Source organism: Cannabis sativa, chromosome 6, assembly GCF_029168945.1.
Source record: "Cannabis sativa cultivar Pink pepper isolate KNU-18-1 chromosome 6, ASM2916894v1, whole genome shotgun sequence".
NCBI lineage: Eukaryota > Viridiplantae > Streptophyta > Magnoliopsida > Rosales > Cannabaceae > Cannabis > Cannabis sativa.
Window position 1 is genome coordinate 7364504 of NC_083606.1, and position 60948 is coordinate 7425451.

Below are 60948 nucleotides of genomic sequence, written 5' to 3' on the forward strand. Positions count from 1 at the left end.
AGGAATGGATCTTTTCATATTAAGAAGACTAAGACGACTTGACTTTTCCCATTGTGCATGATGAGTTCTCTCGGCAGCTGTACTTGAGTCAGTAAGATCAGCAGGTTTTTCTTCTCTTAGGCACAAGTCCAAATCCATTATGCCTAAAGTAAATTCCACATCTCGTTTCCATGTCTTGTAGTTGGAAGCATTCAAAATATGGATGGAAGCATTATTGTTGTTCACAGAAAAGGAGACTGAAAAATTCAAAAATTAAAACTTGAATAAGCAATATGAGCAATGTATTAGAAAATATTGTAGAATCAACTGGTCATTATAAACTCCCCTTTGGGGTGAGAATATAACACACACATGATCTACCTTCATGAAGTTAACAACAAAGAAAAAAATACATATCATTTAAGAATTTTATTACCTTTGGGCAAATAAATTTCTTAAAAATATGTATTAATTCAAGCAAAAATAATAATAATAAATTTATATATTTAAATTATTACCTTTGGGCAAATAATTAAAATATATACATTTAATATTAACTCACTTCATGGAATGTGAACTAATATATGTAAATACTACCTTTGGGCAAGTAATTACACATATAGTCAACCAAAAATATAATATTTTCTTCAACATGTGAAATTTGGTGATAAAACAATCATTGAAAATTAATAATTTTCAACCAAATTTCCAAAAGAGATATATAATTGCTTTTATTATATTGATAATCAAAAATAAAGTGTCCACCATTAACACATTATTTTTGTATCAAACAACCAAGTTTTATAACTTTAGAACAACAAATAATCAAAAGATCTGAATATAAGAAAATTGGTGGAGACTACATAGTCAAAATAAATTAAATAAGAGAGTGACTATGTTTTATGGAACGAGAAGAAACTCAAAAAATTTTCTATGATTGACAAATTTCGAAAAATCATCAAAAAATATTTTTAATAATTTTTTAACTACATAATTATGATTAAAATAATAATAATTATTAAACGGAGTCAAAAAATTAATTAAAAATCATAGAAAAATCAGAAATTAAATTGTAATAACGCTGAAAAAAAAACGTCGAAAAACGACATCCCAGCCGGCCCCACGCGCCCCCACGCGCCGCCTGCGCGAGTGGGCTTCGCGGCTGGGAGTCACCTTCAACCTCCAGCATCTGCATACGGGTCTGAAAGCGGGTCACGCGACCCGGTTCTCTCCGATTCGGGTCTGGTTGTGTTTTCCGGCCAAAATTCGACGAAAGGATGGGGATTTTGGATGGGTTTCGATCGGGAATCAATTTCTAGTTGATTTTCACTATTAATTTCGTGTATTAAAAACTAAATGGGTAGATTTATGGCTAAAATCAATCCCAAAATTGAAGAACACAAAAGAAAAAAAAATTGTAATGCTAATCTTAGTTAAATCCGAAATTAATTATGTAGGAACATTCTTAAACAATTAAGAATGAGAAATCTATTATCAATTTTAGATAAAAAACTATAAAATTAAAAAACACAAATTATAATTTCATATTATAATCATATAAACCCTAAAACTTTAAATTTAAAATTCTCTTAATATACACAATGATTTCATGCATATAATATATCAATAGAACAAGAATTTAATGATAAACAAAACCCCTAAAGTTTTAAGATTTAAAAACAAAAAATTCAACATAAAATAATAACGAAATTAATATGAAATTATGGATAATTAACATATACAAATTAATTATACTAATTATAGGTTCTAAATCATATACAATAGGCAATCTGATACCACATGTTAGATAAATTAACAATTAACCCAAGATCTATTTGTATATAACATAGAACACAATAATAAGATATAATAATTAGGTATGTGTACCTGATTGATCCATAGCAATTATCTTTGTTTGATCCACAGCAGTTACTTCAATTTGATAGTGCAATACTATCAACCTAAATTCCTATTGCAATTAGCTGAGCAACCTAAATTGCAATCAAAAATTGTATAGCAACACACATAGAGAGAAACTATTTTAGAAACTCAAACGGTAAATTTAAAAAAAAATTAAAAAAAATAGTATATATAATAGGAATGTACAATTAATAATAATAAAAGTCAAATTTAATAAAAGTACTACTAATCTTTATATTTTTGACAATCAACTTTTTCCATATACAATCTTTTGTAGTCAAGATCATAAGCCATATGGTAATTTTGTTGAGTCACCGCTCCAATTACCATTATTTTTCCCGAATCAACTATTGTTACGCCTATCATAAAGCAAAATGCTCTCTTGGTATGTTGTTTGAACAAAATACGACGATCCAATTCCATACTTGCCTCCCCTTCAAAATGAATCATAACTTTTGGAAATTCTTTAAGATCCTCCGTTAAATCACCTCTGAAGCATATCAATTTGCCAGTAGCACCTTCATGTTCTTTTACACCTAATTCATACAACATTTATTTCACATATGTTTGAAGACTAGTCACAAAATTCTCAGGCAATGTAGTGGATGATGATCCTGTATCAATGATTGCGTCGAGCCCCGTTGCACCATTTTTATTTGTAAAAATGTACGGTCCAAAAGCTATACGGTTTATACGAACTCTATAATTGCCACCTTCATTAATCCTAAGAGGTGTCCACTTCCCTAACAATTCTATACCATAACCATGGTCACCATTAGCAATGCGTAATTGACTATAACTATTTTGTGTATTTGTCAAGTCTCCTATACAATAAGAAAATGAGGATCCTAAGCTATATAGAAAGGAATTTCGTGCATAATTAAACCCAAGCATACCACTAAATTTACTTTCCCCAGAATAGTATACTTTATGTGCACAACCGAATATTTTGTTAGGTATTATCTGTACTCCACCATCACTTGTTGGCATAACAAAAGTCTCCGTACCATATATTCCACTTGCATTGAGTCCACTTGCATAGTATGTGACAAAAGCACATGGATTTGGGTCATCATTTGGGTCTAAACAAAAGAAAGGACACAAATAATCGCCACACAAAAGTCTTGTGTAACTGGTTGAAAGATTTTGTTGGAACAATTGAGGTGCTGGACAATTATTGCATGGTGTGCAAGAAATCCATAACAAACTACTTCCAGTATCAAAAATTACTAATTGTGGGATTGGAGGTACACCAATGGTAAGGTTAATAAAAACCAAGTATTCATCATTTGGGAAAATCTCGGTTATGATATCACGATCACCGGCATAAACTTGAGTTTGTAAAGAGGTGTGGATTGAGTGGGAATGAATTAGGTTGAAGCTAGTATAAGATTTTTGTAATCTTCTGGATATGACATTGACTGGTGAAGAGAAATGTAAAATATTGAAAAATAAGCAAAACATTAAGAAAAATGTAACTTCCATTGTGAAAATTGTATATGGTATATATTCAATTATGATAACAGAGATGTATTTTCCCAAAAAAGATAACAGATGTATTTATATATATTGTCTTTAATTAGTAGTTGATGAGTAAGTTTTACATTCATTTTAAATTGTTAATAGAGTTTGGTTAATATATTATAAGTAGTAAATAGGTTTTACACACATTTGAAGTGTACTATTAGGGATGCACACAGGATGGGAGGGTGGTAATTAGTAGGAAGTGCTACCCCTAATTTTAATCTTCAATATTGGAGAATCCCTAAAAAAAATTATAATAAAAATTCAAATATATATATAAATATTAAATTACATAAAAATTAATATATTATTTATTGATTATTATTCAATAAACTAATTACTATTTAAAACATAATTTAAAATTTATAAAAAAAAATAGTAATATTTTTTTAAAAAAATACAAAATAGATTATAAATTATAAACTATTATTAGAAATATAAAATAAGATAGTCCCATTGGCAAGTCACCGAGCATGCCAGTACTAATATATTATTTATAGTATTAAAATTAATATAAATTAACATTCACTACAATTCGAAAAAAAAAATGATATTTATAATCATAATTCAATAAAAAAAATTCTTCAATTGATTTCAAATTTATCTGTTTGCATTCGCGGTGGACGTTGATAGTAAATATGTCCTGTATAAAAAAAATTAAAAATAAAAATTTAATTACATAATTAACAAAATTTATTAAAATAAATAAATTAATAAAAGAAAACCAACCTTTCATCTGTTGGAAGAAGTCGCTAGTTCCGTGAACGATGACGTGTCCATCGTTATATATATCCCACTCTATTATCTTAGCACCTGAGATGGTAACGGAGCCATTAACGGAAGCCTCCGTCACTTCAGCATCAATTCCACTGCAAGTAACTAACGTAGAACCCTTATAAAGCGATCCCGTTTCGAAAGCTTTCCTATCAACTTTTGTGGTGACAATTTGATTTTCGAGATTTATCCAGGGCTCAAAACGCACAGCTTCGTCTAACGGAACAAAGAGAGTAACGGTTGAGTTACCGTAACGGCTGTAGATGGTGAATCTATTATGTTTGTCGATTAAGAATAAGAAGTCTCCACAGTAAGGAATGATGTCTTTTTTGAGATTATTTTGTAAAATTGTGGTCATATTTTGGTAATTGCGTGAGGCTGATTGGAGAGCTTCTGCTATTTTGTTGAAACCCACCACTCTAACATTACTGGTCCTCATATAAAGAACCCCACATTCAGCATTGTATCGTTGCACCCATATCCAAAACAGTCCAGCTCCATTAATTTGTTGATAATATTGGAGAAGAATCACTAACAAAATTAACAAACATTTCATTGAATAATTACCCATAATTAATTGTTTTTTTTTTCATTAAGCAATTATTTGTATTTGAGAGTCTTTCTTGTATAAAAATAGACGGTGAGACTTTTACTTATTTGATATTAGGAATGTGATTAGATGAAATCAATTTAAATATCATAAATATCTAGTAACAAATTCGGAGATGGAATATATAATTTCTGTTGGAAATTTAATTGATTTAAATTTGAAAAAAATCCTTAGACAATGAGAATTACCTGACTCACTCACTCAGTAAGTAAACCAATTTTCAAATTAAACCATAAACAGTCTGTTTGGATCTAATTCAGAAAGAACGAAAAGAAAACCTCTTTCTCGATGAGCTTGGAGAAAGAAATTCCCGTTGTTTTCTTTTTAACTTTATTTTTGCCCCTGTTTTATAAAAAAAAAAAAATTAGTCTTCCTCACTTTAAATGGGTTGTGATTCTCCAATAATTAGCATCAAATATCAGTTCAAATATTAATGGGATTTGTTTTATTATTATTTTATTATATATAAATAATATTTTATTATTTTATTAAATAAAAATAAAAAGTCGAATTTCTCCTAAACCAAGAATTCAGTCATATAGCACACTTTATATAGAATCGATAAGTGCTACTTAGAGTTATTTGGCAGAACTTTTAAAAAAGATAAAAGCTAAAGCTTATTGAGGAATTTATGGAAAAGTTATAGCTAAAAGCTAAAGTTGGTACAACGTAACTTTTAGAAAACTGTTTTGATTAAAAGACTCTAAAATAAATTATTTTTTACTAAAAATTTATTTATTTATTATTATATATTACAAAAAATAAAAAAAAAATTGAAGGAATAAATATTTAAAAATAAATAATAAATAAATTTCTAACTTTTTATTTTTTTTAGAATAAATTATTATATTTATATTTATATTTTTATTATTAACCAACAATATCAACTGTTTCTTATAAATTACAATTTTTTCTTTTACAAGTGATAAAAATATTCTTTAAAAATATTAAAAGTTATTTTTATCTAATGCATATAAATATTAAAAATTATACTTTGACAAAAATAATTAAAAATATATAGAAAATAAAAATTTTATATAACATATTTATATATTTATTATTATAATAAAATAAATTAAAATATTAGTGTAAATAGGGTCATAAGTACGTTTGTAAGCAGCATAAACTCAATATTTATTTTTAGTGGCATAAGTACGCAATGTTTGTAAAATTGTAATTTTTCTCTAATTTTATCAGTATAGACTCTGTTTTGAATTTATTAAATGAACATTTGAAAGTAAATGATACTACATGTTTTTAGCTGCAAGAAATTGATTAGGTCCCTTCTTCAAAGTAAAACTTCATAAAAGTACATTTATATAGACGAAAGATAACTATTTTTCCTTCCTTATAATTAAGTAAGCTCATGAACATGCATAGAACTCTTCGCTAACATTTTCCCAGCGATAAAAGAGCCCTTATACATTCAAGCAAATAATTTTTATCAAAAAACAAATGGTAGTTTTTAAATTTTACATTTCAAAATAATTTTTTTTTTATTTTGCATTTTATAGCAACCATATAGAAACTTAAATTGTAATTTAAATCTCAATTCACATAATAATTACCGGAGAAACCACCGAAATACAGAAAAAAAAAATTAACAAATAATATATGTGGTGATTCTAAAAAAAAAGCAAATAATAATATTATCGAGTCTTGATTTTAAAATAAATCAGTTAATTAGTTTATGAAATTTTAAAAACGAAAAAAAAAAATATCAAGACATCCTACAAAAAATCACAATATAATATAATATCTTTTGATATTAAATGAAAGGATATAATAATATAATTTCAAATAATTCAGCTCAAAATAAAATTTGTCACAAAAAAAATCCATTCAATTAATTATATAAATTGTGAAAATTTGAATATATTTTATTAATAATTATACTATCATAATAAGATAAAAGTCAATAATCAAAAGAAACATTTCAAATTTAAATATTAAATGATAAATTGATTATTCCAATCGTAAAATACGGTAAGATTGTATATATTCCGTTAACATTATTCCGAAGATTCATGAAATAAGTTAATTTGGTTTATTGAATCATAACAAAAAAAAATATATATCAATTATATATAAAAAGCACTAACGTTAAAATTGTAGGGTTTAACAGAATAGCCAAAAGCTCTTAACGCAGCGTCACCCAATTATGCAAACATAATTACCACAATTCTCCAAAACAATATCTCAAAAACAACGTCGACTGCTTTTTCTTCATCCACAATCAAAATAGATTTACCATCTACAACTTTTACTCTATTTGTTCCCTTAGATGAAGCGGTGCGTTTTGAGCCCTAGATCGCCTCGAAAACCAAATTGTACCTGCAAAAGTTGATGATAGGAAAGCTTTCGAAATAGAGTCGCTTTGTGAGAGTTCTATGTTAAGTAGGTTGTTGGGGTACTTGAATATTGAATTTTTTAAATATTACTCTAATTAAATTATCGCTCAGCTGCAACATATATTTAAAATTATTAGTATTATTTTTTATTTTATTATTAACTATATTTTAATTTTTTTTAAAAAAAAATAGACCCTGAGCGGGGTGTAAAGCAGTAGCCTCCTTCTCCTTTGGAATTGATGCTCAAGTAACGAAAGCCTTCGTCAATGGTTCCGTTACCATCTCGGGTGCTAAGACAATAGAGTGGGATATACATGTCATCGTTCATGGAACTTACGATCTCTTCCAACAGATGAAAGGTTTGTATTATTAATATATTTTATATATATAAATTTTTTTCAATGAAAAAAAGGGATTCGAACATATAGATTAATCACATTAAATATAATATTTTATTTATTTACTAAAGTAAAATACATTTTATTGATAATAAATTACGAACAAATTTGAAATTATTTGTAGATAAATTTTTGTTTTAAAAAAACGAAGAACTTTGATTTTTTTGTCAATAATTTGTGAATATGAAAAAAAAAAATTATAGTTTACCTCTAAATCTAATTCATATAATAATCTATATAAATACACATTTTCAATATATAAAAAGTTATGTAAGATTTTTAGCACAGAAATGTTACAACTATATATAAAAAACTTATCCTTGAAATAAGTTATCTTACTGTTTTGTTAGCTAGGAAATTGAATTTTAGTAAAGAAAATAAAAGGTAGGAAAAATATAATAAAACAAATGTGGACAATAAAATAATAAATTAATTTTTGAAGTTTGATATAGAAAATTTTGTTGAATTAAGGGATTTCATAATTTAAAAATTGTTTTTAGTTTTAAAAAATAGAAAATAGTTTTTAAAAAACTAATAGGGTCGTTTGGAAAAAAAATTTAAAAACAGTTTTTTAAAAAACTAAATAATAGAAAATATTAAAATATTGTTTTCAATTTTCAAAAGCAATTCATATATTTAAAACGATTTTATTTCAAATTTAATTTAAATAGTTAAAAAAGAGTTGAAAAAATAAACTTCAAATCAAAAATTATTTTGAAATTAAAAAGAAGAAAATAACACGAAGAAAGTAAGTTATTTTTGGCATCGTCAAGTAACTTTAATATAGATAAAAGAAAATCTAATTTCTTTTTAGGTTTTTTTTTTATACTAATTGAAAAAAGCAGAATCGAAATAATATGGGATCCTGAATGTATCAGATAGACTAAACAATTGTTACTGAACGAAATTCTATTATACCTATAATATTTACTATTTTAAAATATTTAGAGATTCAAAATGAATTGAATTGTATTCCATTTGCATTTGGTCTAACATATTATATTTTACATTTTTGCTCACATACTCAGATCCTAGACCCGAAACCAAACCCAAACCCTGATGGATTCATGTCACGGTATGGTAAATCTAAAAGTAGTTTTAAAAAACTTCTCCCAAACACCATTAAATTTTTAAAATAACAAAAAACTGTTTTCTATTCTCGATTTTGAAAACACAATTCTAAAAACTAAAAACTGAAAACAAATACAGCCAAACAAGCTCTAAGTGTTTTTTTTTTACAATTTTTTTTCATACTAAATATGAGAGTTTTTATTTTTTTGTCTGCATTTTCCCTACCTTTTTATTTTTTTCACAAAAATTCAACTTCCAAACATAAACCAACCAAAAAAAATAACTTAGAGGTAAAATTTGGTACATAGTGGTAGAAATTCAGGGTAAAAAATACTAAATGGCCTAATATGATTTTAACTTTGCATATTTTTGTACAAAATTTAGTTTTAGTTATTTATTTATTTATTTATTTTTGAAATAAAATTCATTCAATACAAAGAAAAAGGCTCATCAAACCAAAGAGCTTGATGAACACAAGGGAGTGAAACTCCAATCCACATAGCACTAACTTTAAATAACAAAGTTTAATTAGTTAAAATGTGAGCCACATGATTGGCATCTCCAAAAATAAAAGATAAACAAGATACATTAGGATGTTGCATTAAACTTCTATTTGCAGTAGCAGCTCATCGATGTCGCAACAACTATCCCTTTCTTTTTAAAGTAGTTGGATCGCTCTTAAACAGTCTGATTCAACCGTAAATTTACAAGAAATGCCATTTTTATCAGCGCATATTTACACCGACAAAAGTAGGTACAACACGCTGACATGCTTTTGCCGGCGCATAAGTGCGCCGGTAAAAAGTGTCTTCTGTTCTCGGTTGGTAAAAGAATTTTCGCCGAGACAACTGCCAATTCTGCTGACAAAATAGGCTTTTGCCAGCGAGCTTATGCACTGGTAATAAACCAAATGCCAACGTAAAAAAGTGCTTAAATATACCCATTGATGGGCAAAATAACTTTTGCTGGAGCAAGCATGAACGATTCATTTTAGTACAATTCCTGGTTGATGTGAATGCTAGTGAAAACATCATCACTATCCATTCTGCTCCCATTTGTGTCAAACCACTTACACCTAAACAATAAAACATTACGGACCTTCAAATGAGAAAACTCTATAATTTTTTCAAGTTTGCCATAAAAAAATTTACCATCTTCCTCAGGCACCATAACACAACTATTTTGTGTTTTGCGATTATCATCCCTCTCCTTAACTAAAAATTTAACACCGTTCATTATGCACTCAGGATAAAAATAAATTGTTGAATTTGCTAGGTTCACAATAGCATACAACTCATTTGAGACTGTAGTAGAGTTGTTCACTCGTTGTTTATTAATCTACAATTGTAAAAAAAAATGATAATTATTAAGCAAACTTCAAGTGTTATGATGAACAAGAGTAAGGCTGAACAAGATTATGATAATGACAATAGCTTACTCGAGTTTTGAACCTATTAGGGAACTCAATCTCTCTCCCCTTTAGAATAGTGACTACAAAGAGGTTCCACTTGAATGTCCTGTTTGGATAAAGCATACTTTGTTGGAAGCCATGAGTGAATAATTTTCCAAACAAAATGCTTTATTTTTGACAGAATTTTCCACCACCATTACACGTTCCACCAAGCTTCAGCTATGGAAGAGTTAGATTGGAGTGATTCCTTTTGCATTACTATAGCCGTTTTGTATTTGCTCTGCACCGAATACTCACTATTTTTGGAAAAGTGCCACATAATTTTATCCTCGATAGCCACACCACTTGGCATGGTCAAAATAAGGTCAGCATCCTCACTATTAAACAAAGCTCTAATAAAGTCACTGTCCCATGAACCATCAGCTAGTCGCAAGTCAACAATATGCATCTGTTCTGGCAGAAATAGCTTATCATAGACCTTAAAGGTGTGTGGTCTCGATAGCCACAAATCCTCTAGAACCCTCACATATTCTCATCCCCCACTCTCTATCTACAACCCTTCATGATAATTTCTTTACCCCATGTCAAACTATGCCAAAAGAAGATGCAAGAGCTTCACTCTTTGCTGCCAAAACATCTTTGTTCAGTAAATAACACGCGTTCAAAACTCTGTTGCATAAAGAGTTAGGGAATCGAATGCACCTCCATATTTCCTTAGCCAATAGTGCTTGGTTAAACAATCTCAATTCCCTAAACCGCCATTCATCCTTTCTTCTTCAGTTTACACAAATATGTCCATTTACACCAATGAATCTGCTTGTTATGTTCTGAAGAGCCCAACCAAAATCTTGTAGCCATACGGTGCAAGATATTGATAGTGCTCTTAGTAACTTTGAAGTAGCTCATAGTATAAGTAGGCATTGCTTGAAAAATTGCTTTGATGACAACATCTTTCCCTGCCACTAAGAACATACACATTTTCCATCCTTTCACCTTTTTCCATACTCTATTTATAATTGACTCAAATAACTCTTTCTTGCTTTTCCCAATAAAAGAAGGCAACCTCAATTACTTCCCGTAGTTATCCACAACCTTAACTTCCATAAGACTAGCAAGTCTTTCTCGATCCCTTTCATCAAAAGAAGCTCCAAAGCATATTTTTTGATTTATGAAAAGTTTACTATTTGACCAAAAGCAATAGAATCGAGTCTAACAAATCTTTGAAACACCGATACTCCACTTTTGAGGCCTTAAAAAATAATAGATTGCCATCTACAAAAATAAGAGATGGGATTACCGCAGCTCGCTATGCCCAAACATCAACCTTTGTAGCTTGTTTTTCATCTCAGCTTTATAGATAAACTAGAGAAAGCTTCAACACAAATTAAAAATAAGAATGAGAACAATGTTGTGGAATCACCTTCAGCAAGAACTTCTCCATTCAGCAAGAAAGAAAAGCTGATAAAAGTCACACAAGACATAACTTTATCCACCCAAATACTGAAATTCATTTCATTTACCTCTTCCATTCTCTTTTCTTTTTCATATGTACTCTTAAAGATCCAAGACTCCAATTTTATTTTTCTAGCTTTGGCATAATCACCTCCTATACCACTAGCTCAAGCCACAATTATCACTCTTGAATATCCCATAAGCCTCGTTTCAACCATAAATCAATATTATTTGTACAAGTTCTAAATCATCATCATCCTGTTTTTTCTTTATTTCAAGATCATTTGAAGTTGTTAGTAAGTTTCAAACCCAAAACTATAGTCTATTTCCTTTGATTATTTGATCAAACTCTCATGGCTTTGTTGCCTTACTTAGGGTCGAATCACTAGGTGAGTTTTCACATTAGTCTTGGACTCAAAGGTTCTTCATAGTCACGAATAGGATTCTCCTTAGAAGCTATGGTTCTCAAAAATCATTCTCGCAATCAAGCTAGTTTCTTCACATTTGAAGTAAGAAAATTAAGTAGAAACTTTTAATTTTTCTGTATGAAATAATGTTCAAAAAGGAGTGAGAATGAAGTATAAGATTTTTGCCCTATTTTTGTTTGTTCATTATTATATTATGTTGTTTGAATAATAGACGGTATAATGGATTCACATTATTTAAACTATAGATATGCGAAAGTAGTTTAAATAATGGTGGGTACCATGGATTCACGGTATAATAGATTCGTATTATTTAAACAAAGTTACGAGTACGATATGTTATGCTATTTAAATAATGCATAGTAGTTTAGCATTATTTAAATTAGGTAGAATATAGTTTACGTGACATGATTTGACCAAGAAGATAATGGTTGAATACTTGACTGTTGAGTCTATATATGGTAGATAGGGGCCATTTAGTAGTGGGTACGATTTTACTGAACTTAACCCTCTGAAATTTAGTCTAATAGTTCAGGTTTATTTGCCAAAGTGGGACTCGGGTGTAATCATTTTTATGTGATTTAGCTTAGAATCTAGTTACTAGAGTTAAAATTAAGTTTATACATTGTTATTTGTCTAAATATGTGCATCTAAGTTTTTATTTTATGTGACTACCTGACAAGCATTTTCTTACTGAGTTTAGTAGCTCACCCTTATCAAACTTACCATGTGTAGATTAATGTTGTGAAAGTTAGAAAGTCGGTAGCGAGTGAGACCTTGGAGGCTTGTGTGTGTGCTCGCTGAGGGCCCTATAACTAAGGGTGATCTAGGACGCACTCCATTTATTTTATTAAGTGTTATTAAATTAATGTCTCATTTTATTTTATTTTATTTATTTATTTATCTATTATTATGTCTTTTAAGTCCAAATTAAGTTCAATTATGGAATATTTTATTTATGAATAAAAAAAACATTCTATTTTTCTGTATTTTAACGCTTGTATACAATTTCATAATTTTATAAAAGTACGGGTGTTAAAGGTATCAAAGCCACAATTATATTGGTTCTGAATGTTCTCACGAGTTACACATATCGGCTAAAAAGGTTTCGCTCGCTACCAAGTAAGTATTATTTTTGCAAGTTTTGTATTTTATGTGCATTTTAGTAATTTCAAAATTTCTTTTCATTTTTAAAATCCTAGAACTAACTTAGCACCAACATCATGAGACCAGAGCAAGTAGAGTACATTTTTAGGCACATTAAAGCCTTAAAAGAGTTCCCAAGGCCCCACCCATGCATGAAGAAAACAAAGTCTTTATAGAATTAACAAAATATATGAGGGGATGGATAAGATAATATACTAATGGAACTATTTATTGAAGTGACATGAGAAGTACATAGCCTTCATGCACACACTCAATATGTCACATGTTCAATGTAGTTTAAGAGCAAATTGAGAATATCTAGGGCATATGTCATGGTTGATGAGACTGAAAGATATGACCTACTCATGATCAATCTAGTGAATCAAATACAAGACTACTGACACCATATATCACCGAAATGGCACTAAAGAAAACAAATATCATCGACACAATAATGTTGTAAGGTCTGAATTCCTTCAAAAGTTACCAATCTCGTTAAACATAGTGTATTTAGAACTCGACTATGTAAATTTGACAAAAAATATGATAGAGGAAGGGTTAGACATAAAAGATTATAATAGTTAAATTGTATTTTATTTCATGTGTTTATTTATATAACAAGAGATTTTAGTATGGTTCTACTTTAATTAAGAGTTTTAGTATAACTCTAACTCTTTTAGCTTGTTATGAGTTACAAGCTAAAGGATATATATTATATGAATTTAAGAAGCTTAAATTATAAAATGAAAATAGAGTATTATTAATAGATAATTATATTTTTGGGTGGCATTATTTGTTCATGTAGACGTGTGGAGGTGGTCGTAGTAGAATTTAGTGAAGTTTGTTATAGTATATAAATTTGATAAGATATTTAAGTTATGTATAGATATACTAGGTGATTGTTACGTGCCAAGCCACGTAGTGTTAGTTTTATTTAATATTTTAGTTTTTTATTTGAATTAATAATTAAAATAGTATAATTATTTGAACGATTTGTTTTATAAAAATAAAATATGTGTCAGTATATTTAGTAAGTAAAATATAGTTGTGTTATAATAATGTATGTTATTAATAGTAAAATGTACATTAATCTTCTAATTGAAAAAAGTTCTATTATCTCATTTCATATCTAATAATAGCTACACAACTATATATTTATAGACTTTCACATTCTTTGCAAATTACTAATAAGCACCAATAATATTTTCATATTCTAATATTTTTCAACCTTCTCCTCTTGGTGGTAAAATTAAAAATAAAACTAAAAATAAGCACAAACATATAAGGTAAATACTAATTACAGCCCATTTTATTTATTTTTTTTATTATTTTTTTAAGCAAGCCCAAAAATCTCTAAGCCAAACCTAATCGTTAAATTTAACAGAATATTCTTTTATTTTTAAGTATATTCTATTAAAGCACTTTTAATATATAAAGATAATAACTCCACTAAATTCTACTACGACCACCTCCACATACGTCCACATGATTAAATAATGTCATTTGAATTTTATTTATTATATATCTATATATACGTTAAATGTCTTATTAAATTTATATACTATAATAAATTCCACTAAATTCTATTATGATATATATATCCTTTAGTTTGTAACTCTAAAGAATAACAAGTTAAAAGAATTATACTAAAACTCATAACTAAAGTGGAACTATACTGAAACTCTTTATTACATAAACAAATAAACACATAGAATGAAATGTAGCTTGACTATTCTAATCTTCTATTTCTGACCTTTTCTCTAATATAACTTTTGTCAAATTTACATAGTCGAGTTCTAAAATATACCATGTTTGACGAGATTGGTAACTTTTAAAGGAATTCAGACCTAACAAACACATTGTATCAATGATATATTTCTTCTTTAGTGCCATTACGGTGATATATGGTGTCGGTAATCTTGTATTGATTCACTAGGTTGATCATGAGTAAGTCATATCTTTCAGCCTCATCTACCCCGACATGCCCTAAATGTTCCCAGTTTACTCTTAGACTACGTTGGACATGTAGCATATTGAATGCGTGCATCAGAGCTCTGTACTTCTCATGTGACTTTAATAAACAATACCGGTGGTATATTATCTTATCCATCCTCTCATGTATTTTGTTAATTCTATCAAAGACTTTGTTTTCTTCACGCATGGGTGGAGTCTTCGAAACTCTCTTTAAGGCTTTAATGTGCCTAACAATGTGTTCTACTTGCTCTGGTCTCATGATGTTGGTGCTTAATTAGTTGGTTCTAGGGTTCTAAAAATGAAAAGAAATTTTGAAATTACTAAAATGCATATAAAATACTTACTTGGTAGCAACCAGGGCCCTTTTAGTCGATATGTTTAACTTGTGAGAACATTCGGGACTGATGTAATTGTGGCTCTAATACAAACTGTAATGCTCGTACTTTTATAAAATTACTAAATTATTTATAAGCGTTAAAATGCAAAAAAAAAAAAAAAAGTAATGTCGCTTTTATTCATAAACATAAAATATTTTACAATTGAGCTCAATTTGGACTTAAAAGACATAATAATAAATAAAATAAAATAAATGCGATATTAATTTAATAACACTTGATAAAATAAATGGAGCGTGTCTTAGACCACCCTCAATTATATGACACACAAAAGCCTCCAGGGTCTCACTCGCCACCGGCTTTCTAACTTTCACAATCTTAATTTACACATGGTAAGTTTGATAAGGGTGAGCTACTAAACTCAGTAAGAAAATGCTTGTCAGGTAGTCACATAAAATAAAAACTTAGATGCACATATTTAGACAAATAGCAATATATAAACTTAATTTTAATACTAATAACTAATTTTTAAGCTAAATCACATAAAAAATGATAACACCCGAGTCCAGCTTTGACAAATTAACTCGAACTATTAGACTAAATGGGAGAGGGTTGGGTTCAGTAAAATTGTACCAACTACTAAATGACCCCTATCTACCATATAGACCCAACAGTCATTCAACCATTATCTTCTCAATCAAACCATGTCACGTAAACTATTTTACCTAATTTAAATAATGTTAAACTGCTATACAATATTTAAATAGCATAACATATCATAATCGTAACTTTGTTTAAATAATGTGAATCTATTGTACCGTCCATTATCTAAAATATATAACTAATTTATATAATGCGAATCCATTGTACCCACCATTATTCAAACTACTTTTACATATCTATAGATCTATAGTTTATATAATGTGAATCTATATTGTACCGGTCATTATTTAAACAACATAATATAATAATGAACAAACAAAAATAGGGCAGAAATCTTATACCTCATTCTCAAAAAATTTAAAAGTTTGTACTTAATTTTCTTATTTTGAATGTGGAAAAATTAATTTGAATGTGAGAATGATCCTTAAGAACTGTAGCTTCCAAGGAAAATCCTATTTGTGACTATAAAGAACCTTAGCTTTGAGTCCAAAACTAATGTGAAAACTCACCTAGTGATTCCACCCTAAGTAAGGCAACAAAGCCATGAGAGTTTGATCAAATCATTAAAGAAAATAGACTATGGTTTCAAGTTAATTTGAAACTTATCAACAACTTTATATGATCTTGAAATGGAAAAAAAAAAAAAACAAGATGATGATGATTTAGAACTTATAAAAACAATAGTGATGTATGGTTGAAACGTGGCTTATGGGAGATTCGAGAATGATAAGTGTGGCTTGAGCTGGTGGTATAGGAGGTGATTATGCTAAAGCTAGAAAAATATAATTGGAGTCTTGGTTCTTTATACTACATTATGAAAAAGGAAGAGAATGGAGGAGGTATATATATGAAATGAATTTCAGCTATGCTTTTTAGGTGTAAGTAAAGAAAAGTGAATGGTATAAGCTTAGAAACTAAACCTATTCATGTCCCCGCGTATCTCACTACGTACTAACCATGATTAATATTTAAAACTAATAATTGATTCTACATAATAACACATAAGAACTTCTAGACCATTCCCAAGCTATATAATATGGACGTGATTTGCTCGAGAATAATGAGCTCACGTGTGTAGAGAACTATTTGAAGTAAGTTTAATATGCTATCACTATACTAACCAACCCATATAATTCTCCTATATATGACCCACTAACCCTTCATACACGTAAGCAATCATAGGCCTATATATAACTTATCATCATAATACTAATTATTTCACAACCAAGTCCACAAGCATATATAGGACTCCAAGCAGTTCAATCATTTGAATTTCATTTATTATATATCTATTTATACTTTAAATATCTTATCAATTTTATATACTATAACAAACTCCACTAAATTAATCACCTCCACACGTCCATATGAACAAATAATGCCATCTAAAAATATAATTAACCATTAACAATACTCTATCTTAAATTTATAATTTAAAATTTAAGCTTCTTAAATTATAATATAGGCTTATGTCGGGCTTTAATAAATATTACTTATCCATAATATTTTATTTTGGAAACTATTACAAGTTGGTGCATTTTTTAAAAACACCATTCTCTATCAAATAAAAGAAAATCATATATTTTATGCAATAGCTATTTTCATATCAAGTTAACTAGATTAAGGTAATAAAAAATAATAATTAAATATTTTAATTATTATAAAATTTATTATTTTTCTTTATAAAATTGTATCAAATTTTAAATAAAAAAACTAAATAAAAAATAAAAAAAACAGTAGTATAAATAGAAACTAATGAAACCCTAAATTTCTAACCCTATTTCTTTATATATATTCTCGGTTCCCTACCACGAAAGTTAAGTTCTCAACATCGATCACTGATCGTTTCTTTTAAGTTTTTCATAAAATAGATCCAATCATATTTCTACCAAAGAATGTTGAGAGGATCCAAAATCACATTTCCCTTAACATTTCGATAGGTAGAATTAGAGATCAAACCATGGGTCAACCAGTTTTCAAAGGTCCCAACATATATTATGGTAGTCATCAGTCACAACATTTCCCACCGTCCATAAATGGCAGAAAATTGTGAGCAAATTACTTATTCAATTCATGACTCGTTGGATTAGATTTTGAAATAGAATCCATATTAATAAGCCATGTAAACTCATCAGGTAGCATCACCTTAATTAAAGTTCTTCTCAATACTACATTATTAACATGCATAAACCCCTTAAAATTCATCACTGGATTCTGAATTCTGTCTGGGTGCCTAGGTCAGGTGCGATTATATTTACCGATTCAAGTTTTTTTTTTATCATATATATTTTAAACCATTATTTATTTTATTTTTTTGAGGTAAATTTTTTAAACCATTATTGATTTGTTTATTTTTATTTTAAAAACTAATTATGATTTTTATCCTCGAATTTTAACATGTAATAAATTATATTTTCTAAATTTTTCAAGCCGTTAAAAATTTCTCTTGAATTATTGAAAAATATTAGATTTAAGAACTTCTATATAATTTCATTTAATTTTGCTAATGTGGATTGTCCATGTGCTAAATTATATGACCCCAAATTTTAATATCTACTAAATCATGTCCCTTGAATTTTAACATGTACAAAATTGTGCCTCCATTTTTATTCACGCTAGACTTTTTTCCTATGGAATAGCTTTTGGAAAAACTAAAAATGGCTTTTTGAAAAAGCTGTGATAAAAATGTATTTGGTAAGCAGTCAAAAAATAACTTTTTGAAGAATTTTTGGAGAAGCTACCACTAAAAGCTAAAGCTGCTACAACCCAACTTTTTTTGCAGTTAAAAAATAACTTTTTGAATAATTTTTGGAGAAGCTACCACTAAAAGCTAAAGCTGCTACAACCCAACTTTTAAATAATAAATTTTTTTATACTAAAACCATATTTACTTATTTATTGTATATATATTAAAAAAAAAAAAAATAAACTAATTATAATAATATAAATAATTATAAAATCTCTTATTTTTTTTTAAAAAAATAATTTATATTTAATTTTAATATTAACAAACAACATCAACCTATAATTTTTCTTATATACTCGAGTTTTTAGTTTTTTTTACATTTGATAAAACATAATAAAAAATACTATATTTTTTTTTATCAAATACATATAAATTTATGTTTAAAAAAATTAAAAATATATAGAAAATAAAATATTATATAAAATAAACATATTTGTCATATTATAATAAACTAGATTATTACATTATCATTATCATTATTATAGATCTTAACAATTTACAGTACTTTAAAATTTATAATTTACCAAACACTCAACTCAGCTTTTTTCCACAATTTTGCTACAATTGTTTTTTCTTATAGCACAACTACATGTTTTTTTTCCACAGCACAGTTGTCCCAAACTGATTCAAGAAGAATTTTTAACGTCCTAAACAATTTAGGGGCATTTTCATTTTTACACCTTCAAAACAGCTTTTTTTTTTTTTTTTTTTTTTTTTGCATTTTGATAGAATTTTACTGTAAAGACCGCTTAGTTTAAATTTGGAAATTAGAAGATAATTAAGGTTTAATAATGAAAATTATTTATTGATATAAAATAATTATTTATGTTGATCTATTTGCATTCAGAATGCATTTTATATGTCATATAGTAAAATTTCATATTCTTGCATGTTCAGTGCCCGCCAACATTAGAACGCGTTGTATGGCTCAGTAGAATCACATCTTGGTATTTTAGTATAGCGAGGCGGTATAATTAGACAATGGAAATGTTGAGTTTAGTCGAGAATTTATTAGAATTTCCCAAAATACCCTTAGTACCCTTTTTATGTCATTTTAATGTGAGAGGGCAAAAAGGTCATTTTGTCCATATGTGCTTTGTCTTTTATGAATTTTAATAAAGTTATTAATATGATTTTTATAGCTTTGTTTGACTGAAACAATTTGATAAAATAAAGAAAAACAAGTCTTTTTATTCATTTTTATGCAAAAATCAAAAGTTAGACAAAGTAAAGAAATTCATTTTTTCTCAAGCTCTCTCTCTCTCTCTCTCTTTCGATTTTTCTTGCGGCTGCTAGGGTTGGATTTTTCTTTAGTAATTCAATCTTTCTCAGCTAATTGACTAGTAAATCCAAGCCAAGGTATAGCTCTTGTACCTCCTTTATATTTTCTTGAAGTTTAAGGAAGTGAAATTTTGCATGCTTGGTGATTTTGATGTTGTGGCTGCTGTATGTGTTTGTTGTTGTTTTCTTAGGCTTAATTATGTTCAGATGAATGGATTAGAACAGGTTGTGGTGGTTGTTAGTTGATTTTATTCAAGTTTGGAGTTTTAAACTCAAACTTTGGTTTTAATGGTGAAATATTGTTTAGCTTGCTGTTCTTGCTGCTGTGATTAAATGATGTTTTTTGTAGTTATATTATGTTTATTTAAAGTGATTTAAGCAGGTTTTAAGGGCTAATTAGTTGGATGAGCAAGCTTGGAGTTTTTGAACTCAAGCTTGGCTCATCAATGGTGGTTTTTGTATTTGTGCATGAAGCTTTGTTTTATTGCTTTAGAAATGTTCATTGGGGTCTAATTAGCAGGTCTGGAAAGTTTGATTTGGTTTGGGGTCGATTCGGTCGAGATATGAATTTTTTTGGTGTTTCCTACACTGAACCGAAATTCCTGTTCAGGGAGGCCTGTAGGAACCGGAATTCTGGTTGGCTTCCAGGAATTTTTTTTAGAACCGGAATTCTGGTTGGAGAACCGGTCTACCAGTTGGGGCAAATTTGGGAACTCTAGTTTTTCCCATTTTTGTGTTATTTAGGGTATTGCCATGTTATTTATCGATAGAAAAACTTTTAGTTTCAAGTTTAAGTCCCCGGTAAGTGTTTTAGCGTGTCGCTTATCAGTGTTGTGATTGATGTGATTTAGGAGCCTGTAATTCGCCGAGCAGATTGTTCCACTCAGGTTGACCGGCACAACTGAATTCAGAATCGAGGTAAGATTAGTATAACAGTATGCATATGTATTTACATGTTTAGCGTGCATGTTAGTAAGCTTGTTAGATTACATTAGATATGTATGTTGGCTTTCGTGCTATTTGACAGTATCACATCGGTACGACTAGAGTATGACTAGCGTACCGAGTAGGCTGATACAGTATCACATCGGTACGGCTAGAGTATGACTAGCGTACCGAGTATAGGTTTTTACTATGTCAAAAGTACCGTCGTACGAACGTTCTAGACTCAATACCGTGTGGGACACGGGGATTAGGGTTATGGTCAGGGGTATGAGCGTCTGATCATAATTTGGGATATATGTATGTTATATGATTTATGCTTTTCTTACTGAGTCTGTCGACTCACGGTACTATGTTTATGTGTAGGTAAGGGCAACGCTAAGGCTGAGGAACCGTGAGGACGAGCAGATGAAGATTGTACATGTCGGGGCGGTTAGGTCTGGAGCGTACAATCCTCGAGACATCAGGGCTTTTGTTGTTAGTCGCTGGGCGACAAATATTTTGTAAATGACTAGCAAACTTTTGTAAAGTATTTTGTAAACGGAATCCCGAAATATTTTGTATGTAATATTATAAGTTTTAATTAAATAGCAAAATTTTAATTAATCACGATTTTCATTAATCTCGTTGATTAGCAATGAGCTGCACAGTATGTTTAAAATCACGTTAGGACGCCTATGCTAGTTAGGGTGTTACATTTACATAGAAACCTCTATTGTAACTAGCACGACAACCTAAATTGCAACAAAAAATCGTACAGAAACTCCTATTGCAACTAGAGCTGCAACCACTTTAGAAACCCAAACCGTAAATTTTTAAAAAAAAAAGTTAAAAAAATAGTATATAGGGTAATTTCCCAAAAATTTAAAAGGTATAATTTATTACATGTCAAAATTGAGGAGGTAAAAATTTAAATTAATCTTAATTTTATGTATTTTTTTTAATTAATTAGGGGAAAAAAATGAAAGAATTATTAGGAAAGTACACGTGTCCTTCATACTTTAATGGGTACCATTGACCAAATGTAAAAGTGGTATTTTGCCACAATTTTTAAAAATTTTGGTACTAATAAGAAAATGAACAAAATAAGTATTTAATTTCTCACTTCGCTGTTCTTCTCTTTCATTCCCTCGTTTTTTCTACTGAAACTTGCGCCAAACGCTGAAGCAATTTGACCTTGCTCATCAACCACGCTTGGGGAGAACTCCATTTTAGGACATTGAAGCAGAGGTTTGTATATAAATATATGTATAAATATAAATACACAGTTGTATGCGTATTGCAGAAAGACCCTTCAATTTCATCCGAAAAAAAACGGTACTTCAGGTTTAGATTTTGCTTTGAGTGTAGATATTTGCATTGCTTGCTTGCTTTTCTTTCTTTGACCTGGTTCAATAAAGTGGTATATGTAGTTTCTTCTAGGTTTTGGATTATCATTTTCTTTATAGAGTTTTGTGTTTTATTTAGTTGAATTTCAACACTTCTATATGATTTTTGTTGTTGGATATGTGAGTATTAAGTGATATATTATTTGCATAAAATTAAAGGGTCCTTCTTTCTTTGAAATTTAAGTGGATAATTTTGAGATTAGATTGTGTATACATAGTCAGTTGTTGTGATAGTTGTATAATGTATTGTAGAATTATTTGTGAGTAGAAAATAAGTTAAATATTAACACAAACTACAAGGTGCTACAACAACATCCTTTAGTTTAAGAGCCATCTCTTATGACTTATGTGTTCACTCAAATGGCAGAGGAATCAGTTATTCTAAAAAAAAAGCATACCAATCCTAATTACATAATGATACGGAGAGAGCTCAAGTAAACAAGGGGGCAAAAACAGTTGTAGCTAGCTAACAAAGAAAAAGTTTTATTACAAAAGCCAAGAACAAAACTAGCCTAAGGAAAAGCATTTCAACTTTAATAATGTAAACTCCACCTGAGTTAACCAGAAATGGAGCTCACCTTATTCAGGAGGCCTTTTATTTCACCCTCTAATTTGGTTCTCATCTCTGGAGAAAGATTGTTCCCTGACTTCTCCAGCATTGATGTCATCATCTGCAGATTCTGCCTTATTAAGTCAAGAGTAACTGATCCCTCCATTAGTGAAGATGTTGCTAAGTTGTTGTGGTAGAACTAAAAGCTTGACTGGGTCTCGCTACTTTGAAAGCAGCAGAATGATCATGGAACCGGTAGTTAGTCAGGGTTGAACCAAAAGGGTTGTTTTCTTTATATTCTGCAATGTTCTCTAGCATCAATACTTCTGGTGAACACAACCTGAGAGCTACAGGGGTCTTTTAATAACATACTTTCTGATTCTTTCAATGGTCCAAACTTGCAAAATGTTGAGATCAAATCTTCTCTTGAAGGCACTGGAACTCCAGCAGCGGAAGTCAAGAGAAGAGCAGCAGCACCTTTTGTCTTTCCATTAGTTTCTTTTTTATAGTAACTTGCATTGGTGTCTGGTCTTCAAGTTAAAGAAATATTTTTTGGAGGCTTGAAAGCAGCTTGCAGTTTTCTTCTCCTCTTTTTCCGCACAGGTTTTGAAGGAACTGTAGCACCATTGATCGGAACTGCTTGCGAATCCGTCCCCAGTGAATTGGATTTGCTGTTTGTTCCCTTTAAATCTGGAATAATTTTCGGAGCGGTTTTCTCCCTTTTCTTTCTCTTTTTTCGGCACAGATTTACCTTCTTCAGAGAATGAACCAATAATTTTTCCATCTTTGTCCAACAGTCCAAACCTAGGAGGGTCATTATTTGTGAGTGGCATATATGATTGGTATTATTGAGAAATGACAAAAGTTGCTTTTTGTTTTTAGCAAAGGGCAACCAAGGCTTGGTAGTTGGTACATTCTCTTCTAGCTAAAATTTCAACTTTAAATAAGATCAACTTGTCTAACTTGATAATTACCAGTTTTGTTTCTCATATGAACACACTTTATTGGATTTTATATGAACATAACTACATATTCAGCTACATGATTTATTACTAGAAAAATTAATATACTTCTCTATTATAATAACTGATCGCCTTGATGAAAGTTATTCTTTTTATTGTATTATTTGTTTGTTTCATCATTTATAGGTGTGTGGAAGTGTTAACTACTTAACCTGTGTTTGTCTTTTCACAGAAACTATGCTGTCAAAACTTATGAGATAGAGTTTATGAATGTTTTATGTCTTTAACTTAGGAAAATCTGAGGAGCAATCTAGGATTGTTCTTCTAGAATGTGGACCATAATCTGAACTTTTTACCTGTCCAAGAGGCTTGTGCAACTAAGAAGATTGCTTTAGGTCTCGTACTTTATTATATGAGTTGTTGTTCTTGCACTACTGGTTAAAAAAGTTGGTGTTTCATGTTTTGTTTTAGTTCCTCTTTGGTGGGTTTGCTCCTTAATTGGGGTATATATGAGATTGCTAGTTGTATATCGTTTGTTGCTCTAGATTGTATAGTAGTACCAAGACCAGAATTCAAGTAGATTGTTTTGAATAAGTGTGTGTCCATACAAGTAGAGAATAGAGCCAATTACAAGCACATCGAATATACATTTTCAGCTTTGTTTTCCTTTGCTTGAATTAAAAGAAAATTGGTATGTAATTAATCCCTAGAATTTGGCACAAATATGGACTTCCCAGTAGCCCTCTCTAGATTCATAGTTGCTGATCTGCTGCAATGAAAGCTAAGAGGTCCTTCCAAAGAGGGGAGCCAATGCTGCTTGAATAAGTCAATGTTGGAGCCATCACCAACTAAAAACAACAGCCAGTTCTCATCAAATTTCTAAGTAGCAATAGAATTGAGATGTCTCAAGTTGTGAAGTGTTGGCTTGGACTTAAGATTTATTGTAATATTAATCATTGCTGCCTAATCATAAATTAGAGACGATAATTTAAGATTTTCCTTTCCATGTGACTTTCATTCTATATATATTATTATGGTGATATGGGAAATGATGAACGAACTTTTGATCATCTAAGTTTTAGCAAAAAAAAAAAAACTTTTGATCATCTAAGGAAGGTGGAAGAAGTACAGATTGCATATTCTCGTGATTACCTGAAAAGAATGATGTAAAAAAAATATTTTACTTCATTTGGAGACTAAATTGTAATGTATTATGTCATTTTCTTTTGTTGTCTGACTATTTGGCAAATTAAAATGTATTATTTTTTGATGTTGTGGTGTTTCTTTTGATTTGATTTGATTTGATTTGATTTGTTTAATTAATTTATATTCTATTTTTATAAATTTAGATTAATTAAGAATAAAATAAAATATATTATATGGGAGAAGTATTGTAAATATTAAAAGATATGAGAACATTATTGATAGTTAGAGAAAATATTTGAATGAATAATATATATTTAGAAAGTATAATATTTATATGATATGGAGATAAAATAGAGAAGTTGATTTATGGAGAAATGTAAAAATTTAAGGTAAAATAAAGTAAGATTTTGGTGACTTATTTTGAATCGTAGGATGGAGAAGCTGAAGTGAAGAGATTGTATTTTAAAGTTCTTTCTTATTTTTTTTAGCTACTAGTATTAAAAGCCCCAAAAGAGGGAGAGCAGGTAGATAGAGAAGGAAGAGGACAGGCCAATACAATTAGTGGTGAACCCATTTATACATTTCCCCCACTTTCTACTCTCAACTCTCACTTATGGATTTGGATATGGACCTTGATGATATTTTCAGAGATGATGAAGACGACTTTGACAATGATTTCTATCAGGTCCTTTTTTAATATATATTCATATTATTTATTTAAAATGTTCTTTGTGTACACGGTATTAACATTTGAACTTTTTTTATGTTTCTTTTTGGTGTGGCTTAGCAAAGAGAGGCAACCAAAGATTTTGTTGTGTACTTGGTTGATGCTTCCCCAAAAATGTTCAACACTACTTCTCCAGACGTGAGCTTTTATTTTATTTTATGTCTTTAAAGGGGTTATGTTTCTTCTATCATACAAGTTCTATCGATTCTGTCATGGTGATGTTTTTGCCTTTTCTAAATGCATTCTTAAGTGGTATATAATGCATATATGGTATGTTTTTTGCGACCAAAAGTTTATTTATTTATCAAAAAATTGTGAATTGAAGTTTATTTATTAATTTATGGTTGTCAAAAATAGAATTTATAACATATGACGTTTTCTTAGCGAAAGATAAGAATTTCTCTTTGGTTTAACTATTTATAACATGTTGTTTTAGAAGTTTGAGGATCTCATTATAGCTTTAGAAGGTATGAACCAGCTCTTCTGTACTGGGATATTTTATGATCATCTTGGTTTTCAAGTAGTATATGAATTGAACTCAAGTCCAGAAAGCAGAGGGAGTAATGGGGAGGGATATAGAAAAAAAAAGTAGTAGTTTATGTTAGTTGAATATGACACTAAATATATCACCATATTGATGATCAATAAATATTTTATCTTTGATTAGATTATACATGATAGTTAGCTTAATGTGATTTTGTATTTTGTTGTTGGCCCCCATGCTCATTTCACTGTGTCGAGATAGAAAAAAGATATAAGAAAATCAATTTGTACTTGTTAGCTTCTGATAAGTGATGATATAATTTTGTCTGTCATTGGGCAATGGCTAATTGTTACAAAAATTAGAAGTAAATAAAAAAAAATTCTGCATGTCAATTGATGTTTCACTTTTATCTGTCATTAGATGATGGTCATGATTTGTGCCTTTATTCTTATTTGCTATAATAATTATTAATATATTGATTTTACTTTCAATTGTTTCATATCTAACTGTTTTAGCCGTGAGCTTGGTAATTCTCCATATATTGTTTATAATTTATTTTTCATATTGGCAGGTGGATAACATGGATGAAAATCATTTCCATATTGCTCTCAGTTGCATCTCACAGTCATTGAAATCACAAATCATCAATAATTCATATGATGAAGTTGCTATATGCTTCTTTAATACAGTAAGATGAATCTGTTTAAGTCTTACAATATAGAATTCTTAGATCATCACCAGAGACTGATTTATATTGGACTAAATATAAATCTGTCTCAGATGTTGTTCAGGGCCATTTTTTTCTAGTTTTGGTAAACATTGCAGCCAAGTATTAGCTTCCATGAAAAAGGACTGAATATAAATCTGTCTCAGATGATGTTTGGGGCTGTTTCTTTCTTTCTTTCTTTTTTCTTTGGGTAGACCTGTGCAGCCCAGGTTTTAGCTTCCAGAAAAAAAAACTGTTTGGTTTTGTTTTACCATTTTCTGGTTAAAATATTTATTTCATAAGTTTATACTTGCAGAGGGAAAAGAAGAATTTGCAGGACTTAAATGGTGTCTTTGTTTTTAACGCTGCCGATCGAGATCAGTTAGACAGGCCAACTGCAAGGCTAATTAAAGAGTTTGATCTTTTAGAGGGTAAGCATGGAGTAGATAGTATGTATGGTGCATGTCCTGTGGAACCATTGGATCTTCTCTTTGTAATTATGTCTGTTGAAATCTCATTTTGTAGTTGAAATAAAAAAGAACAGGGATATTCATGAATTCTGTGTTTTATTTGCCACATTTCTGTTTCCTTGATGTTTTAGAACAAGAAGTTCTGTTCTAAAGATGAAACGGAAACATGTGGTAAATAGTATACAACAATGTTGTTTTGCATTTATAACTCTTGGATTCATTGTTTCATTCTTTTATTATTGTTTGAACTTTCTGTTCCCTCTCAAAACTAATCATGCATAATACTGAATAAGTATTTGATGAAGTTAAAGGATGCAAGGCTGTTGATGATCAAACTTTAGGTTATGGATAAATGGGCAGTTAACTAGGATTATAAAAATTAAGGTGTAGAATTTGAGGATGTGTAATCAATTTCGGTATCATGGATCAGTAGTTCCCTGAAATAAATGTGCGTATCTTTGAAGATGAAATGATGAAAAAGAGTGAGTGTGGAGTGTTGTAATCAACGAACCTCCATGATGTTCTAGGAAAAGTTATAAAAAGAGTAATATGGTTTGGACTGTTGAGAAATATTTTCTTTTGGTGTGAAGTTGAGTGTTGAAATTTGGATGAGAGGATGAAATTACTTTAGGAAATATAAACAGAAATGGAGATTTCCAAGCAACCATGGCCCAATACATGTTGAAACATTATGGGAATTTGTAGATAATTTAGTTCATGATGCTAAGACCTAAGCAAGTAACAGTTTTCAAAACTGTTGCCAAGAAGTTAAAAGTAAAGCAACAAAATATGCAATTGTTATGAGTAAAGGATATAAATGGTGCAGAAAGCTTTGGTTGGAAGAAAACGGTGAATTGATATAAGAGAGGGAGTAAATGGAAGAAAAGACTCTTTATTGAGGTTCCTAAGTTCTTAACTTTTATAGACTGATAAAATCAAAATCGATCTGTGGTATGAAAACTCATTTGATTCTTATTTCTTGGCTTTATTATAGCTATCCAATACTTGAAGATCAATTTGAAATTTTTTAATTTATTAGAATCTCATACATGAACAACTTTTCATAATTTATGAAGAAGGATCTCTTTTATAACAGAGATGTTGCTTATCTGTTGTAAACCAATCAAGATTGTAATTATGTATGTATTTGTGGTAATAAATTCTAATGTAGGGATGTCATTCACATCATCACTATCATTTTTTTTGGTTTTCAACAAGACTTTCATCATGGTGTTTGAATCAAATCTTGCTCCTTATTGGAATAATGTTTCTTGCAGAGTCATTTATGAAAGAAATTGGGAGTCAGTATGGTATTGTCTCTGGATCTCGAGACAATTCTCTTTACAATGCAATATGGGTAGCGCAGGCACTGTTGCGCAAAGGGTTAGACTGTGCCTTCTATTTTTCCCTCCTCCCCCTTATAGCTCTATGACCTTCTAATATTTAGAGGAAAATTGAAATTAAAAGATCTTGCTTATACTTCATGGTCATGGCTTACAATGATAAACACTACCAATACTTTCAGGTCTGCTAAGACTGCGGACAAGCGGATACTTTTGTTTACCAATGAAGATGATCCTTTTGGAAGTTTAAAGGGAGCTGTGAAGATGGACATGGTCAATACGACATTGCAGAGGGCTAAAGTGTGTTTTGCTTGAAATTACTTGAATGATTCTGTGAATACAGATTTATTTTTCATATAATTTTATTTATTATTCACGATTACTTTTAATTTGTAATATTTTTAACATTTACTTCTAAAAGGATGCACAAGATCTTGGCATCTCAATTGAAGTTCTACCCCTGAGTCGGCCTGAGGAGGAATTCAACATTTCTCTGTTCTATGCTGTATGACTATATCTTACTATCATATTTTCCTTGGGTCACTTACAGGTGGTTAGATAAAGATACTTGACACTTTTAGTCTATATGTTTCAGGACTTAGTTGGACTGGAAGGTGATGAGCTAGCTCAGTTTATGCCTTCGGCAGGAGAAAGGTATGCCTTAACTTTTGGATGCGTGTTTGATTCATTTTCATGTGGATGGATAGTATGAATATATTATTTTCTTTATTTTGGTGGTTCTGTAGCTCTTTTTAAAACTTGTGAATACTTTGGTACATAATGACATTAACTTAGTAATAAGTCTAGTGTTAATTTACAATTCAAATGGGACTGAGATCCTAAATAACAGTAATATAGATTTTGGTTAAAATCACTTAAATGTAGATCGGTTAGACCTGATATCATTATCAACAACAACCCATATCTCCCGTGTGGATTTCTCCTTGGTCTTTACTGTGTGTGACCCCAAAATTGACTTTACTTAGGTAGCTCTGCTCGTGATGTTGGTCTTGCTAGATGGTGCTGCCTTTAATACCATTTCTGTAATAACGTATGTAGGACTCACTCACAAAAGAATAGCCTATGAGGGTGCTCAAGTGGTTCTTGACCACCTACTTAGCTCATGCTTAGATGATGTGGAATCTAAAAAAATAGTCAATCTTGGTGCTATTTGGTTTATTATTAACTTGCTTGGTTCACATGTTTATTTTTCTTATGTTATTATTTATTTATTTATTTTTTAAAATTCAGGTTGGAAGATATGAAAGATCAGCTGAGAAAGCGTTTATTTAAAAAGCGCATAGTTAGAAAAATCAATTTCGCAATTGCCAATGGTTTGTCCATTGAACTAAACACATATGCTTTAGTTCGTCACACTACTCCTGGTATGCATATATTTTGATCAAATTTGTTATAAATTAAGAACTTGGTTTTGCATGTTCTATATTTACAGTTGAATAACTACTGGTCATTACCTCTAATCTACAGGAGCAATTACATGGTTGGATTCTGTCACCAACCATCCTTTAAAGGTGACAGTAATACTGCATTTTGTTTACTTGATCAAATATTGTTATATGTTTACTACCCTGCATTTGTTTTCAGCATCCTGTAGCTTCGTGTGATTAGTTTGCTGTTTAGCACACATATCATCCTCGTTTTGTGCCATTGTTACATTGTAGATTTTAGCTCTTTCTCATAGAATATATATATTTTTCCTGATGAAAGACCCTTCTGCATTTTCTCTTTGCTTTATCTCGCCAAATATGCAAAATGTTTATAGTTTGGTGTGCGTCAAAATCCTAAGTTGATTCCATTTTCGCCAATAAAACCTTTGCTGCCGGTTTCTGTATATTAATTCACTCTAAAACAGGTTTGCCTGCTTAGGCCTCGGTGGAACTGGTGTGATTAAAAGTTTAAAAGCTGTATTACTGTACCATTGCTATAATTTTCAGTTGAATAATCATGTTTAAGCTCTGGCAAGCGCTTGAGTTGTCTGAGTTGATTCTGTGCAGACTGAAAGGTCTTTCATCTGTGCGGACACTGGGGCATTGCTTCAGAATTCTACTAAACTCTTTTACTCTTATAAAAAGTAAGCATGCTATTTTGCTTATTTATTTAATCTTTAATTTTGTTTTTCTTTATGCTTCTATAATTGATTGAGTTCTATTGGCATGTAGATGATTCAATTAATTGATTATCAAAGGCAGATTACAACTTGAATTTATTGATGCTCAACAAACTTCTATTCTTTCAACTAACAAAATAAAATATATCATCTAAACATGAATTAAAATAAAATAATTATCTAAGACTTATTCTTGGCAAATAGATTAAATATCTTAACTCAAAATCTTGGCCTGTTTGTAGATTTTTTTTGGGGGGTTTTATTTACACCCAAAAAACACATTTTAATAATTTTTAGATTATATAAAATATATAATTTTAATTTATACTATTTTTATTTTAATTTTTTTCTTCTTTTTCATATTCTTAAAAAAATATACCTGTCAATTAAAAATAAATTATATTTTAAATATCATGACAAATATTAAATAAAAAAGTATATGAAAAAAAAATTACACATGATTTAAATAGAAGTATGAAAATAAATCAACACAAAATAATGTGAAAAAAGAAAATTAAAAAAAATATTAAGAGTGGTTTTTTTTTTTTTTTTTTTTTTTTAAAATTTGTGACCATCATGCCACTATCTTGTTGGTTGTTTGACTTGTTCCACTGTCTTTTTTGACATATTAATTTCCTTTTTTTTTTTTTGAAAAGAGACAAAGGTCACACATGTCCATAATGTTCATTTCATTGCAAGGATTTCATGGTTGTCTTTCTGGTGACTTTTTATTTTTTGATATGTATTTATTCTTCTCTAATTCCTTTTAGTGAAAATATCAAGCTTTCTGTGGAAGAGCTATCAGAGATAAAAAGGGTGTCTGCTAGAAATCTTCGTTTGCTTGGATTCAAGCCATTAAGTTGCTTGAAGGATTACCACAACTTAAGGCCATCGACATTTCTTTTCCCAAGTGAAGAGGTTCCTTTATTTTTACTTTATTTTTTTTGTAGCATTCCAAATAATTTTTATATTTTATATTTATTATTTAAATGTAGTCTATGTTAAATGCCTTTCTACAAGACTTCTCTTGCCTCTCATTTACATTTACTATAGGAATTAAAGCACAAATAAATTGGTGTCGAAATATCTTGCATGTTCAACAAAGGTTTCATGAATGAAGAGATAGAACTTTCAAGTTGGTGGATGATAGCATTTGTAGCCTTTTCAAACAATGGAATAACCCGACAAAAATTGCACTTTATAGCTCTTGGACTAAGTTTTCCCTTCTTAAGCAGACAATGGGCCCATCCAGTAGATGTTGTAGTTTCAGACGTATTTTGAAAACATTTACAATAAACTATTGAAATCCAAAATCCTAGATGACAACCGCTTCATATAATGAGCAACACCGTAGCAATAAGGCTGAAACCCAAAATCTTTTAGGGGTATATTTTTTTATTTTTATTGACATAAGAGCTTTTGAGATAGTATGGAGATGACCATTATTTTTGTTAGTAATCATGTACACGAGAGAGTTAATGCAAGAAGACTCATGCAAACTAAGGATCAGATCATATCCCTCCATAAATTACTCAGTAAAAAGAAACTCTATAGACTTTCTTTAGGATCAAGTGGTTTAGTATGGCTGCATCTTTGGTGCACTTTATACATTGATAATGATCCATATCTTGTCATAAATGCATCAAGAGATTGGCATATTTGACGACACAGTGTCCTTGTTTGATGTAGACAATTTTTGTATTAGGATGTTGACTCATAGAAGTGTCACTAATTTCTAGAAGCATATTATTCCTGTTTGAATACATAAACGTGAAATGTTTTGTATATGTCTAGCTGTTGTGATGTTGTTTTCTAGAAGCAGTTTTCGTTCTTAGAATTGAGTAGTGACTGGAGATTGTTGTGTAGTGTGGTATAACAGTATATGTTTTGTATATGTCTAGCTGTTGTGATGTTGTTTTAAATGTTTTATATGTTTGTGATAGAACATTTGTAATCATGGTATTCCTCCGCCACAAGTGAGGCTTTCTATATATGTCGGAGGAGGGGTCAATCTTAGTCATTGGCCTCTGTCTCTTTTTCAAAAAAAAAAAAATACATAAACGTGAAATCTTCTTCTTTCTCAAACTACATCTCCCCTTTTTGGTTCAGTATTGAGATGGCTTAATTTTACTTTATTTTCTCAAACTACTTGAATTGTCATGTATTCATTAATTATTCAGCTTGCTTTCAGCTAAGTGTTCTGTAGTCTCTCATGTGGTTTTATCATGTTCTTAGATTGCGCAGGTTAACTAAGTAAATAAATGAGTATTTCCTTAACAAGAAGTACTATATTAGGATATAGATGAAAATTCCTTGTATTCTAACTGTATACATAACAATAAAGAAGAGAGTAAGATATTGTGTATCAAGTATAGGACTACTTTAGGCAAATTAAACTCTAAATTAAGCATTTTGAGTGAATGAAGCAAAGCTTGATCACTGTAGAACAGTAAAGACTTGACTACTGAAGGTGTGGCCTCCTTGGGTTAAATGTCCATACTTGATAGTTTGGGAATTTGAATGTCATTTGTGAAAGTTTTGAATTTTGTGAGAAGAAAAAAGCCAATACATTTCAACTTGCAACTTCTATTTGTAGTACCTAACTTGTACCTTCTTTGCAGGACGTAATTGGTAGCACATGCCTTTTTATTGCATTGCACAGATCCATGTTGCGGCTAGAGCGGTTAGTGCTAGTAACATAGCTCTTTTGAAAGCTTGACGATTATTTGCAATAATGTGTTTTGCGGTTTCCCTCTTTTTTTTTTTTACATCGAAAATAATCATGATATAGGATTTTAGATCATACAAAGCGATTTGCTTTTTGTAGTCTTGATGCTTCTTTCTTTACTTGGTATGATTGTGTTTCTTTTTTCAGTGTTAAATAAGAAATGAGAATGCAATATCTTTTGTAAATTTATAGAAATTTTGGTATCTTTCAATACTGATGGAACCTTATATACATTTATAAATACAAAATCTCTCTCTCTCTCTCTCTCTCTATATATATATATATATATTTACCATAATAGTTGAAAATACTTTATAATAATTAATAAGCAATGGTAAAACGTTACTCTATGTTTAATTAGATAGAGAGATAATATTAAGAGGCACATTCCTCAGGAAATGAAGATAGAGAGAAAGAATATTGTATCCTTTGTTGAAGATAGAGAGATAGCGTTTAGATTTTCATCATTTGTTTGTTAGGAGCAGAAATTGGAAGGAATTTTATTTTCACAAAAACTATAATATCCTTAGTTGTTATTTAGTGATAAAATATTTAGAAGTGAAATCCTCGAAAAATAATTTGAAACTTTTTTCAGATTCTTTCATTTCTTGACAGCTGGTAAACACAGTTGTACCAAATGTCTTGGTTAATAATCACTTAAAATGAAAACAAAAGAATGAGAATGTGAACCGAAATAGAATGAAATAAAATTTTTCTATGGATAAATTTTTCTTTTATAAAAGAATTATTTTTTTTAAAGTTCCTCTAGCAAGTTAATCTGGTTAAAGTGGCTTTAACCAATTTTTTTTAATACAACTTTAACAATACATACAATACAACTAACTAATCATATCTTAAAGTTAGTTGTATTGTATGTATTGTTTCCTCATTTATAGGATTAGGTTTAATTCTGTAATTAATGTAATTTAATATTGTTTAGGCTATATATACTGTGTATATCAATAATAAAATTACAGAGAAAAAATTGATCTCACCAAAACAGTCTTTTATGACAGTCATTGTCCTTGCTCTCCCCAGTCTATGGAGTTTTTCCCTCAACAATATTCCTGCTAAGATACCATGGACATAAACTTGGAGAAAATAAATGTAAAAAACACTGCAAAGCTTTAATTGATAAGAGGAAACTAATAAAAGAGAAGGATACTAATAAAAAGAAAAAGAAAGGAAAGGAAACTCAAATCAGCTCATTGATAATCTGCACAGGTGTACCAGATTTTATCACTTAATATCTTAGTTGATAATCAACTGTGATATCCTAAATCTTGGTACATTTTTAACTGAAGTTTTCTTTCTTTTTATTCCAGATTTGCTGTTGCATTTTATGGCGTTCCATCTCGTCCTCAATTAGTTGCTCTTGTTGCTCAGGTATGATATTGGTTTACCAAGGGTTCATTTAATTTTCCATCAAATAAGGCTAAAAAATAAAATAAAAAGAAAGGACGAAAAAGACACACACACACATGCACGATTCCAACCCCTTTCCTCTTACACACGCTCACACACCGTTTGAATCCCAACTAATTGCATCTATCCTCAATTGACTGTTCTGGTAAGATGTTGACAGCATGTTCTAATCGGTTATGTAACAGTGCATAGATAATGATATTTGTTTTATATTATGTAATTAAACAATTTTTTAGTCTTTGGTCTTCACTTTTTTCCTTTTTGTTTGCCTTGTATGAAATCCATAATGGCGGAACCTTTAGCTAAATTGCCTTAATTTGTTGAAGTACTTGTTAAAAGTATACTTACCATTTAACATTGTTATGGACTGGTACTTTTCCACCTTTTAAGTAACTTTTTTTTTCCTCTCATTTTTCTCTGAAAACCAAATTTAAGTTTTGAACACCACATGAATGTGCTCATCATGTTGCCAGAGTACTGATTCGAAACACTAGTAACTGATCAATTGAAGCTTCGTTGATGATACTATACCTTAATTTTTATTTGAATGGTTTTGTACATTACATTATTCCTCATTACATTCAGGAAGAAATAGTTAAGGCTGGTGGTCAGGTTGAGCCCCCAGGCATGCACATGATATATCTCCCATATTCTGATGATATCAGAGACAATGAAGAGGCAAGGAAGATGTTTGATTGTATTTGAGAATTACTGGTAATTTCATTTCTGACAGACACTATGACTCTGCAGCTTCATTCAAGTGTTGATGCACCTTGTGCAACTGATGAGCAAATCAGAAAGGCTGCCTCTTTAATAAAACGTATAGACTTGAGAGATTTTTCAGTATGCCAATTCGCTAACCCCGGTATATTTCCATTTTCACAACTCTTTTCTAATATTGAACACTTTCTATAGCTGAATTTTTGCCCTTATGGAATGGAGTGTGCTATGATAGTCTCTGACTTTTATGGGATAGTAGATTACCAATTGTGTTTTTCTTTCCTTTTTTTTTTATGTTCTTTTTTGAAAAAAAAATAAGATGCTTCAGTATCCACGTACTGTTTTTGTTGCAGCTTTGCAGCGACATTATGCAGTTTTGCAGGCTCTAGCTTTGGAAGAAGATGAGATGCCAGACATTAAAGATGAAACAGTGCCTGATGAGGAAGGCATGTCTAGGTAAATATGTTTGTCTACTAGTACCACTCTTTAGGGGTGTTCATTAGACCACATCTAATATTTTCAACCCTATCCAGATCCGATCCTATTATATATTGGATTTTAGATTTACCATTCAATCCGATCCAATTAATTTCAGCAGTCCAATTGATCAAACATTCATTGGATGTTGAATTGGATCGGTTCTATTCATTGGATGTATTTCATGTATATCTATTGGTTTAATTCGGGTTTATCCAATATTTTAGACTTAGTATTTTTCGGATCGGATCGGATCCAACCAATATTTTAAATCTAGTATTTATTGGATTGTATTGGATGGATATAAAGTAAAATATAATGTTAATTTATATATATATACATATATTCTATTACGTATAACAACATAAAATTTAATTACTCATCCAAACTATATAAAAATTTAATATATTCGATTGGATGTTGGATGTATTTGATTTTGGACAACTCATCCAACATCCGATCTGACCCAATTGGATATTAAAAAATAATATCCAATTCGATGCAATATTTGGCGGTCGGTTATAATTGGATTGTTCGGTCATCATTAGATTGGATGAATTTATGCACACCCCACCCACTCTTGCAAGAAAATTGTGCATACCAAAAGGAGGCAATCCAGCTTTAGAGGATAATAAACGTTTGTCTTCTCTTTGCATTCGGTTAGTAATTTGTAATTAATTTAATATATTGCACATTACCTCACACAGACCAGGCGTGGTTAAAGCTTTGGAAGAGTTTAAGCTTTCAATCTATGGGGACCATTATGATGAGGAAATCGAAAATGCTGGAGACAAGAAGGAAAGTGAAGCCTCCAAAAAGAGAAAAGCTACTTCCGAAATTGCAGTTCAGGAGTATGCAAAGTATGATTGGAGTAAACTTGCAGACAACGGAGAGGTTAGATAAATGTTTTGCTTCAGTAATCTATTCTTCTATCTAGCAAAGAGCATATGATCAGTTTTCTGGGAAATATTTTATTCTTAATAGTACAAGGAAAGAAAGAACTTACACATATTGAAAGTTTGCACAGTTTACACAATGGTGGTGGCTTTTTAAAAGAATCCTTGAGCAAGTAGAAAATCTATAAAGGCCAACAGTAGATTTCAGAAAATAAATATTTCATGATTTTTGTCTTGCAGTTGAAAGATTTGACTGTAACAGAGTTAAAGTACTATCTAACAGCAAACAACATTCCTGTTGCTGGTAAGAAGGAAGCTCTGATCAGTAGAATATTGTCTCATATGGGGAAATAAGCAAGGTTAGTTTGTTTTTTCATGTATACCATTGTTATGATCTTTGACACAAGCTGTTCACCAGTGGTCATTTTGTATTTTGTACTTAATTGTCTGTTGACACTTGCATAATAGAGAAGTGTTTATTCTCTTTAATAATACAATGAAGCGAAAAACATGTAGATGCATTTCTCTATATTTGTGATATGAATTGAAAGCTAATTGGACACTGTCTTTTCTGTTTTAATTCACCTTCTTTCTTTCCTTCAATGGCTCGATATGTGAAGCTAAGCATCTTTATTTTTGGGTTCTACATGGAATAGATCTTTACTAACACGTCTAGCAATTCAGCCTTGAAAATGAAATTATGTTGTTTCAAGTGTATTAGATCTAGCACTGCTAGTATTTACGTTATGATATGTAATTAATCTCAACCATACAATTGTGAGCTTTACTTTCGAAATATCCGGGCTTAGGATTAATTGCACAACATTTGTGTAATTTTTGAATGTACAAATTCAGAGCGCCTATCATTCCTCAAATGAAAAAAAAAAAAATTGTACTATCAGCATTTTAATTGGCAAGAGTACAATATTGTATGACCCCTTTCAAGTTTCTAGAAATTCATTTTAGGGAAGCTTCAAATTATCATTAGTTATTAAACGACATACATATTAGAGTTAGTTGTAGTGACAAGCAAACCTTCTATCTAGTATTTGACATGTATCTTGTTCGTAGAAACTACATGCTATTTTTATATATACACACTATATTTTTTAAGGTCTGGCGTCCGATCTAATCAAACATTTTAAAATATAAGCGGAGAGCTAGCTTGCTAGTATGTTCTTCCTTCCTACAGGTGGCTCACCGTTTAGTCATATCGATCATCGAGATGGCAATGTTTCTAATTCCTTACTCCTACAACCAATAATTTAACTTAGGACATTCTTAAAAGGTAACAACAATAATAGAAGGAAAGTAGAAATGGTAATGAATTCATACTCAAGTAGAATTAACTAACCCACTTCATTCATACTCAAACGAGATACAAATACAATTTAAGTCAAAGTAAGCTACTTAGGCTAATTGATTAACAAAACGTCTATGACTTTCATATTATAAGATATCTTAAGAAATTACTCTTGGAGTTGGTTCTCCAACTCCTACATCAAAAGCATCACATCTTTGTTCATATTTTTTCACAATCCTTCCCACTCCGTATCACAACTAAGTTCTATTCTATGTTGTGCCTTCACTCCATGTACTTTGTCTTAATCATATCCCTAAAGTGTGAATCTTTTCATGCATTAGCCAAAGGAGCTTATGCCTTTCATCTTCCCAAAGTTGTTATACTAACAATAATTCTTTCTAAATTACATTTTGTGTTCATAGGTTAGCTTTAGAGAACTCACAGTAGAGTAGCTAAAATAGCTAATAGCTAAATTATTTAGCTAAGAGGTAAAACATGATAAAAATTGTTTCTCTATTAAATGAGCTATTATAGCTATTAAATTATTATATTTATATATTTACATCTTAAATTAAAAAAAAAAATTATTAAAATAAATAATTTTTGAATGATATAGAAAAAATATAGAGAAATTGATATATTTTGTTATGTAAATGTGTGAAGTAAAATACAAAAAAGTAAAATTTTAGTGAAGCATTTTAATTGATAAAATAGAAACATGTGAGTGCTCTTAACAAAATACATGACCATATCTTTAAAACCAGATTTCTCCTGATCGTCCCTGTTAATAGGGGTGTACATCAAACCGCTCAAACCGCCCGCACCGCACCACACCGCAAAAAAAAAGCGGTTTGAAATTCTTCGCGGTGCGGTTGCGGTTTGAATTTTTCCCAAACCGCGCGGTGCGGTGCGGTTTGCGGTTTGCGGTTTGGAATTATTAAATCGCGATTCAAACCGCACCGCGCACCGCATGTTTTAAAATTTTAATTTTTATATTTATTTAATTAAGCCCATACATATGAGCCCAACCCAAGCCCATAAATCTTAGGACAAAATCCATAACTCTTCACAAACCCTCTCTTCTTAGCAACAAACCCAAGCCCATACATGTGTATTGAAATTTGGAGTTAGAAGTTTGTGTTTGTACATTTATATTGTTGTTAAAATTTAATTAGTTTCAAGTTTATTATTTTGATTTAGGTGTGTTGTTGAAACTTTAAAAAGATTATTAACTTATTGTTGTTGTTATAACTTTTATTAGTCTCAAGTTTGTTGTATTTTCTTAAGTGTTTTGGAATAATTATATTAATGATAGTTTAATTATTTTGTGATGACTTCAAAAAAAAAATGTGATAGTTCAAACCGCATAAACTGCAGAAACCGCACCGCACCGCATCATTTTTTGCGGTGCGGTTTTTTAGTATCGCGGTGCGGGTGCGGTTTGGAAAATTAGAAAAACCGCATGTGCGGGTTGGTTTGAAAAAATGGTTAAAAACCGCACCACCCGCACCGCGAACACCCCTACCTGTTAACTTGTATTTGCATACTTGTCTCACTCTGTCCTTTTTGATTACCACATGTGTTTGCAACTTTCATAGCCATTTCATGTTCCTTAAACTCTACATCCCTACTAATGATAAATGATGTATTTCTTATGTCCTTCTTCTAGGCACCATAGCTTAGCTTCTAGCCTTTTACCCCTTTAGGATTGTTACATTTATTTTTATGTACTTTTATAGTCTAATTTAGGATGTGTTTTAGTATTTTTATTGTGTTTTTTGTGCAAAATTATGTTTGATTTTTGTTTATATTTATTTTTTAAGAAAAATATTTGGAGATCCTCAATTTTGGTAATTTTGGTGTTCTATAAGCCTTTTTGAGCAAAAATGAAAAAATATAATGGAGAAAGGAAACTATTTTTAGCTTGGATTGATTTCATGTTGCCTATAATAGGACAAAGATTTCATTTTTAGCTTCAAAATTTGTGGTCTAGAGTCAAGAGTGATCACTTTTTAAAAATAAATTAAAAAAAAAAATTAAGTTTTGGATGCTAAACATGCTCCGTTTGTGAATGAAAATAAAGTTTGAAACTTCAAGTTAATTTTTGACTATGATCCATTCATTTCTAAGAAAAACTTTCCAAATGAAAGTTCTAGATCTCTCTTTTATCTGTCCAAAACATCTTGTATGATTCAATTTCGAGCTATATCAAGAGAGTTATGCTCAAAATACTATCGGTCGTCGCAGTAAAAAATTAAAAATGGAAAACTGCGAAAATTAGCGAAGAAAAGAGAAAGTCGCTTGTAAGGCTGCGATGTTAGTAAAAAAAAATCCCTAGTAAAATAGGGATAATTACATAAAAACATTAATTTTTGTAAATTTATTATATTTTTACGTTTAAAGTTTTTTTTTTACGGTATTTTATAAAAATACAAGAAAACAATATGAAAGTAATATCAAAACAACATAAAAAATAATATATAAATAACAAAAAATCAACAACAGAATAACAAGAGTACAATAGAAAAATACACTAAAACATTCTATTTTATGTAAATAAGATCTAAAAAATTATAAAAATATTAAAAATTCTGTACATACTATATTTTTGTAATTTTTTTTATTATTTTTGTATTATTTTAAAATTATCCCAAAAAATAAAGAACTCACTGTGAGTGTAGGACTAAAAAATAAAATGTTTTATTTATTAATTGGAGAGAAGTTTTTATAAGATATTTTTCAAATTAAAATAATTTTCATAATTTATTTACTTTTCTGGAAATCTTTTGTTTTGCTATTAAAAATATTTCTATAACAGCTACAAAAATAAAAAATAAAAATCCAAAAATTTTATTAAATTATTGTATGATTATACATTTACATGTTATTATTTGGTGATGATACAAACGAAATCATGATTTAAAACATTGATATAAATATTGTATTGTAATAAATAATAAGTAATTACGTTGATTGGATAAAATATTGTGTTGTATTAATTATTATGACCACAAATTTTAATATAATGTAAATTACATTATTTAATACATAACAAATAATCTATTAACTTATATTATAATATTTACAAAAGGTCTGGGGTTAAGGACCCCGACCCAATTACTCGAACCCAATTACTCGAACTCGGACCTTGACTTGAACCCCAGACTCCAGCCTCGGACTCCTGACCTGAACTCAGAGTCGGCCCTGAGAATATATGGACCTAAGAAAAATTAGATTTTTGGGCCCTCACTCTCAAAAATATATCTTGTCCTGAACTAATAGTCGAGGTCAGGGTAGAGTTTATGATAAAGATAATATAATTTTATACATCATGCTAATACAAGTCAATGCCAAATATAGTATTATATTAAATACTAATACAATATAATACAATCCAACACAATACTATACACATAATAACATACAATACAATACGACGTACCAAACATGCTTTGAGCTAATAGCCATATTAGGTAAACAATGTAAAACTTGCCTACGTACTTTAGTGAGCTAGTAACCTAATTTAGTCAAGTTAGTTAGATAATGTAAAACTTACCGATAATTTACTTATAATTAAATATTTTTCCTTATATATACATATTTTTCATGCACAAAGGAAATTAATCTTTCTTAATATTTTGCTTCCTCTTCAATATTTTACATGATCATTTGTCTCTACCTCTACCAATTACATCAAATCATTACATCAAAATTTTATAAAAATACTCTTTGTACGATTTATGTAATGATTTTGATGTAATTGGTAGAATTGATAAATACTCAACTCTATTATTAAGTTGTAAATGTCTTCCTCAGGTACATTACATATATTATTATTTTTTTTAGATAGTATTGTCTTCGAAGCTCATTACAAACTCAAATATATAGTCTTCAGTAAATTAAACATGTTACTAAAGATATATGTTTGAGGCAGAGGAAAGATATATAGAAGAGCAGTTATTATTAGGTACTAGTGATTTCAATAGGGAAATTTGATTTTCTATACTTAGAAAATCAAAAAATTTGATTTCTAAACCAATAATTTAAACCCTAAAAAAACTATACCTTTTTTTTTCAAAACCCCAAAAATACCCCCAAACTAAAACTATCTCTCTTTCTCTCTCTATCTACCCGGTCCCAAGAATCCCACACCCCAGGTCCGATGGTCGGACCATGGGGTCCGACCAATCGGACCCATCGGACCCCAAGGTCCGACCATCAGACCTCTCTCTTCCCCTCTCTCTCAAATCGCAGGAAAAAAAAAAAAAATTAAAAGCCGGTCGGACCTTGGGGTCCGATGGGTCCGACCATCGGACCCGAAGGTCCGACCATCGGACCTCTTTCTTCCTATCTCTCCCAAATCGCAGAAAAAAAAAAAAATTAAAAGACGGTCGGACCTTGGGGTCCGATGGGTCCGATTGGTCGGACCCATCGGACCCCAAGGTCCGACCATCGGACCTCTGTCTTCTTCCCACTCTCAAATCGCAGGAAAAAAAAAAAAGTTTCGGACCGGGGCGGGGTTGGGGTCGGACTGGGGTTGCTCTTTCGGGTTGGGGTTGGGGTCGGAGGGGTTGGGGTCGTGGTCGACGGGGGTGAGGGTGGTGATCGGCGTTGGGGTTGACGTGGGTGGGTGAGGGTGGTTCGGGTGAGGGTGGGCGGTTGGGGTGAGATAGAGGGAGAGAGAGATGATGCAGAGAGAGAGAGAGAATATTGTGAGGGGGTATTTTTGGGGTTTTGAAAAAAAAAGAATAGTTTTTTTAGGTTTTAAATTTTTGGTTTAGGGAAAAAAAATTTTGATTCCCTTTCAATATCATTATTAGGTGTTAATCTATAAATAATTAAACGTTTTTTATAATTATTATTTATTAAATTAAAATATGTCGGATACTATTAATAAAAATATAACATTTTATGCATGCGATGGTATATTAAGTACCATGCATGCCTTTAATATTTTTTTATATAATAGAGTAAAGTTTCTCTCCTCCAAAATCTCTTCTTAAGCTATTCATCCTTTCAACATTCTTAATTTCTTTCTTGACAAACATATTACAAGTCTTCGAGCTAGGTGTGGAGCCTCCAAATTAACAATTTGGTCAATTTGAACATGCACCCTTATTGAGTTTCCTTTTGATTGAGTCTATAGTCGTACGTCTTCAAATGATGTTATTTAGTCTTGATACATGTATTGGGCTTGGAGCTAGACAGATTTTTCTTTATGAGCATGGACAAATTTGAAAAAAGGAAAAAAGGACAGTAAGGCCAGTAAAATAAGTCAGACACGATAATACGACTTGAAACTTAAATGAGAGTTAGCGGGTTTGAATTTTCCTTAATTAAATGGGTTTGGGTCGTATTTTTGTTGACTCGTCTATAACTCGTTTAATAAACGTTTCCGGTTGACACGACTTATACGAAACTGACTCATTAATGACCTATTTAAAGTTATTTTAATACTTTAACATGTTATAAATGGGTCATAAATATGTTATTGGTTGGCATACACGGTTGTGCCGTGTCAACCGGCCATCTATAAACGGGTACGTCGTGTTTTCATTTTCTTAAACAATTATTAAACAGGTCATGTTTGGGTCAAGTATATACTTGTTATACATAGATCATGTTTTAGTAGGTCAAATTAGGTTTAGTTATACTCGTTTATTAGGGTACTTTAGAACATGTTTTCGAATCTTTTATGTCAATTTGGGTTAGTTTTGTAGTTGTTTTTTTGTTTATTTCAAGAAAATATGATAAAAATATATAAAAAAAAAATAGAGAAAAAAGCTAAATTATGGAAAACGGGCTAAAATAGAGTTATCTTGCGTCTCAGTAAGTTTGGTGGTGTTCAAGAGAAAGAATGGAAGCAAGAAATCAACCAGTCAGAGCCATTACTCGAGAAGATATGAATGAGCAAGAAATGCCCAGGGCTGTGGGTCCACTAGGGAGCCATGACTTCGAGAGGAAATTTTGAAACAAATAAATAAAAAGATTATGGAAAAAAAGATGGATTTGGCAAGTGGAGTCGTGGGGCTCCGATACCCTAAGTTGTGGCTCCTGAGTGTGTGTGTTTTTTTTTGTTTTTGTTTTTTTTGTTTTTTTTTATCTTTCTTAGTTTAAAATTTATAACTTTTTAGTATTTTCTTGAAAGCTTTTTTAGACTATATAAACATGTTATTTTCTGTATTTTTAGTATGTTTTTTAGAGATTTAGACTCAAAAACTCTTACTTAGCAACTTTTTTTTTTCTTTAATTTCGTTTATGTTCTTATTTTTAATTATGAATGCAATGATTATGAATATAATTTTTATACACTAATTTTCTTATGTAAGGGTTAATAGAGTCACTTTATAATTTTCGATCTATTTTGTTTTTCTATGAAGCTCTTTTGATTTCTTCCTCTTTATTTCAATCTATATTATTTAGGCTTAATGCTTGTGAATAATTAATCAGTATTTTTGCATGTTTTTTTAATTATTAAAATTTAAATTCAAGAGATTGAGAGTTGAGTATACTCTAGTTATATAGACATAGGTTACATATCCAATTTAAAATTGTTATCCAATTCAAGCCTAAATTTTCTATATATATATATATATATATATTTATAGGCAGCCGATTTTGTGCCCATATGTGCAAAACACGGATTGGAATCCGTGTACGGCAGGTAGGTCCCACGTTAGAATAGTTATAATTTTTAATTATTTAATTAAGTTGGCAACCGGTTATTCTAGGTTTGGTAACCGGTTGTAAATTTGTATTTTTAATTAAAAAATAAAAAGGTACAATTTAATTACTGTTCACGTCAGTTAAAGTAAAAAAAAAGTACAACAGCTTTACTGTTCGTGGCAGTTAATTGTACAAATATACTGTAGGCAGTGGGTCCATGTTGTCGGAGTGGGGTTATTTTGTTATTTTACATCATGTATGTAATTTTGGAATTGTAGTTGAGTACAAAATATCACGTACCGAGTACATTAATTGTTTATGCATGCTGTTTAGTAAAATTAGTGTACAAAATATCACGTACTGAGTACAAAATATCAGGTACAGAGTACATTCATTTTTCTTTCGTAGTACATTGTTAAGAATAATTTGTTATAAATTATGAAATTATGTGTTGGTATATATTGAGTTTTACGTTGGTGTATTATTTTTATTTTTATTATTGTGTATAAAAAATTAATTAGTATGGAAATTTTGACCTTATAAGATTGAATTTTCTTGGGTAAAATAATTTATTTGTTCATTAATTATAAATTTGAGATTTGTTGAGATAAATACCTTAAACACGGCAAACATAACATGAAGTATATAAATGTAGAATTTTTGAAGCAATAACTAGAGTCATAAACCTTAAAACATCAACGGTTAAAAATAGCTAGTTATATATATGAATGACCATAGTATGATTCTTGTGTGGAGGAAGGCGGTTCAGGGAAATACGCGTTGGAGTGTTCATTGAATGAGTCAGTTGTTGGTTGATTGTGTGCTGACTGTTGCCCCTGAGATCCAGTATTCTGTTGACGGTTTGGGCACCGCCGATAATCATGGCCTGATGAGCGACAAATGCGACAATGTCTTGAGTTTCTTGGGATCTGCTCCCCGTTCGGTCCTTCCCTTGGATTTCCCGTACCCTTTGTTCTCACAACTTCAGGGTCTTTAATAATGTTGGGGTTGTTACGATATCTTCCAGGTTGTGGCGTCTGTCCTTCTGGATTGGAACTCATCTCAAATTCTTCCTTGAACATTAGAGTTAGCCGTTCAATCTCTTCCTTTGCACGCGTGTACGAATCCTCTGTTTTTGCTGCATAGAAAGTGAAGTTATAAGTTAATGAGCTGAGAGATCCAAACCTAGCCATCTCATAAATGTGTTGTTGTTCTTGTGCCGGGAGGTTAAAATGTAGGTGGAGATTTGTCTTCGCGGATTTGCTCCATCGCTTCATGAGAAGAGTATTAGGTATTCTTTTGATGTTTAATCTTTTCATTGTAGCCCATAAATGTCTACAAGGGTACCCCTGACTTTCATATAGCATGCAGCTACAGTGTAGTGCTCGTTGGCCTTCACAGTAATGAACTCGGTATCGGAGTTCCGGATGCTGAAACTTTCCAATGGTGTATATCTGCCACTCTCCTTCTTGCTCCTGACTTATGACAAAATAATTATTCTCTAAATCAAGCTGCTCAACAACCTTGTGGTACATAGTTCTTGTGTAGAATTCAGCACATTGGTTGTAGTACGTGGTCAAGCATGTAGGATTAGGTGGGTGAGGTCGAGTGCATCTGCTTTTGAAGTCATTTGCAGTCTCGTTGTGTCTGAGCTTTGAGACTGTCATATCTATGGTTGTTACAAATTCACGCAAGCAATTATTCTTCTCTAAAAAATTTTTTAGGGCTGAGTTGATCGATTCGCAACGTTGTGTGGTTCTCATTCCTGCAACGAATGAACCCCTTAAATAAGTTTCTGCCCACTGTTTTCTTGTGTCGAATGTTGTTTGGCACCATTCATTATCTGTTAGTTGTTGGGTTTCGACGACGTCTAACCATCTTGCTTCAAAATCCTCCTCCTCGTAGTAGTTGTACATTAGATCTTTAAATCTTTTCAAGAAGATCGGATCTTTAACCTTTTTGGAAGCATTTGTATTGAGATGCCAAGCACATAAACGGTGTGTAACATCAGGCATGTGTTCCATGATGGCCTGTTTCATGGCCACATCTTGGTCAGTAACTACAACATTTGGCTTCTTATCTCCATGGCATTCGAGAAATTTTTGAAGTAGCCAACGATAGGATGGAAGCTTCTCGTGGAGGAGGAGAGCGAACCCGAAGATGCATGTGTTGAAATGGTGGTTTACGCCAATGAGAACAGTGAGAGGCTTATTGTACTCATTTGTCATGTAGGTGGTATCAAACCCTAGTACATCCCCAAAAGCCACATAGTCGACACGTGAGTTTCCATCTGCCCAAAATAAGTTAGCCAATCGATTCTCCTCGTCCACCTGATATACAACGAAGAAATTTGGATCCCTCTCTGCGAGACAATCAAGAAATCCCAACGCTCCTTCCGAGTCCGTCTCTATCTTTTCTTCTCGCTTGGCACCAGCAACCCTGTTGTAGACATCTCGAAGTTGACATGGCATTCTCTCGTAACCTCCACTTTGCAAAGCAACATGAGACATTATGTTGGCAGTTTTAATTCCAACTGAGTTCATCGACCTAACTTGGGCAAGTAAGCCATCAGACACTACTCGGTATGATCTCAAAAATTGTACCTCACTTGATGAAGCGAGGTCGTGATTGTGTATTGTGCTGAACTCTTTGCATTTCCAAGTGTTAGACGGTTGTGTGAGTAAAATACGTAATGCTGCCTGACATCCGGTTCTAGTGACATCATGAGGTCTCTTTTTTCTTTGTCTTTCCGTTATTGTGATTCTTTTGTAACCCTCGGAACAACAAACCCACCTGCGCATTACGATGACTCCGTGAGAACGTCGTACATCATCTTTTCTTGTGCCGAAACCCATCCGTTTCGCATACATTTCGTAGAATGCTTCCCATTTTCCCAGTTTGTCGAGACTCTTGCCTAGGACGTCACATATTTGAATCTCATTCACTGGTTTTGTGATGTTTAGCTCTGCTGTTATGCTTTCCCATTCGTATGTTTGTTCCTCATTCATGTTCTCTGCTTGAGACTCGGCCTCCATATTGTATCTGTTTGAATTAACAAATTAAATGATAAAGTTAATAGGTAAAGAATGGTTTTCGAGAAAGATAAAAAAAAAGGACTTACTGATAAGTAACCAATTGTTCCTTCGACGTTAATGTACTGGAGTGGAGTTACAGTGTTCGATTGTTATTGATATCCAAGAATTAGAGATGAAGAGTAAGGGAAAGATAGTGGTGAGTCGATTTAAATTAGATTTTATGAGATTGAATGCCTCAGATTGTAGAGTAATATGGGTTGGTGATCACATTTAAGTGTGTTGGGCTGATATTAATGGGCCTTTGAAATATTGGAAACTCTATTCCACTGTCTTCGTACTTTTGAACAGTAAAATAGTACAATTACATTTACTTTTGAATAAATTAATTGGAAAATAAGGTTATTGTATGATTTTTGGGTTTAGATATTTTGTTGAGTTGTATGGGTTGGTGGTAACATTTACAATTGTTGGGCTTATATGAATGGGCCTTTACCAACCTTTTTTAATGAATTAAACCACTTCGTACGTCAGGAAAAAAGTAATAGTACATTTTTTTATTTGTGGAAAATAAAGATTGAAAAGTAAGGATGTTTTTTTTTTGTATGAAGTGATGACATTTTTTAGTACAATGGGTAGTTTCTCCCATTTATATATGTTGGGCATTTATATATGTTGGGCTGATATTAATGGGCCCTTCACCTACATCTTCTTATGAATTAAACCGTCGTTGTACGTTAGAACAGTACCGTAGTACATTAGGTTTTTTTGGGAAAACGGGACTGATGAATAATGTTGACATTTGACCATACTACGTACGCCTACACGTGTATTTAACTGTGTAATTCAGAAATTTAACCACCCCTCTTTTGACACATCAGATGTGCCCAATGGAGTACATCCCAATAGAGTACAGCTAAGTAAAAAACGTACTATAGGGTTATTCTCCACGACTTATATAACACACTTGAGACGTTTTCCAATCCAGCATAAGTTTATAGAGAAATTAACTTGTAATTTAGTTATTAGCATTACACATATCAAGTATGAGTTCAGGTCCACACTGGGTTATTTTTAATGGACCAAATGAAGGTATCTATAGTAGGTACGAAGACGCTGTAAGCAAAAACACTACTTCTGATGCGTCCATAAAAATAATTCGTTATGAATCTTTCATAGAAGCTTTCTCTGCTTTATGTCTACATGGAGAGACGGGACAATGCTTCAATGGGCAGCAAGTTAGAGAACTTTGCTGTGTTAATGAGTTTCCCTGCATGTGGGATTCTGATGATGATAATGATGAAGAGGCTATCCTTAATTCTGTTTGCTCACTGTTTGATGAGGGTGAATGCTCTGGTGCAAATAAATCACCCGAACAGGACAATGTGAAAGATTCGACTGACAAAGGTGACGACCGAAATGGAGATGATATAGAAGTTGGGGACAAAGGAGGAGTGGATACTTCTCCAAAAAACAGTAAATGATGCACTGTGTTAGTGTCCAAGTTATGTTATTTTATATTTTGATGCTATAATGTACTATCAGTATTTGTTATGAAATCTGTACTTTGGTTTATTTTGGAGTATTAATGTCACTTTCCTCATTAATTAATTGTGGAATTAAAAGTGAAGTGAATCATTGTGAAATCACAACTGCAAACAGAAATAAAATAGACTTAAAATAATATAGTAGAGTTACATACAACTATATATATAATGGAGGTAAGTTCTTCAATCTCTTTAAATGGCCTAACAAAAAGTTGATAGAACGGCCATATGAGATGAGTTGTAACAAAAATACACTATATATATATAAAATACCACGATTGAAACCGAACGGATGTTCAATCAAGTTCTATAACTTGAGGGAACTTCCGTTGAGACGGAGGGCTATTGTCTCTGAACGGGGACTTTGGTCGTGAAGGACTTTCTCTTGGAGTAGTGTTTGGTGATTCTTGTTTTACATGAAGTGGGTAGTGGGGTATGGACACCTCGGTGTAGTCGAGAATGTCATCCATGATACCCTCTAATATTTGTCTTGAAGTGTTGGCTTCTTGCATGGCGTGGGCTGTATGGTACAGGTGTTCCGCCAGTTTGTACGACTCCTGCTTGGCCTCCGTGGCTCGTGAATGAGCCTTCCTTATAAGTTTTTCGTGTTCGTGGAGAACAGACTCGAGCCTTGCACAGTTAGGACATCCTGACATGGAGGCTGAACGGAGTCTTGGACTCCGTGACGGTGTACCTACGGGTCTTGTGGAAGAAAAAGGATGCGGTGGGGATTTTGGAGGACTTGTTTCAAAAGGGTTGAAGTTTTGGTAAGGGTCCATTTGATTTAGGAAATAGTAAAACGGGGTTTCAAAAAAAATGCTTAGTTTGTATAACCTAACCTTTACTTATATAGTGGTTTGGTGGGTTGATGTACACCTGATTGGGTTCATGTAATAATAATGGATTTTTTTTTTCCCAATTAAATCATTTAATAGTTAATAAATTTTGACAATGGTAATATCCACTTACGACAATCTCAAAAATCCCAATTTACCCATTTAGTTAACCAATTTTAATAGAAGGAGAAGGTCAATCAAATCCAAACAAAATCTAAGTAATATCGGGAAAGTACTATGTGATGTGACATTTTTCTATTAAAAAGGAAAGTACGTACGGTTTTATGATTTAAATAATAATTTTCAGAATTAAAGTAAAAATACAAATGTCACATCACCATCTTCAAATAATAAGTACATGGTTTAAATGGTGAAATAAAAAATGTGATGTGACATCCACTCATTTCAGTAGTCAATAATTTATTAAAATTTCACATCATAATCGTTGTTGGGACCACTACCATAGTTTTTTTTTTGAAGGAAAATGGTAACTTTATTAATAAGAAGATTCAACCACTACAATAGAAAGAAAATCAGGAGGAACATCATCCTCACTAAAAATACGATCTGGATACAAACAAGAGCTACGAGCAAGACAATGTGCAGCTTTGTTTACAGAACGTTTAACAAAATTAATTGAGACTAACGGCAAATCGGCTAAAAGAGAACGACAAACCGCCACCTGAAGGCCAAAAGGAGAAGGTATCTCCACCGTGCTTTGGACTGCCTGGACGACAACCAAAGAATCGGTTTCAAGGTCAACCGGTCCCCAATGTTTCCTCTTTATCCAACTCAAGGCCTCCTTAACCCCTACCAATTCAGCCATAGCCGAATCCACACACCCCACTCGTAAAACTGTGAAGCCTTCAATGAATCGACCCTGAGAATCCCGGGCCACCCCTGCCGCTCCAAATCGACCATCACTTGCAAAGATTGCACCATCGACATTAACCTTAATCTTTCCCATAAAGTCCTCTCTTGAACCCGTAGGAACAAGTAGAGACCCCATTCTCCTTTGTTGAGCATTTCTCCATTGATTAAGGACTACTCTTGCCAATAGAATAACCTCCGCCGCTGACATTGATTTGTCCCGCCAAACCACCTCATTTCGGGCATACCAAATCGCCCAAAGAACCATGAGCAATTCTTCCTGGGCCGTGGATGAGTGTTGTAGCAGAATGTGGCTAAACCAATCCCAAAAAGACTCCATAGGCGTATGACTCCAATTTAGAACCGAAAGATGCCAACAAGACCGTGCAAAAGAACATTGCACCAACAAATGGTAAATTGTCTCAGTCACCTGGTTACACATAGGACAAGCTTGGTCTAGAGGAATATGTTTGGTGGTAAGTTGAACCTTAGTAGCCAAGCAACCAGATAAAGCACGCCACATAAGTTGGTGCACTTTGGGAGGGACATGAAGCTTCCATGCAATTTTCCATATCTTAATCTCAGACTCACTAGTATTAGTGATCTCTGAATGGTGCAGCAACCGATATGCCTCCCTCACAGTATAGAATCCATAAAGATCCTTATGCCAATACCAAGTATCCATAGGAGTCTCCTGATCAATGTTAGTTCGAATGATGATCTCTTTATCTCGGTCATTGAATATATCTGAAACCACCTCTAAATCCCAAGCCCGTTCTCCTACCACCATGAGATTATTAACCGTCCACGTCTCCATACCAGTAGCTCTAGAAGTAACCCACGGTTGAGACTCATCCGCAAGCCACGGGTCAAATTGAACACTAACATTCGTACCTGGACCAACCCCCCGACGAGCTCCCTCCTTAATCAAAGCTTGCGTTTCAAAAATACTCTTCCATATGAAACTAGGATTCGGCCCAAGAGAAGCACTCAAAAAAGAACCCTGAGGATAATATCGGGCCTTATATACCCGACTAACAAGAGAATGAGCATTTGTAACTAACCTCCAAGCTTGTTTTCCCAACATGGCTAAGTTGAAATCCCTTAAGTCTCGAAAACCAAGCCCCCCATGATGCTTATGGCGGCACAGCTTCCTCCAACTCACCCAACTTACCCCACGGTTCTGATTGGATCCCGAACTCCACCAATATTTGCTCATCATACCCTCTAGCTTATTACAGGTTTCCACCGGCAACAAGAAAACAGACATAGCATATGTAGGAAGAGATTGAGCCACTGTTTTAATCAATACCTCTTTTCCGGCTTTTGAGAGCAAGCGACCTTCCCAACTCTGAATTCTCTTCTGCATCTTATCCTTCAAGAAGCCAAGAATAGCATTTTTATTACGACCCATGATACAAGGAAGGCCAAGATACAAACTGTTTTCAGGAGCTTCATTCATTCGAAGAAGATTACACATATCTTGTCTAGAGGCCGAAGTTGTATTGAGGCTAAAGAAAATAGTAGATTTAGAGTAATTAACACACTGACCTAAGGCTTGTTCAAATAGTTGAAGCAGAAGAAGAACACTACGAGCCTCCCTTTCAATAGCCTTACAATAGATATAGCAATCATTCGCAAACAACATATGAGAAATTATGGGGGCACCATTACACACACGGCAACCATGAAGAGCTCCCCGAGCTTCAAATCTTTTTATGAGAGAAGAAAATCCTTCAGCACACAAAAGAAATAAATAAGGAGAGAGCGGATCTCCCTGTCTAATACCCCTTCCAGGAACAATTGGCCCCATCTCACGACCCCCATGAGTAATAGTGTACGAAACCGTTGAGACACAATGTAAAATGAGATCAACCACCCGCGCATGAAAGCCCATTTTTAGCATGATATTCTTAAGAAAAAGCCACTCAACACGGTCATACGCTTTACTCATATCAAGCTTAAGAGCGATATAACCTTCCTTTCCAGCTCTTTTCCGCTTGAGATAATGCATTACCTCAAACGAAATCATAATATTATCGGTTATAAGACGCCCGGGAATGAAAGCACTCTGATTCTCTGAAATGACTGCAGGAAGAACATGCTTCAACCGATTAGCTAGAACCTTGGAGCAAACCTTGTAGAGGACATTACAAAGAGCAATCGGGCGCATGTCACCCATAGTAATGGCATTTTTCTTCTTAGGAATCAACACTAAATTAGTATGATTAAGACCAGCAGGCAACTGTCCAAATAAGAAAAAAGATCGGACCTGTTTGATGACGTCATTACCCACAATTGCCCAACACTTTTGATAAAAACCTGGAGTCATGCCATCGGGTCCAGGGGATTTATCTGGGTGCATCTGAAATAGAGCATCTTTCACCTCCTCATCGGTCAAAGGTTGCAAGAGAGAGTCATTCTGGGTTGAAGTCACAGTAGCAGAAATCCCATCAAGAACATCATCCATAGTACAGTTGGAGCTAGTAAACAGATTCTGGAAGTAAGAACACATGACATCTGATAGACCCGATTCCCAGTCAACCCAACTTCCATCTTCGCATTGGAGTTTATCAATAGCATTCATACGGCGCCTAGAAGAAGCCGTTGCATGGAAAAATTTGCTATTTTTATCCCCCTCCTGAAGCCACAATTGTTTAGATCCTTGGCGCCAAAACACCTCCTTCTGAGTAAGAACTTCAAAAAGTTCTGTCTCAGCTTCCTTATATTTAGAAATAGCATCGGGATCCCTACCTTGCTTCCACCGCCTCACCTCCTTCTTCCAATATTTTATACGAGAAGCAAAATTACCCGAATAATCTTTGCCCCAAACCGAAAGAGATTCCCCACACCGTTGTATTTTCTCTTGGATACCCGCTAGATTGTACTCCTCCCAACACTCCTTTACCATCTGATAACACAGAGGTTCCCGAAGCCAGCAATTTTCAAAGCGAAATTTGCGACTCCCGGAAGCTATATTATGGCGAGCCAAATCAAGAAAGATGGGACAATGATCAGAAGAAGATACCTCGAGATTAATAAGTTTAGCCCGTGGGAACAGTTGGAGCCATCTGTCTGTCACCAGAGCACGATCTAAACGGACCTCGATCCAATTATCGGTTCCCCGACTTTTCTCCCAAGTGAACTGATGTCCGACAATGTCTAAATCAATTAATCCACACTCCTGAATAGTGTCCCGGAAGCCGTCAACTAACCAGTTAGGATAGGGATGTCCCCCTTTTTTGTCCTCTTGAGATAAAACATTGTTCATGTCACCAATTACACACCAAGGAAGAGTGTTTCCACGAGCCAACGTCCGGAGTTGCTCCCAAGAAGCCCCTCGCAAACTTCTCTTAGATTCCCCATAGAACCCCGTAAGACGCCACTCCCCAACATCAGTAGGCCGCACCTCCACATCCACAAAATTCGTGGCATAGTTCAACACTTTGACGTCTTCCTTATTTCTCCATAGTAAAGCAACCCCCCCACTCCTACCACATGCATCAACCGCAAACATACCTTCAAACTTCAACTTAGCTCGAACTCGCTCCAACACATCCTTACGACACAAAGTTTCACATAAAAAGATATAATCTGGTATGGGCTACAGTATCATATAGGAATTGTATCGCCCGTGGGTTGCCCATCCCACGACAATTCCAACTTAATGTACTCATAATGCCCGGTGGGCCTGGAAACCAGAACCCACCTCGAACTCGTTTTTTGAGAGTCCATTAACATCCATATCAGCACTATCCTCCGCTTCCATATCAACATAGTCAGGCCCACCAACCCCTTCATGTTGACGCCTTCTTTTGGACTCAGTAGAAGGCCCACGGCCTCCTTGTCCTCCATGTGGACCGATAATTCCACCAAGGAAAAGTGAAGATTGACCTTTCCCGCTTGGCACATGATTTCCAAACACAACTGACTTTCCTCGTTCATTGACACTAGACTTGGAAATATTAATCTTGTTGCCATTATGGTTCAAATTTTCATTAAGAGGAATATTCCCATCCTCCACCAAATCTGGAATATCATCAATCACCTTTGACTGGGAATTATTCTCAAACTCCAAGCAAGGTAACTTCCCAGTTTGCATGGCTGGTCGCTCATCCTCCTCCTCATGTCGCACCGGGGATGCATGGTCAAACTGCTCATCGGCCTCCGTACCCGTACGCAAATACTGAGAGCTCAATAGATAATTTTTCCTTCGTGGTTGCGCACGCATAAAGCTCCCATAAGGTTTGACAATCTCATCCTCAGGTGTATCAAATAACTTAGGGCAAAAGTTTTCTGAATGACCTATCAAACCACAGATAAAACAAAACGTCGGAGCAAATTCGTATTTAAAATTGGCATAAAACCACTCACCACCCATTTTCTTAAGCTTCATTCGTCGTTTCAATGGGACATCAATGTTTACCGTCACTCTGACTCGGAGATAATCCCGCCAAAGACCATTGTAATTCTTAGGATCCGATTAAACAAAGGAGCCAATGTAGTTTGTAGCTGTAGAGACAATTTTCTCCGTCATAAATCCCGTAGAAAGGCCATGAATCTGTACCCACATATCCAGTTGATTGAGTTTGACAGCTTTCGGATCTCCACCTCGTGGAACTCTACCAAATATCAATGGTAGCCTATTAAAAGTCCAAGGACTACCATTAATAACACGCTTAATGTCGATCTCATGGTAAAACTGAAATAGAAAAAGGTTCGGCCCCAATTCCTTGACAAACAAGCCTTTGCCCGGCTTCCATAACCCAGCCAACGTATGTTTCATAGCGTCAAAATCTATCGATCTCGCATTCAAGAACCTTCCCACCAAACACCAACGATCGTCCACCAGAACCGCTTCCTCAACATCGTCCTCAATCTCAAAACCACATTCTTCCTCATCATCTAATTCTATATGCCCATACTGAAATTCCATATCATCCATGACTCTACTCGACGAAGCCATCTAAACCAAAAAAAAAAAAAAAAAAAACAACAGAACCGAGAACAATAATCACAACACACAATAATCTTCTCAATACGCACCCAAGCAGACCCCGTTGTAAGAACCAGTCAACAACACAATCTACACTCCGACGCAATCCCAAAGACGCAGAACTCTGCTGAACCCGCAAGAACCGGCGATGAAGGAGAAGACACTCTCGACGCAACCAAGCAACCCCAGAAACAATCTTGACGCTTCTGGAAACCTAGGAAGATCAACGAGGGAACCAATACCTTTGACTCCCTGCTCCACCGATGAAAACGCAGCAAATAGAACCGAGAACCCAATCGCAAGAAACCAGTCGCGCGCAGGTGCAGAGAGAACCCAGAACCCGTGAGAAAATCGATCCAAAACGCAGCAGTGAACTCTGAGAACCTTTGAAAATAAGAAGGAGGAAGCTACACATACGACAACAACCTCCACCAGTGAAAACGCAGTGATCGGTACGTGAAATCTCAAACGCAAGAAGCCGTCAACGTAGAACCAGACGTACGAAATTTGAGAGAAAACCCTCACACATGCCAGCTGGCAAGACCTATCATTATTGTTCTGTTTTGGACCACTACCATAGTTAATTAACTTAGTTTTGTTAATTTTGTTGGGTAATACTATCATAGGGACTACTATCGTATTAAAGCTGACCTAATTCATTTGTCCAAATTTTAATAACAAAAATGTGATATTAGTATATTAGAGCCCAACAAATATTAAATCTCCTTAAGTAATATACGTAGGTTTCGTGTTTGCATATAGTATCTTAATTAACTCAAATCAGGGAATCCCATGAGATCTGCATGTACTGAGTTTGATTTGACGTTACACTGTGACATCTCTGACGTACGTTATTTAAAGTATAGGAAATATTCCATTTAACGTCAGTGAGTACACTGTGGGACGTAGACAGAAAATTAAATATTGATAAGACAACAATTGGTTTTTTTAGTGAGTATGTAGAAATTAAAATTAGAGGAAATAGTCCATACTTGGTTAAGAAGATTACAATATTTGGACAATTTTGAAATAATTCCCAACAATATAAGAACGTGGACTATTAAGAATGGGTAGTAGTCCAAATTTAGTACAACTCCTAAATAGGAAATGGTTGAAACTGTATTAAATTAAGTATTTTGCGAATAAATATGTACGAAATTATAGTTTACATTTGACAAAAACTTCTAATTATCTCATTAAATTCAAATATTGAGTAAACATAATTGCACCGTACTGTATTTACGGTGTCAAGTACTGTGCACATATATTGATGTACGTTATTTTCAAACTTGAACTTATTGAGATATGGGAGATCCAGCTTCTGCCGTACATTGAAATACGTCCCAAATATATTTGCTAATTAATTTGTGGGAACCACATTACAATTTTTCACATCTTGATTACAATAAAGTATTAAACATTACAAATTTCCAATATTAAAAGTGAACACCCAACTACCATTACCATGAAGATGTTATGAATCCGTGTTGGTAAAATTAATATTAAATATTTTCATTTAAAACCTGATTTGACTAGACTGTACAACCTATCAATGAAGATGACTTTGTCAATGCATTGGAAAAAGGCATTTGGAAAATCCAACCAAATGGTGATGTGAGTTCAAATTTCAAATGAAATAATATTTAAAAATAATAATTAATAATTTCGAAGGTATTACTAATTACTTGATAGTAATTATATGTCATTATTTTACTAATTTTGTACCATTAATCCGTATAAGGTCACAACAGTAGGGTGTACGATCTACTTTGAAAACCCTAGCTCATCCACTTATTTTATTATGGAATTATTTTTTAAAATCTGACATTGCAAGTGTTGTTCATAACTTATTGGAAATAGTGAAACTCAATGGCACATATTGGGTCAACATAGTTCCATTCCAAATAAAATTTAAGTTTACAGTTACAAAGACATACACAATAGAACAGAATTTGTACATAACATAGTTCTATCCCAAAATAAATTAATTAGGATGTTTTTTACACTGAAAAATGTAGGTTGTATTGAGATATACTATAATATCGGTACTGTTATCACATGATGCTTTATCTGACTCAAGACTTTAGTTTTCCACCCCGCGTGTCGATTTTGGTCCAGTGTTTGGCGCACCGACGGCTGTATCAAATATGATAACACTCATCCCCCGATGGCCTTGTGGACTGCGGGAGGTTGGGTAGGTTCGGTTGGATGGGATATTTGGCGGCGTCTCAAGTAGTTCCCTCCAGCCTAATCCACCCATCCGAACCCTTCGTCAACATTACCTGAATATACATGTAGTACGTACATAAAATTTCTAAGAATCAATTTGTAATAATATACTATTGAAATAAATAAACAAAAATAGTTGAGTTATTACCCAGATTTATTATGAGATGATTGATTGAATTGCTAAAATTTCCTTAATGCATCTACAACACACGGTTGTAGTGCATACCAATCCTTCTGTTTACACATCTTCACTTCGGTGCAACAACAATACATAATTTATTTTTTCATATATTATCCCTACACATATGTGTACAGGAAGGGAGTGAGTTCTCTAGGAAAGAGAACAATACTAAATTGAGGTGTGAAGGAGTAAGGACAGGTAGAGGGGTATATATAGTACTTGTGGATGTGATTGTGTTGTGTAGTCTTTTCAAAAATTAAAAAAAAAAATTAATACAAACTGGAACGGCTAAAGATGGGGTGATATGACACCAATACAAAGCTGATTTTGTCAATGCATTGAAAACCGTTAGTTCAACATACCCAACCAACTAATAAATTTTCCTTGAAAGACGTAATTTGAACCAACCTATTGACCGGTTTTGTTATGGTTTGGTTCAGTTTGTACGTGTAAGAAATTAGTACAATTTGTGAGAAAAATAATTGTTATTAGTTTGTTTTGGAATACTAATTTCCAATAATCAGTTGACATGTGTAGGATGTATTACCTTCTTTAATAAAATAAAAAATATTTATTTAAATATACAAACCTTTGAAGTCAATATGAATGAAAATAATGTTTTAATTTAAATATACATTTTGAATTTTGACTGGGTTAATATCAATGAAACTTAATTTTTGTCTTATGTTAATAAAATCTCCTACAGTACATATGATGTGACATATAACTATGTAAAACTCAGCCAAGTACGTTTTTATAATAAAATAATAATTTCAACACTTAAAGTAAACAACAAATCCTTCAAAACCCTAAAAAACGAATTTAAATAAATGAGGAAGACCTTTTTTGTATTTTAAAATAATAAACATTTTAATAATATTTCCCTATCACTCCATATACGGTGAAATCAGTAGGTTGTACTATCCACTTGAATAACCTAAAATAAAAATTACGTAGAAATCTGTTATTACTATAATTAAATTATTTAACTAATTCTGTTCTTAATAAAATTACAGAATTTATTAAAAATAAAATCAAGTAATATAGTACTATTTACTTTTTTGATCTAAGTCAAATATTGTATGTATATTTTTTAGTACAGTTTTCTTAAAAAAAAATGATTTTAATAATTAATTAATATCTCATTGATTGGGACAAGATACCGTAAAATACGGTTGTTTAATTTTTGGTATTGTTTATTAGTGGATTTAATATAAACCAGTTAACCATGTACATCTTCAGATTGAGCGTCAAATAAAAATAAAAGACAAATTATGCAACCAATTAATTATCATAATTATTTTAGTACGTAAATTGATTAATTATCATTATTATTTGATACTGTAAACATACATTGTATTGAGATGAATTTGTACATATACTATAACATCGGGACTCTTATTACATGAGGAAGCAATTTGACCTAAGACTGTAAAAAACGCTGACATTTGCCTCCCGCATATCTTTTCTTCAAGGGTCTGGCGCACCGTTGTGTCAAATATTATAACACTCATTCCTCGGTGGCCTTGTCCACTCGGGAGGTTAAGGTTCGGTAGGATGACATATTTGGGTGGCCGTTTTGGAAGTAGTTCCCTCCACCCTAGTCCACCCATCCCAAACCTTCGTCAACATTTCCTGAATATACATGTACCACATACATAAAATTTTTAAGAAACAATTTGTAATAATATAATATTGAAATAAATAGATATAAAGAGTTGAGTTATTACCGAAATTTGTTATGAGATGATTGATTGAATTGCTGAAATTCCCTTGATGCACCTACAACACACGGTTGCAGTGCATACCAATCCTTCTGTTTACACATCTTCACTTTGGTGCAACAACAATACATAATGTATTTTTTTAATATATTATACACACGTCTACATATAGGGAGTGAGTTGTCTAGGATAGAAAACAATACGAAATTGTGAAGGAGTAAGGAGAGGTAGAGGGGTATATATAGTACTTGTGGATGTGATTGTTGAGTGTAGTCTTCACAAAAATTTAAAAATAATAATTAATATAACCCTAGGTACGGCTACAAATAACCTAAAGCTATTTATTTGACTTTTTCAATCCCTTGAAAAACGTAATATCAACAAACCCAACCCCCTACTAACTTTTCCTTGG

The 60948-nt window shown here is 32.2% G+C and overlaps 4 protein-coding genes across 5 annotated transcripts; 1 reads left to right on the forward strand and 3 right to left on the reverse strand.

The window, feature by feature from the left end:
• Positions 1-2094: 2094 nt before the first annotated feature.
• On the reverse strand, positions 2095-3449 carry LOC133038740 (aspartic proteinase CDR1-like). The gene has a single exon (XM_061116979.1). It carries the CDS (start codon positions 3382-3384, stop codon positions 2452-2454), a length of 933 nt encoding a protein of 310 aa, XP_060972962.1. The 5' UTR covers positions 3385-3449; the 3' UTR covers positions 2095-2451.
• Positions 3450-22074: 18625 nt separating this feature from the next.
• On the forward strand, positions 22075-37732 carry LOC115694850 (ATP-dependent DNA helicase 2 subunit KU70). Of its 2 annotated transcripts, none has more exons than XM_061116984.1 (20): positions 22075-22232; positions 25480-25733; positions 25836-25913; positions 26831-26947; positions 27282-27396; positions 28713-28818; positions 28961-29078; positions 29200-29283; positions 29374-29432; positions 30030-30163; positions 30267-30310; positions 30794-30870; positions 31677-31824; positions 33528-33589; positions 34960-35020; positions 35645-35737; positions 35810-35924; positions 36133-36235; positions 36964-37150; positions 37393-37732. In XM_061116984.1, exons 2-20 carry the CDS (start codon positions 25662-25664, stop codon positions 37504-37506), a joined length of 1887 nt encoding a protein of 628 aa, XP_060972967.1. In that variant the 5' UTR covers positions 22075-22232; positions 25480-25661; the 3' UTR covers positions 37507-37732. The 2 variants fall into 2 exon arrangements, with proteins under 2 accessions (XP_060972967.1, XP_030477809.2); XM_030621949.2 differs by having other exon boundaries at positions 25537-25733.
• An 8105-nt stretch (positions 37733-45837) lies between these two features.
• On the reverse strand, positions 45838-48156 carry LOC133039126 (protein FAR1-RELATED SEQUENCE 5-like). Its single transcript, XM_061117948.1, has one exon. It carries the CDS (start codon positions 48154-48156, stop codon positions 45838-45840), a length of 2319 nt encoding a protein of 772 aa, XP_060973931.1.
• A 2876-nt stretch (positions 48157-51032) lies between these two features.
• LOC133039127 (uncharacterized) lies at positions 51033-55802 on the reverse strand. Its single transcript, XM_061117949.1, has 2 exons — positions 55116-55802; positions 51033-54965 (listed from the first exon to the last, which is right to left on the reverse strand). Exons 1-2 carry the CDS (start codon positions 55800-55802, stop codon positions 51033-51035), a joined length of 4620 nt encoding a protein of 1539 aa, XP_060973932.1.
• Between the last annotated feature and the right edge of the window lie 5146 nt (positions 55803-60948).

Bases quoted from the DNA above. Each gene is read 5' to 3' on its own strand.
- LOC133038740 (XM_061116979.1), bottom strand. From the start codon at position 3,384: ATGGAAGTTACATTTTTCTTAATGTTTTGCTTATTTTTCAATATTTTA.
- LOC115694850 (XM_061116984.1), top strand. From the start codon at position 25,662: ATGGATTTGGATATGGACCTTGATGATATTTTCAGAGATGATGAAGAC. The intron at 25,734-25,835 runs GTCCTTTTTTAA...GGTGTGGCTTAG, and splicing joins TTGACAATGATTTCTATCAG to CAAAGAGAGGCAACCAAAGA. The intron at 30,871-31,676 runs GTAAGCATGCTA...AATTCCTTTTAG, and splicing joins CTCTTTTACTCTTATAAAAA to TGAAAATATCAAGCTTTCTG.
- LOC133039126 (XM_061117948.1), bottom strand. From the start codon at position 48,156: ATGGAGGCCGAGTCTCAAGCAGAGAACATGAATGAGGAACAAACATAC.
- LOC133039127 (XM_061117949.1), bottom strand. From the start codon at position 55,802: ATGAAGCTTAAGAAAATGGGTGGTGAGTGGTTTTATGCCAATTTTAAA. The intron at 54,966-55,115 runs GTGGGTTCTGGT...TTGTGTCGTAAG, and splicing joins TCTCAAAAAACGAGTTCGAG to GATGTGTTGGAGCGAGTTCG.